General features: G+C 44.8%; 1 long non-coding RNA gene and 1 pseudogene across 4 annotated transcripts; one reads left to right on the top strand and one right to left on the bottom strand.

The window, feature by feature from the left end:
- Positions 1 to 23,090: 23,090 nt before the first annotated feature.
- Positions 23,091 to 23,674, top strand: LOC102922373 (large ribosomal subunit protein uL23 pseudogene; annotated as a pseudogene).
- Positions 23,675 to 47,482: 23,808 nt separating this feature from the next.
- Positions 47,483 to 66,041, bottom strand: LOC121824772 (uncharacterized). Of its 4 annotated transcripts, XR_013046743.1 has the most exons (5): positions 65,781 to 66,041; positions 65,497 to 65,701; positions 59,131 to 60,251; positions 51,121 to 51,237; positions 47,483 to 51,000 (listed from the first exon to the last, which is right to left on the bottom strand). It is a non-coding gene; the product is annotated as an uncharacterized LOC121824772 (long non-coding RNA). The 4 variants fall into 4 exon arrangements; XR_013046742.1 differs by lacking the exons at positions 47,483 to 51,000; positions 51,121 to 51,237 and adding an exon at positions 55,917 to 57,554; XR_013046744.1 differs by lacking the exons at positions 47,483 to 51,000; positions 51,121 to 51,237 and adding an exon at positions 55,917 to 56,878.
- Between the last annotated feature and the right edge of the window lie 6,048 nt (positions 66,042 to 72,089).

Raw genomic sequence — 72,089 nt, 5'->3', positions numbered from 1 at the left:
CACATTCTACACACACATATACACACACACACAAACCATACCACACACATACTCTATACATTTATAATACACCATACACACACTCTCTACACATTTACATATATAACATGTAAACATATTTACATACCCACCACACTCTACACATGTATATATACCACACACTACACCTGTATATATAAGCCACACATTTATATACACGATGCATATAGTCTACAAATTTACATACACCACAGACACATTCTACACATTTAGATACATATATACTCTATATATCCTATACATATACACTCCACAGAAACACTCTACACACACACACACACACACACACACACACACACACACACACACACACACACAGGAAAGGCCCATAGAGAACAAGGCCCTCTGTAAGCCAGACACAGAACTTGCCAGAAACTCCATGAGCCAAAAGCGTTGTTATGGGAAGCCTGGCAGAGATGACCACTCAGACACAGTTTAAAGCCAACTGAAAATCTTTGTTTCAGCTGGCTGGGACTACTCTCAAGTATTTGGGACCCAAGTATAAGCCTGAGCATTTAAAGCAAGGGGCTTTTAAAGGCAAAACCACATCCTGGTCTCTCACTCCACAGTTGCAGGGGGAGGTTTTACGTAAGCAAGCAGCTTAACAGAAGCTAAGATAAGTCAGCTAGTATATCCTGACCTTGGGTTCCTAAAATAGAGTAATTTTCCATGGGATTCTCCATCAAGGAGATCAAATTCTAGTTAAACCTAAAATGGCCTCAGCAAGAATACCAGACGGAGGAGCCTCTGCACTGTCTTGCCCTGTCACAGCTCAATTTGGATTTCTTCCCAAGAGCTCTAAGAAATAACTAAAATAAATAAATAAATAAATTTCTGCCATTTGAGTCATTTAGTTTACAATATTTCATGTGGTGAACAAGTTGGCTATGCAGGTCCTAGTCTATAATGTGTGTGTGTGTGTGTGTGTGTGTGTGTGTGTGTGTGTGTGTATACATACATACATATACATACATATATATATATACATAATACACACACACACACACACACACATATATATGTAATTAGGCTCTGTAGGTTTCCCCATCATAATCTTGATGCCCCTTGCTCATAGAATCCCTCCTCACTCTCTTCAGCTGGACTCCTGGAGCTTGGACTAGTACTTGGCTGTGGATCTCTGCATCTATTTCCATCAGTTACTGGATTATGATGGGGAAACATACAGAGACAACCAAACCAAGCTAGTGGGAACTCATGAACTTCAGACCAACACCTGTGGAGTCTCCATGGGACTGGACTAGGCCCTCTGCATAAACAGATACTGTTATGGTAGCTTGAGCTGCTTAAGGGGCCCCCTGGCAATATGATCAGGATCCATCCCTGGTGCATGAGCTGGCCTTTTGGAGCCCACTACCTATAGTGGGACACCTTATACCTGGGAGTCATCATAGCCTTGATGCAGGGGGAGGGGCTTGGACCTGCCTCGACTGCATGTACCATGCTCTGCTGACTCCCCATGGGAGGCCTTATATTTTCAGAGGAGGGAATGGGGTGTGGGTTTGGTGGGGTAAGACTGGGGGAGAGCAGGAAGAGGAAAGAGAGTGAGATATGTGATTGGTATGCAAAATGAATAAAAACTTTCTTAATAAATAAATAAATAAAAAGAAAATAAATAAATAAACCACATGATCCTCTCCAAAAAAAAAAAAAAAAAAAAAAAAGTAATTAGGCATAAGCTTGAAAGAATTTTAACACCAAAGCAAAATCCCTAGCTGGTTACTACCTGCCAGCAAGTGTTTAAGTCTTTAAGGTAGGCCAACTCTATCCCATGGTCTTGGAGAAAATTATGTTGCCTTTGCTTTCTTTGCTTTCCTGTTTTCTGCCTCCCAGACATGCAGAAAGGCCAGCCTTGGAAAGGAGATGTCACTAAGGTGTGAGTGTGTGAGGAAGAGGGAGAGCTTGGTTGAGGAAAACCAGGGAAACCGTCCTCTTCAGCAGCTGTCAGTGCTTCAGTGGGGTCGTGTGGACTGTGGGGTGCATGGTGGTCACCTGGGCCTGTCTTCATCAACACCAACCTGACGCAACTGCATTCAGCCAGCCTGTGGAAAACGTGCTTCCCACACTGGATGTGAAGTGATACTGGCAGGCGTTGAGGATGTCTAGTGCCAGAGAGAAGACTCCTGCTCAAAAGGAGCGATGTGTATGCTACAAGGAAGAGTATGGGGGTAAGTTGGCCTCAGGCAGGACTCCGGCCAGGGGCTTCAGTGATGTGTGCGGGGCTCCTAGCCCTTCTGTCTGCGTTTCTCTGCAGTGGTTTCTCTCTCATGTATTTTCTGGCCTGGTCTGGGCTCCCTGAAGTTGGTAGTAAAGTGGGGGTAGTCTGGCTCCAGATCTCCAGGGTGTTACATCAGGAGAGAGAGAGAGAGAGAGAGAGAGAGAGAGAGAGAGAAAGAGAGAGAGAGAGAGAGAGACCCCTCCCTAGCTCTGCATGCGACCTCCCAGAAAAGAATCTAATGATAGCTTGGGTTGCGGGTGTCCTGTTGGACTGATGCGCATGGCCAGAGCAATGGACAATGGGTAACTCTGCAAGGCAAAGCGAGGTCTGTTAAACGAAGATGAAATAAGCAGGCAGGTCAATGCACTTTGGCCGCTTACAGATACAAGCAGGATTTCCCAGGTACGAGGGGCAGAAACACAAGTAGGCCAAAAGCATAAGGCAGAAGAAGAGTTCTATGAAGATGCAAGTTTGGAGGCCCAGCAGAGACAACAGGCATTCCTGCTCTGGGTATGGTTGTAAGCAAGAGCCCTGAGAAGATCTAAGTGAGCTAGGAGTTTTGTCCGGGAGGGGGCTGACCACGCTCCCATTCTGTCTTATGATGTTACCTAAATCAGTTTGGGTATTAGAAATAGAAATTTCCAAATTTGGGCTAGCAGCGGCCGTTCGTCCAACGTACATTGAGGCCAGATTTGCGCTGAAAGATGAAGCAAAGTCTCCAGCTTCAATTCTCCTAACCAGAGTTCTTTTAAGTCAGCCCTCAGCCAAAGGAGTGTCTTTTCTGACAGAACACTTGGAACCCAGGCTAGGCCCAGGACCAACAGGGGTCAATGTCCTGTTGTGTTGAGCGTCCTCTATGTCTAGAATGACCAAATGCACCTGGACATAGGGGGCAGGCCCAACCTATACAGTTCCAGGGCTGAGGAGCCGCAGGGCTAGTGGGAGTTTGTCTGAGCTTTCCGCTGAAAGAGTAATCTCACAGCCAGTGGAAAGTCCTCGGTGCCTTCAGAAAGCTCTGGTGAGCCCCTGGCCCTCACTAGGTGCCTCTGAGTTAGGACCAGCTTTCCCTTGTCCTGGTGTCTTGCTGTGTTGTGTGCGTGTTCTAGTTGAATGCAGTGTGGCCTCCCACCTAGGTCACGATGTGTCAAGGTAATTTAGATGAGAGAGAAAAGGCTGCCTGAGAGAAGTGGGTTATGGAATATTAGTGTAGCTATGTAAAGATGTGTTGCATTGGTTATGTTTCAGAATATTTGTTAAGTAAAGATATGTTGCTGTTTTACCTTGCTTGCCTAAGGCACCTGATTCATTTAGTTAAAAAAAAAAAAAAGCTGAGCAGCCAATAGCTAGGCAGAGGAGTATGGTGATATTTTATTTGTACTGAAAAATGATTTTATTTGTATGTTAATAAATAAAGTTGCCTAGGGGTCAGAGCTAATAGTAAGCCATAGCAGAAGCTGGGCGATGGTGGCTCACACCTTTAATCCCGATCACATGACAGACAGATCTCTGTGTGTTCAAGGATACAGCCAGCTTGGTGACTCATGCCTTTAATCCCAGGAACTGATGGCAGGAAGCAGAAAGGTATTTAAGGTGTGAGGATAAGGAACTAGGCTGGTTAAGCTTTCAGGCTTTTGAAAACAGTTCAGCTGAGATCCATTTGGATGAGGACACAGAAGCTTCCAGTCTGAGGAAACAGGATCAGCTGAGGAACTGGCGAGGTGAGGAAACTGTGGCTTGTTCTGCTTCTCTGATCTTCCAGCATTCACCCCAATACCTGGCACTGGGTTTGTTTTTTTAATAAGAACTTTTAAGATTCATGCTACAGAGGAGGTATAGTTGGGGCTGGCAGACAGAGAGAATGTAGGAGGCAGAATCTAGGCTCAGGGAGAATGGAAAGAAGAAAAAAAAGGAGACAACAGGGAGATGTTGGGGGCTAGACAGACAGACAAGGAGGCAGCAGGAAAGCAGAACATATAGAAAGAAAAAAAGGTAAAAAGCCCAGAGGCAAAACGTAGATGAATAGAAACAGGTTAAATTAAGTTAAAAGAGCGAGTGGTATAGGGTTAGACTGATTTCTTACCTTGATCAATTAGTGGCCCTCAAAAGAAATCCAGATGGGCTCCCCAAATGATGCAGTCCAGAGGTCTTGGTTGGGCTAAATTTTTTGGCCAGTTAGAGAATTAAAAGGCAGGAAAAGTCTGGAGGGCAGCAGGTGGCAGGGGAGAACTCTCAAGCACCTCCCGACGGAAGAAAGGTGTTTATTGGGGGTGAGGTAGCACAAAAGACACAGAGAAAAGGGCCCTCTGCAAAGCAGAGAGGGGACTCAAGCTGGAGATCCAGTCCCTTCTCAGGGGGTGCTTTAAAACTCTGAGAAGGAGTTTTCCTCTGAGGGTGGTCAGTTTGAAGACAGGTAGGATGGCTGATTGGTCTGCAACTGTCCTGTGACATGTTCTTATCTGGCCTTGGACCTGTTGAGCCAGTCCATCAGCAGGAGGCCTGCTGGTGGGAGACGGAAGATTACATGGCCTTTGTTTTGAGCTGTCAGGCTTTTGTCTTAAATCACAAGGGCAAAGGAGAAGCCAACCATCTTGGAAATTCTCCACCTTTGTTACCTAGCCATGGCCCCTCTCCCTATCTGTCTGCCTACCTGGGTTACCAAACTTTTCCAAAGTATCTATGTCCATTTATATTTCCATCAGTAATGTCTCAGTTTTCTACATCCTCACCAACACTTATTATTGTCTATTGTTTTTACTTTAGCTATTCTTGGGGAAATGTTATTATATCTGGTGCATGCATGCATGTGTGCATGCCTCTGTGTGCGTGCATGCCTCTGTGTGTGTGTTCCTTTTTTTTTTTTTTTTTTTTTTTTTTGGTGCTAGGGATGCAACCCAGGAATTCACAAATGCTAGGCAAATGCTCTACTGCTGAGCTACATCCCCAGGCCATTTGTTCATTATTTAAGTATAAATGGTGTTTCCCATTCTATATATTGTCTTTGAATGTATAAACTGAAGGTATGACTATTCCATGGTATGGTTAAAGGGGAAGGTTTCTATTATAGATATAAAAGAGAGAACAGCCAGAGGCATCTGGAAGGGTCTGGAGCAGAGAGAGAAAGAGGTAGTCTGAACATGCCAGCAGACTGGACATGGCCAGGGCTCTCTTTGGGGGGGGGGGGGGGGCGGAATAACAAATAACGAATAAAGAAAACATAGTGAGAGAAGCAGAAGAACACCAGAGAGAGAGAGAGAGAGAGAGAGAGAGAGAGAGACGGATGGAAGGACAGAGACAGAGAGACACACAGAGGGAGAGACCTAGGGAGAATCACAAGGTTATAAGGAGAATTAGTAGCTGGGAAGAGGAAAGCCCTGAGCTGGAGGGAGTTTAGGGTAAGAGAGGGGATGAGAAGGACTAGGATGTTGGCATGGACTTTGAAATGTGTGTGACAGGTACTTGTGTTACTGAAGGAGCCTGGAGGCCCAAGCATGTGCTTTGATATGCTGATAGGCACCACAGACAGTCATTTGTCTCTTCTGGCGTATGACACCTTTTGTTAGATGGAAACCGGTTTTACAAGTTCCCGAGGAATTCTGGTTTTTATCTACTGCCAGAAATCCTCCTTTGGTCCAGGGTGAGTTCATTTCTGGATATTTGGACTGCCTTTTGGATTTTTGGGAACTGGAGTTTCCTTTGGACCTGACATTGAAACAAATATTTTAAGGTCTAGTCAAGTCCTGTTGATCCTGCACTCTTGGAGGCATGGCTAAGAAAACTGCCACATACAACATGATGAAAATTCACACATTTTAATTTATGAGTTTTTAACTTTCACTCTTAAAATTTGACTTAATTATTTGTATGTAGTGTGAGATACAGGTCCACACAGTAAACAATTTGACTTTGTCCAAAGAAAGAGCTATCTTTCCCCCTTGGTTTGGTAGTCTGTGCCATTCACGATAGAAGGGTCTTGGGTTCACAACTGACTTGTTGCAGCATGTTTTACAGGAAGAGGAAATTTGAAAATGCTGGTTTGTGAAACCTTGGCTTCTGGATGGCTGCAGAGTTCCTTGCGATTGGAAATGCAGTTGTTCTGTGATCAACTACTGGAGGTAGATCTTTCCAGAGGAATTTGAAAACGATAGGCCACACTCCCAAGGAGCTGTCTCATTGCCTGCATAGGAAACGAAGAGGAACAAGAAAGAAATGGAATGTATAGTCACTTAGTTGCTGTTATCTATCATGACTAATGGATATAGAGGAAAATTCTGGGGTCACTTCTGATGCTGGGTAAAGTTTGGCATCCAACTATTTTATTTTTTACATTAGTTTTTAATTAAAATATAATTACATCACTTCCTCCCCCTCCTCCAACTCTTCACATGCCCAACTTGGTCTGTCTCAAATTCATGGATTCTTTTTCTTTAATTGTTATTGTCATATATGTGTGTGTGTGTGTGTGTGTGTGTGTGTGTGTGTGTGTGCATGACACACACATAATACATAAATACAACCTGCTCAGTTGCTTTATGTTACTTGTATGAAGCCTTGTACTTCTGTTTTCAGGGATGGCCACCAATTAGGGTGCTCATACCCGAAGAAGACTGTTTCTCCTTCTCTCAGCCTGTAGTTCTTTGTGTAAGGTTGGTGCCTTGTGAGATTTTCCACTTCCATGTTAGTATGTCTATTGGCCTGTCAACTTATGGAGCCTGCTATCAAAGGATGTAGTTGAAATTAAGCTGAAAGAAAGTGTCAGTTTGGGTTTTTGTGTTGGTCCAAACTTAGGTCCATTCTGATCTAAGAGCTCCAGGCCCTGTTCCGAAGGAAAATGTGATGTTGAAACAATGGTGAAGAAGGTTAGGATGTTTTAGAAGAGAATGGGCAAAGAGGAAAATAAAAGGTAAAAACCACCCATGCAGTGTCAAAAGACATTATTAATAAATGGGATGAATAAAGACACATGACTGGGGCCAATATCAAGGCCACATTGCTACACCCTCAGAAGTTGGTTAGACAGATGACTGCCCTCCACTCTAAACAATCAGGCCAGTTGTTGGGGTCAGGAGGAAGTCAAAAGACTGCCAAACCCCAGGAGTGCATGAGCCTATGGGCAGACCTCCTTCTGTGATGACAGGGTAAGGAGTCGGGTGGCTTGTAGATGACAGCATGGAGACCACCTGGCTTTCCCTGCCTTGGCGACTACAGATTTTCCTCTTCTGGTCCTGTCTTGGAAAGAAGAGAAACACTGAGTTGGATCCCTGACTTTGATTATTTGGCTAGATCTTTACTATTTTAACGATCCCTGCTATGCCTTTACTGAACTTCTGTGTACTTTTTAAAAAGGTATTCTGCCATCTACCAGCAACAACACCCACAGATGAAACCCAATGATGCAATTGCTGTGTTGGTGGAAGAGTCCATAGCAGCCCAAGGGATTGAACTTCTAGGATTGAAGACAGAATCATTTATATCAGGTTGACATTGCCTTTCAAGTAAATGATGTATTTTGATTCTTAACCAGTAGTTTTTGCAATAAGGGCGTTCTGCAAATGCAGTGTCGGTTATGAAGAATTTGTAGGTGGGAAGAATACTGTAACTTATGCATTTCATTGACTCATGATGCCCAGCTAGAGAAGTATTGGTTTTGTTTGTTTAGTTTGGTTTTTACCATAGGTACATAGATCCACTATTATAACACAAGTGGTTTTAGCCTTGTCACTCTTGACTATGTAAGTTAGATAACTACTTTTTGGAGGAGTAGGAGACTATCCACACACTATAGGCTCTTTAACAGTCTCCTGGCTTTTCCTTATTTCATTGCTGAAATACTACCACCCAACCTCCACACTAGCTGTGACAAAACAGCTCTAGGTGTTGCTCAATGTCCCTGGAGGGAAACCATTACCCAGTGGAGAGCCACCGACCTTTCACAACATCTAAACTGACCTCAAGGTAGACAGCTGGTTGCTCCTTGATGACTCTTCTCCATGGTGGTTACACCCTCCAGTGTGGGGGAGGGGTAGTAGAGAAAAAGAACTGGAGGTCAGCAATTACCACTCCTTCCCAAACTGTGACTTAGCTCAACTCTTGGTTCAGGCTGCTCAACCTTTGTAGCCATGGTTATGTCACAGAGATATCCACAGGAAACAACTGGTGTCTCCACCAATATATTATATTATGCAATCACTAGGGAGAGCTAGGGTTAGCCTGAGGCTATATCTGGACATTTAAGTTCCTTTGATCTTTTGTTATTGTTCCTTATATCTGGAAGAAACCTAATTGATGCAATTGGGCAGTATAAATTGATTTATTTTTGAATACTTAAACTCCTATTACACAGTTAGTTTAGTAACATGATTCTCCAAAAAGTTCATCATCTTTAAGGAGCATGGTATACTGTTCTCACCAGTTCTGTTCTGTGGGGAAACTTGGCCCAGAGGAGAAAGACATTGCTGGAGTCTATGAAGCAAGATCTTTTGATTTTGAATCCTTCAGTCTGATTCTTAGATCAAGATTAAGTTACATTAATGTTGATATTCTGTGTCTATACTTAAAGCTGAAATCATTCACTTTTAAACCACAGCTTTTTACATTAAGAATGATGATATAAAGACTTATTTTGTGATAAGACATGAATAACAAAATTTTCTGTTTCAAAGTGCAAAATTCAAAGAGATTTTAGTACATTCAGAGTGTGCAACCATCACCACCACTTCTGGAAGACCATCTCCCGGAAGGACACCCTGTGTCCTTCACGCCTGCACTTCCCCATACAATGCTAATCTGGCTAATCTGATATCTATCAGAGTTTCTTCCTTAGTACTAAGTTTCTAAGGCTCATTTGTCAAATAGTCTATATCAGAACTTCTTCCCTTTAAAGGCTGGATAACATTCCAATGTGTGGACATACCACATCACAAATCTTTGAATTTGTGAGAGGTCCAACTCATTCATTCATTCATTTAGACAGGGCCTCAATAAGTAGACCAGGCTAATCTGGAACTGGCAGTGATCCTCCTGTCTCTGCTTCCTGCATGTGTGAGGAGTACAAGTATATGCCACAATGCTTGGCTCCATTTTTTTCCCCATTCTCTTGCCTTATCGCGTTGTTGCCATATTTAAGAAATTATGGTCAAATGTTAAGTCAGGGAGATTTATGCCCACATATTCTTCCAAGTCCATTTGAGTTAGTTTTTGGTATGAGATAAAGGTTCAGCTTCACTCTTTTGCATATGGGAAATACAGCCTTCTGAAACCCATTTGTTAAATGGTGTTGGACACCTGTTGAAAGGATGATTTTGTGGCTACAGATCGTTCCACAGTATGTTGTTATCCACCCCCCATTCACCTGTAGTGTTGTAGAAATGCATATCACTCCTGCCCAAACCTTTCTTTAGAGGACGCACCCACCTCTCACCTCCAGGAAAGGCAACCCTAGACTCTTGTAACCTTCACTTTTGGATGGAGCTGACTGACTACATGGAGTCGCACTCAGCCAAGAATGACATCAGATTTTACTCTGGCAATGTGTTCCCCACAAGGATCCATTGTGAATTAGATCAGGTTTCAAGGGTGGTACTGTGGGAGACAGAACATTTGGGAGCTGGGGTCCAATGGAAGTTCCTTAGGTCACTAGGGGCATGACCCAAGTGTGGGACCCCTTTCTCAAGGGACCCATTGATATTCAGACAGATTTATAGACCCTCTCCCTCACTCTCTCTTTTTTTCTGCTTCCTGACACAAGACTGATCGTTCTTCCTCCACACCTGCCCCACATTGACACCGTGAAGTCCTCAGCCAGAACTGGCATGTGCCCTTTAAAAGCAAACAGTGGGCTGACTCACTTCTTTCTTGCTATATGTACTGGGTGCTGTGTATATTGTAGTAATAAAAGGCCAACTGATATGGATACTGAGCTCCACAAGCAGATGTGTAGAAATAAGTTTAAAGGTAATAGGAAATCTTGGGGTTGATGCTGCTGTAATGACTCTTGTATGAAGGGAACCAAAGCAGATTTAACATCCCAACTGTGAGACATGGAGAGATGTGTGTGTTAATATCAGCTTCTCTGCTTCCTTTACTTCCTCTCTTCTCAATTAGTTTGGGGAGATGTTTGCTCTTCTGTAAACAGGCTTTCTCTGATGGAGATAGACTTTGCATTTGTTGAAAGAAAGAAAGAAAGAAAGAAAGAAAGAAAGAAAGAAAGAAAGAAAGAAAGGAAGGAAGGAAGGAAGGAAGGAAGGAAGGAAGGAAGGAAGGAAGGAAGAAAGAAAGAAAGAAAGAAAGAAAGAAAGAAAGAAAGAAAGAAAGAAAGAAAGAAAGAAAGAAAGAAAGAAGGAAAGAAAGAAGGAAAGAAAGAAAAAGAGAGAGAGAAAGAGAGAGAGAAAGAGAGAGAGAAATGAAAAATAAGCCCAACTCAACTGACTTAAGAAAAAAAAAAAAGCCACAGAAGCTGCCTTGGCTCATCAACCAGAAGTCCAGGCTCACTGAGGACCTAGAGTTGTTTCTCTCCATCTCTCAGCCTCACCTCCTGGGGCATTTGCTTCGTTCTCAGCCTCTTGCGATCTGTTCCATCTGTGCACAGCAGGCTGGAAGGGAAGGAGAATTCCTGAGAGTTCCTCATGCTTGCCTGGGATTCACAGCCACTGGGACTACACTGCTGAGTCACGGCCCAGACTCCACCAGTCCCAGGGGCGTCTGGTGTGGACCTGAGTCATCTGTCCTCTGATGGGGAAGGGAAACCCTGCAGAAGCCACACTGTAAATGTAAAGGAAAGTCTGGGCTCTGCTATGAAATCAGCGGAGGAATGTGTGCATTTAGATGCATTCCATTTCTTTTTCTGATATTGCAAACTGTGAGTATCTTGCACACAAAGATTACATATATCTTGTACACATATCTTTCATTGTTTCCTTAGGATGCTATGATCCTATTTGCAAACTATACCAAATTTCATACCTTAAACCAACAAGGATGAATTATTTCTCACTGTTCTGTGAGATGAGCTTAGATGCAAAATTCTGTCCTGTGTACTACTGTCCTGTAATTGGATGTGTTCGGAGTTTGATGGGGGCAGGACCATCCAGGGTAGCCTTCCCTGCCCGGGCTTTTCTCTCTGTGGCCAATTATTACCTCATAGCTTAGTCTGGGCTTCTTTATGCTTTGATAGACGGCTTCCAGGAGTGGGACGAGGGGAACTGCCAGCTACTCCTCTAAGGCCTTGCCTTGAAAGCCCCAGTACATCACCTTCCTTCTGTTCCCAGAATGAGTGATAAATGCAGCTCAGCCTCAAGGAGAGAAGATGCACGAGTACTCAAGCGGTGGAAATGCCTGGCAGACACCTGCCTGGCAGACGCCATGCAGAATTAAGCTCATACCAAAAGTTGTGCCCTAGAAACATTTTGCTACTGTACAGCTCCCTGCAGTGTGCAAGACTGTGCTTCTTGCACACACAGATTCCACCCTTGGCAATTCACAGGCTTAGCAGTAACACGGAGAGTACTGTCGCGTAACTATCCGAGAGGCTGAATTTCACATACGTCTGGGTCACAGAAATACCTTGACTATCTCTGGTGTCAAGACTTGATATGGTATGCATGTATGTGACATCACCTAGTTTAATAAAAGACATCTTACTGATTCTATTCCCTCTTCTACTTCCCCAAAGTTGCCATTATATTGAATTTGTAGTTATACTTCCTTGCTATTGTTATCATATATTTTGGGGGATGGTTTTGTTGAGTTATGATCCACATACTGTACAATGAAGCCATTTAAGGTACACTGTGCAGCAGATTCTGGGACAGAGCTATGCCACCCTCCCCCCCCAACAGCCAACTTTAGGACATGCCCTCCTCCCTAAGATGGCCTGTGCTCTTCAGCAGTACCTCACCTCACTCTCCCACTCCCACCCCAGGGAATTACCAATCAACTGTGTCTGTTAAGTCACCTTTAGGGGGCGCTTTATGCAAAGGGAATTGTAGGGGTTTTGTTGTTTGCTTGTTTGTATTTTATTTTATTTTTTTAGGTTTCTTTCACTTGGGGCATCTGCATCCATTTTATAGCCTGTAACAGTACTTTATTCCTTTTTGTTGCTGAACTGAATCCATTGTATGAGCTTTCGATTTTTATTTTTCATCTGTGAATGGCATGTAGGTTGTTTCTTCTTTGTGACTATCATAAATGATGTTATTGTGAACTCTAGCAAAGTTCTATGTGAACTTAACATTTTCAGTGTTTCAATCCCTACAGAGGGAGTTGCTGGGTCATACAGTAATTCTGTAGTTAACCTTCGGAGCAAGTGTTTCGGAGTGTTTCCACTTTGTCCAGAGTGTGTCCTGGAGTGCCTGCAGCCTTCCACATCCCTGCTAGTGTGTAAGAAGGTGGCAGTTTCTTCACTCTTTACCAGCATTCAGTCCTCTCTGTCTTCTTGCTGATAGTGGGTGTGCAACCACATCTCACTCTGCTTCCTGTGCACGTTTCCCTATTGAGGTGAGCATCCTTTCATATACACATTTACACTTGTAAATAATATGTTGATTTGTTTCTCATGCATTGAGTGATTACTAGAATTTTATACAAGTGTGCTATGTGTAGTTATGCATATAAGATAGTTATTTCAATAAGTTTAACATTTTTGAGATTCATTCATATTGATGTATGTGGCTAAAGTTCATTTCCTTTTTTTTTTTTTAACATATATGTCTTATGAATAACAAGGTGTATTTTCTCTTTCTTCCATGGATGACATTTAGGTCATTTCTAATTCTTTTGCTCTTACATACAAGGATGCTGTAAATATTTTTATACACAGAGGCACTGGTGCCATAATTTCTGTAGGGCATAAATGGCAATGGACCTTCTGGGTTACAATTTCAAATCTACTAGATTCTGCTGAACAGACCTCACTAGTCACCACTGCAGCACTGACCAGCATCAGCCTTCTTGGTCTGTACTGATCTATAGGAGTGAATTACATCTCACCATGGCTTCACTTGGCATCTCCCTACTTACTACTGAAACAGAACAGCTGTTCTTATGGTTAGGCGCTATTGTGTTCCCCTGTGATATGCTGGAGGTGCTGGTCCATGTTTCTGTCCTATGCTTTTTTCCTATTGCTTGTAGAAGTTATTTTACCATGTGAACAGCGAGATATGCTGTCCACTGTGTATATTTTGAGACCTCCAAACACTGGTCTCTTTTTTAAAGACTCTTTTTATATCACCTTTTGATAAGCAGAAACTCTTAATTTGAATGTAACAAGTCTATAATCATGATGTTTGATTTAGGACCCTTTGTATCTTAAACTGTTTCCTTCCTTCAAGGTTACGAAACTACAGTCTCAAAGCATCTCCTAAAGTGTTTAAAGCCTTGCCCTTCATGTTTAAATATTTGCTGGAGGTAGAACTGATTTTGCTGTGTATAGGGGAACATCTGTGGTGCAGCATAGATTACCCACAGTCCCAGCCCACAGAAAAGCCCATCTGAGGCTTCCTGGTTTGTTTTGCAAGTTGGGCTTTCTGTCCAGCCCCTGGGTGTGTGCGGATCACCCTCTAGCCTCTTTCTGTTCTGCTGGAATTTGCACGTTATCTTAGCAAGTCTGTCGCTATTAGCTGGACAGATTCATCTGGTGATGAGTCCTCTTTTGTTCTCCTTTCTCGGAAGAATCTTGACATCCCTTGTACTCCACCATGGACCAAGCACACGCCCTACCCGAGTTAGAGCCCCAGCCATTGACTGCTCCTCACCTTCGCCCTTCCATGTAAATTTTAGAATACAGCTGTTGACACAGAACAAAGCTTATTATAATTTTTGTCAAAATCACTCTGCTGCAGCAGAATCAAGGGAGAACAGACACTTTCCCAACACTGAGACTTCTAGAATACCACAAATGATGAACCCTCTTAGTTTTATCTTTTAAATACATTTCACAAAAGTTTGAAAGCTCTCTCCATCTGGACTTGTATGTCTTCAGTAGATTTATCTCTAGGTTCTGAGTGGTTTTGATACTATTAAAAATGATGCCACTTTGGAATTGTGTGTTCTATCTGTGCTAGCGTGGGGAGATGTATTTGACTTTTTCATATTGATTGTCTTTTTGTTTTTGAGATAGGGTCTCAGTATGTATCTCTGACAGCCCTGGAACTTGCTATGTAGACCAGACTGTCCTTGAAATTCACAGAGATCCTCCTGCCTCTGCCTCCCAAGTGCTGGTGTTTAAGGTGCACCATCATGCCTGGCCTAGCCTTTGCCCCACCCCCTTCCTCCTCCTCCTCCTCCTCCTCCTCCTCCTCCTCCTCCTCCTCCTCCTCCTCCTTCTCCTCCTCCTCCTCAGGGCACTTCTTCCTCTTCCTTCTTTTTAATGCACTGAACTTGCTCTTTGGCTCGTATTTCTGTGTGGATTCTCTGGATCTTGGATCTGACCATGTAGACGTCTCATCAGTTGTAAACAGTGAGTGACTGTCCTAGGACATCCTGCACTCTGCCCCACATGCCCCCTCACCCTTCATTTCTTTGCCAGGTAGTGGGAAGAACCTCTAAGATTAGTTGAATACATGAATTTCCTTTATTCCATTTTTATTCTTCTTGATTTCCAGAGGTATGGTGGGCTCAGAACTGGAGATCATTGCAGAAGAAATGAGTGTTGGGAAGCTGACTGCTGTGCACTCCAAGAGCAACTTCCTCAGTGTTTTTTTCTAATCTGTATCTAATTTTTCTAGCCACTTGTATCAGCTTCCTGGTTTTAATTTTCAAGTCATACAAGATAGATAACAATCCGAACAGTGAGGACACGTCCAAGTCTCTCTGTTCCACTTCCGGCGGAGCCTTGTGGCTGCTGTCAATTCCCAGAGTGACTCTGAAGATACGTCATTTGCATATGCATGTGCGCGGCTTTTCTTCATACACATCACAACATACCCACTCCTCTGCGCCTTCATTATTCACTGGCACAAACAGAGATGCTCAAAATAGCCCTCTTTCCCATTTACAGCTGTCACCTAAGATTTAAAAGAACATTTTTAACATTCATGTATTCACTGTGTGCGTGTGTTTTGTGTGTGTGTGCACATGCGCACACGTGGGCACTCGCCTTGCCGCACGTGCCGAGGTTGGGTTATTGACTTGCAGGAGTCAGGGTTTTTTTCTCCTGTTTGAGTCCTGGGGGTCAAACTCAAGTCACCAGGTTCAGAGATTTTCTAACGTCCATCTGTCCTGGTCCTCTTCCTACTGCTTTTCCTGTGCTCACAAATGGCCAAAGAGTGTTTACTAAGGCTCTGTGCTCTTCAGCTACCTTGCCCAGCACAGTACAGGATTCTTTCCTGCAAATCCATTCTTAAGATCTCAGCAGCCTTGGGGACAGAAGAGGCAGCTTTCATCAGCAGGTGTCTGAAGCCCAGGGCCTAGCCTAGTTTTCTTCATTAATTCCTGATTTCAAGAAGAGAGTGATCTTTGCCTGTTTTTTGTTGTTGTTGTTTTTGTTTGAGTTGCCAGCTCTGGTCAGCAGAGACCTATTAATTATTGAACTGAACAAATAAAAGCTTTCTGTAAAGTTTCTGCCGGGCTGGAACTTTGAGTCTTACTGCGCTCGCTCAGCTTGCTCCTGCACTGGAGAGAGGGTGTTATGTAAGCCTTTGTCTTATGGTCACTACATCTGCTTTCCTAACTTCGTTAGCTTTATTAGCCTTCATTCGTGACCTGCAGCTTGCTAGTGATGCCTTTTAGAGAAGGCATTAAATCGTTGAGTTTTACTTTCTATAATAATAAAAGTACTTTACAAACAGCATGTACCAAATGACTACGCTAATGAATAAACAAATTAAATGTAAACAGATTTTGTTAGAGTTTGATTATTATACTAAATATCCAATCAGGGATGTTATAAAAACCATAGAAACTTGTGGGTTTCACAGTCATTGTCATAAGACAGTTCTTCAACTCTGTTTTTAAAGAAATGAGTTCACTCTCAGTTCAGAATTGGCTTAGTAGACATGACATAAACCTCAAATAAGTATAATTTAAATCTAAGCATAATTCAGTGTAATTTTCTCTCATCAAAAAGTCCAGGTCTCCACACGGGACTCCTGTGGCCCCTGCCATGATGGCAGGCATCCAGGCTTCTGCTGCCATTTTCAGAATATGGCTCCTCCATCACAGTGCAGGACAAAATCATACCATCACACCAACATCCCCACCAATTGGAAAATGGAAGAATACACCCTCTGCTTTAAAGGTACTTCCTCCAAGTTGCTTCCAGTATTTTTTTTTATACCTCATTGGGCAGCAGCAAATCAAATAGGATTCTGGGAAATGTAGTTTCTACTGGAAGCAGCCATGTCCCTGTCCAGAATTTGGGAGTTTTATTGCTAAGGTTGATAGGATAGCACAGATATTGGAGACAAATAGAAGTTAGACATATATTTGGATAAAATTTGAATGCATTGTCAGAAAAAGTTCTGACTGACCATTCATAGCTTGTTCTCTGGCTCCCACACTGTTTCTTCACATTGCTCGAACCTTTGCTTCCATTTTCCTCCTCTCTAAAGAGAAGGACTCCATCTCACCTTTGCACACGTACTTACTGCTGGGATTTAGAACTCCTGGATTAGGTGCTCTGCCACCCTGCTTTTCTATCATCTCTAATATCTAATATCACTAATACTTCTGCTTTGTAGCATCTACCACAATCGAAATTGCAAGTTATTTACATTGTGATTTGCTTTATTCTACCCTACCCTCACCTTCAGGCCTCCAAGTCCTATGAATCAGGAAACTTAGTTTTCTTCAGGCCTATATTCCCAGCATCAGGTTAATTGGTTTCTTACTAAGTCTCCTCCTACCCCATGGGAAAACTCACTGTTTATTTGATTAAACAAAAATAAAATAGTTTGCATAGGAAGAGACATGAGCTTGGCTTTAAGGTGCCTGTAGCCGATACAGCATCTCCTCAGTACTGCTCTGGCCTCCGTGGACCACATCGATATACCCACAAGTCTGCGGCTCACACCGGAGGTTTGGAACAATTCTCCTCTGCTTCTTCATCTGCTCATTGCCTGTCATGCCTGCAATCTGCAATGTTAACATTTGAGGTTTAAAGGTAAAAGAAAAACAAAACAAAACAATAAACTACAGGATGTGGAGGTTTCAGGATTTTAAAAAAAAAAGTCCCATGTTTTATAGAATCAACTAATGAGCTTTTGAATAAAACACTTTCATTTTTATAAGAGAGATAATTGTTGAATAACCTAATCCATTAGTTATCAAGAATGGAATTTCACTTTGTATTCAAAGTCTTCCTCAAATGCCCTGGTTTAGTCTGCCATAGTAAGAACAGCACACGCACCTGTAGATGAATTTCTAAATGGTCTTATTAAATAAAAAACACGAAGCCAAATATAGGGGTGAAAGCCTTAGATCAGGGAAATATGGAAAGCCACCAGCCAATCTTACCTCACCAACTCTGAAGCTTCCAAATGTGATGTACTTCCTGTCTACCCACACCTTTATTGCCTTGCTGTTCTGCCCTCTCATTGGCTATCTCAGCCCAGCTACCTCATTCCTTCTTCTTATACAGCTTTGTCACTTTCTGTCTGTCTGCACAGACCTCCAGGCCTCTATGGTTGGTACTGGGATTAAAGGTGTGTGTTACCATGCTTGGCTCTGTTCCCTAGTGTGGCCTTGAGCATACAGAGATCCTGCCTACTAAGGGATTAAGGGTTTGTACTGCCTGACTTCTTGTTTACTTAAAAATGGCTGGCCTTTCCCCCTGATCTCCAGGCAAGCTTTATTTATTAATATTTATAAAATATCACCACATCCACCCCAGGGTTCATGCTGTCATGGACAGTCAGTCTTACCATGCCAGAGGCCAGTGTTCTATCTGCCAATCTGTGCTGACCCATCCACAGGTGCAGAGTAATCAGGAAGCAGTGTGGAGTCTGTAGACTCTGGGGTGGCCCAGCTCTTGGAAAGCTGTTTTAATATGTGTGGCACTCCGCTGGTTTTTGGTTACCCCTTCACCCCTGAAGTGGTGTGTCAAAAAAATAAAATTCAAGCAGCTGGGCTTCTGGGCTGGCAGAGGATTTTATTTTATGGAGGAGTTTTTATCCTTGTTTTGAAAGAAAAAAAATAACTCTTTCATAAGTGTCAGTCACATTGGGTGTGAGTGAGAGTCACATCTGAGTTCAACAACTTTTTAAAAATAGCCGAGTAAAAAATCATTTTTTGCTATCTCAATGTTTAAGCATCAATGGTCAGAATCGACATAATGTGGGGAGGCTGGGGAGGAGAAAGCTGACCTTTAAAACACCTCTTGTGATAGCTAGGAAGCTTCCAGAATGCAGAGATTTAGAGCTTTAACTTGTTTTGAAAGCTGTGAACTTCAGTTTTCCTATAATATGAGGCTTCGATGGACCGAGGAGAAGGAGTTTCCACATTTGTCAAACCATGGGACTTTTCTGGCATTTCTTCAAGATTTTAACTTAGTGATGCCTGTCTTTCATCTTTGAAAGTTTGGTGTTTTAAATCCTTTTTAAAAACTCCCCCATGAAACAGGAAACTTTCTCCCCAGGTTTTTAAAGTGCTCCTTACCCTGTTACGCGTTTCCCAGCTCGGAGCCAACTCTTGGCTTCTCCTGTACCTCACAGCTGTGTCCCACGCTGGCACCTCTACCTTTAAAACAGTTCACGAAACCCTGAGCGTTGAGATGAGAGGATGTGGAGGAAAGTGAAGTGACGAACTTGAATCTGAAACGAAGCCAGTCCTGTTCCACACTGTTCCCAAAATACTTTGTCTTCTAGAGAAATGTAGTCATCAAAGTCGAAGCACAAATCGGGAGTCCGGGCTACAGTTTTACCCATTTAAAAATACCCACCTCCCAGTGCATTTCAGCAGTTACCACTTCAGATGGGATTGGTGTTCTTAAAAACACACGCTCATCTCTTCCGGTTACGAAAACGCCTGCATAACTATTCTTAGACACTTGAAGGGACTTCTGAGTCAATGGGGACACTAGACTTTTCTGCAAGCTGGCTGTCCGTCAGTCCACATCCTGGCTACTTGGCGTTCAGTAAGGTATGACAGAGGAGGAAGGCATGCAGTCAGTTGATGGAGGTGGACCTCAGCTGGGGTATTGGGGTTATGGAGAGCAGTTCTGAGGACAGCGGCAGGAGACAGGTGGTACCACGGCTGCACTGTTGCTACCCAGTGGGTAAGTCTGCTTCCAGCTTAGATCTCAAAGAGGAAGTGACACTTCCCATCACATCCATGGAAGATAGTCCTTTTTTTTTGCTCTAAGTGACAGATGTCACTCAGATCTAGTGAGAGCAAGAGAGTCAAGCATGATAGCACATCATTCCCAGAAAGATGGGTGGAAAAGAGTGCCAGCATTTGGGGCAGGCAGAGATTATCAAGAAAACAGAGCCCTCCTTGACAACTCTGTGTTCAGTCCTGCTTCACAGAGGGAATTGAGGAATCCATCAGGATGGAGGCTGAGGAGGCTGAGGAGGGCTTTTGTGGTACACACGAAGTCAGTGCATGCTTCCCATGCACTCGGGTGCATGTCACTGTTACTGGTCAATGTCACAAAAGAAACCAGGAGGAACATACAGCTGAGATTACTCAAACCAAGCAGAAGCCATGAGTCTGCTGAATCATGTTCTTAGCCAAATGGATAGGTACTTACAATTAAACAGCCGGCGGGCGTAAGCTCAAGGGGCAGTATAGACTTCTAGCTGAGCAAACTGCGGTTTTTGAAAACTCCCATCTCCATCATCTAAGTGGAGAGCTGTAGCCTTGGGTCCTCACGTCATCTTGTGCTAGAGCTGAGGGCTAGCTGGAGTTGGAACAAAAACCACAGGAGATGGGCACCTGCCATTCAGACCACCCGGCAGGGGACCAGGCTGTCTCTTGGGCGGGGTGGTATTTAGGAGAGCTGTGGCAAGCCTGAGGTGCAGAGACTGCGTGGGCCGAACACCAGACTTGGGATGGAAGGCTGCATCTTCCTTTGCCTCTGAATCAGCTGAGGAATCTTTTTCTTCCCAGGCCTGAACATTCTCATTTATAAAATGAAAAAAAACTTTATCTTTTCAGGACTAAAATCTAAATGAGAAGTTGTATGTGAGAGAATGTTGTGACTAAACATACATATCAGTGAGACTTTTAAGAATTAGGAGATGACAAAAAAAAAAACCAATGGTGTAGAACAGGGCAAACATTGATGATAAGCTCCCATCAGAGGAACCTTCGCTCTGTGAGCCTTGGCCTTCCACAGCAAGCATTGACTCTCCTGCTTTAGCACAAAAGGAGCCCTTCGTAGTATGTGAATGAATGTCTTCATTACACTCTACTTACAAAACCAGGAAGTGGGCAGGTTTGACCCAGGAGATATTGCCTGTCCACCTCTGAACTAGAGGCCTACTAGATTCTAATCGTCTTGCTAGGTGACCTTGTGTGAGTTATTTTCAGTTCCCAAGCTCTATTTCTGTTTGTCTATTACCACTGGATTCCCCATGTCTCCTCAGTGCTGTGACACATGGAACAATGAAGAACCTCGTTAAGGAAAAGAGTTTTAGTGAATAAGACTTTGAATTACAAAATTATAGCAGTACATGGATGAATTCGCTGAGTTATGTGTTATGTGGGTAGAAAGAAGGATACTCCATTGCCTTAGTTACTGTTCTATGACTGCGACAAAACACCATGACCCAAGCAACTTACAAAAGGAATCATTTAATTTGTCACTCAGAGTTCTGAAGTGCTAGAGTTCATGAACATCATGGCGGGGAGCGAGGCAGCAGGCAGGGAGACATGACTCTGGAGCAAAAGCTGGGAGCTTACATCTCACCCACAAACATGAGGCAGAGAGATAACAGGGAACAGTGTGGGCTTTTGAAACTGCGAAGTCCACCCCCAGTGACACACCTCCTCTTACAAGGCCACACCTCCTAATCCTCCCAAATAGTTTCACCAAATAGAGACCAAGCATTCAAATATGTGAGCCTATGGGGGCCATTCTCATTCAAACAACCACACATGGGTACCAGTTCATGTATGCATGTGTGAGCAGTTTGTATGCATGCGTGTACATGTATAAGCCATCAATGGCTGTCTTCTATCGATAGCCACCTTATCTATCTGTCTATCTATCTATCTATCTATCTATCTATCTATCTATCTATCTATCTATCTATCTATCTATATCTACTATCTATTTATTTATTTAGACACAGGGTCTCTAACTAAACCTAGAGCTCATTGATGAGAAGACTAGCAGGCCAGTGAGCTGTGGGGACCTACCTGTATCTGCCTCCTCCAGCACTGGTGTTACAGACATGATGCCAGGCTTTCATATTGTGATAGGGACACACTGAGCTATATCTCTATCTTCTAAAATAAAGAAAAAAACCCTAAAGGTCTGAAGATATAGATCAATGGTAGAGTATTTGCCCAGCATGAACAAGGTCCTGGGTTCAATATGGATACTGGAAAAATAATTTTTAAGTAGATGAATTGGTCAATTCACCCTGGCTTTTAAGATTAAAAAAAAAATGGCCTCAGGAAGGTTTAGGGCTCTATGCAAAGTCACATAAGTAATAGGAGTGGAAAAGGGTGAACTTGAACTTGATTTCTGCCCTCTGCTCACTGAGACATTCAGCTAGCTCTGGACACTGGCTCGGGGGGCTCGGGGAGGAGGAGTAGGGAGGACAGTGGAGACTGCTGTAGTAGGGAGGACAGTGGAGACTGCTGTAGTAGGGAGGACAGTGGAGACTGCTGTAGTAGGGAGGACAGTGGAGACAGACTGCTGTAGTAGGGAGGACAGTGGAGACTGCTGTAGTAGGGAGGACAGTGGAGACTGCTAATGCACTTGGACTCCACAGCTCCCTTCCCCACAGTGGCCTCTCTTGGCCTCACTTCCAAGGATCTGTGTTTGCTGACTCACTCTCGGAGAGCTGCTTCTTCAGCCATCTGCCAGAAACCCACACCCCCACACACATCTCTTGCAAGAGGATCCCAGCAAACCGAAGTAAGAGGAACCCTTGTGCCCAGTCCAAGTCACAGGAAATCAGAAGAGGATCCAGGGAAGGGTGATCAACAGAACTATTTTTATCTGAGATGGTCGTGGTTTCATCCATGAAAGTCCTTGGAAACCACTCAGTCCTGAGAAAACCAGAGAGGACCTGGTTAGCATGACAGTTAATTCTGCGTGTCCACCTGACTGGACTCAGGAATACTCAGAGAACTGGTAAAGCGTTATGTTGGGGTGTAGACTGTCCCACATCCGAGTGCACTTAGGAGGAAGGGTTTGTCCTCTGTGCATGGGTGCTGTTGTAGCAGTGGGGGGGGGGGGGGCGGCACAGACGGCAGAGGGGATTGGTCTTTTCCTTCTTGTAGCTGGGATCTACTCTTTTCCTCTTGCCTCTGCACATCAGAGCTACACTTCCGGTCTCCCTTATACTCCAGTAGCCCCCTGACCCCTGTATTTTCAGGCTTTTAGGTTTAGACTGAACATCCCTGTGTCTCTGCCTTGTAGACAGCCTGCTGTGGGGCTGTCAGCCTCCCCGAGCATGGGAACAACTCCCCTAATGAGTTACCTCTTATCTGTCTCTATCTATCTATCTATCTATCTATCTATCTATCTATCTATCTATCTATCTATCTATCTATCTATCTATCTATCTATCTATCTTATCTATCTATCATCTGTCTATCTATCTATCTGTCTATCTATCTATCTATCTATCTATCTATCTATCTATCTATCTATCTATCTATCTCTATACTATTGTGGTGGTCTAAATGAAAATGTCCATAGGCTCATATGTTTAAATACTTGATCCCCATCCTTTTCACCAAGATGGCGCTGAAAGCGAAGAAGGAAGCTCCTGCCCCTCCCAAAGCCGAAGCCAAAGCGAAGGCCTTGAAAGCCAAGAAGGCAGTGCTGAAAGGTGTCCACAGCCACAAAAAGAAGAAGATCCGCACGTCACCCATGTTCCGGTGGCCCAAGACCCTGGGGCTCAGGAGGCAGCCGAAATATCCTCGAAAGAGCGCGCCCAGGAGAAACAAGCTTGGCCACCATGCCATCATCAAATTCCCCCTGACCACTGAGTCAGCCATGAAGAAGACAGAAGACAACAACACACTTGTGCTCATTGTGGATGTCAAGGCCAACAAGCACCAGATCAAACAGGCTGTGAAGAAACTCTATGACACTGATGTGGCCAAAGTCAACACTCTCATAAGGCCTGATGGAGAGAAGAAGGCATATGTTCAGTTGGCTCCTGACTATGATGCTCTGGATGTTGCCAACAAAATTGGGATCATCTAAACTGAGTCCAGCTGGCTAATTCTAAATATACTTTTTCACCATAAAAAAAAAAAAAAAAATGCTTGATCCCTAGTTGGGGGAACTGTTTGGGAAGGATTAGGAAGTGTGGCTTTATTGGAGAAAGTGTGCCACTTGGAGGTGGGCTTGAGGTTTCAAAAGGCTTGTGCCAGCCCCAGTATGCTCTCTGTCCCCTGCTTACGGCCTAAGATGTGGGCTCTCAGATGTTCCTGTCACCATGTTTTTGCTCTGGAATCCTGATTCTAACCCTCTGAAGCACAAGCCCCAAGTTAAGAGCTTTCTTTTATAGGTTGCCTTGGTCATGGTGTTTTTAGTCACAGCAATAGAAAATCCAGAGATCTTGTGTCTCTGGAGAACCCTGACTTACACACTCACCCTGGAAGTCAGCTAATGCAGCACTGTTCTCTTGCTTACCTGTTAATACTATGCTGGTCTGGTCTGCTCTCCTTTGCCTTGAGTGTGAGGTCTGGTGCACAGTGCAGGAAAAGGGTGCCGTGACTCAGGACTTATGCCATATGCTGTCTGTGGCCATCCTTTCTCTTTGAGCCCTGAGCCACTTGGACAAGTCCAAGAGGGCTGAGACTGATGAGCTGAAGTGACACATCGGCCTCTGCTATCTTTGCCCGAGTTGGGCCCAGCTTTCCATTCACCCCACAGTACCAACCCTGAGTGAAGTTGCTGGATGCCACAGAGCAGCTCATACACCTGAAGAAATCTGCCACTGAGCTGTGCAAGCAATTCCAGTTGAGATGAACTATGAGAATTACTCAGCCAGATGTAATATTGGAATCTATAATAAAATGATTGTGTATGATGCCTGGTTCTAAGGTAGCTGGTTATGGCAAGAGATAGTTGAGGCAAGTGTAAAATCTGGCCTCAATAAAGCACTCGTACCATCATAAACAACAGGCCTTCTTCCAACAGGTGTTCTACCAGTTCTGGATAACCCTCAGGCTGCTGCATGAGCAAATGCTGCAGGCGAGCTGAGAGTCGTCGTCTTTATCTCCACCTGCCTTTCCTCTAACACCTTGGCGTGCCGCGATGCCATATGCTCCATGGACTTCTTGATAGTCACATCTTGCGCTCCAGTCTCAGACTGTTTTGTTTTCCACGGTGACAGACTGCATGCCGCCGGCCATCATCTCTATGAAGTGGGCTCTCACGCATCATCACATCTGTCCAGAGTAGTGACCAGCTGACTGCTTCTTTCCAATTTGGCTCCATAATTGAAAACCTGATGGGTGAAACAGCAGGTTCCTTAGGGCAAAGCTATGTCTTCAGCGTCCTTGGGCACTTGATACACTCTCGCCACTGTGGCTGTACTAGGTGTCTTCCCTCTGCTGCTTTACAAGCCTGATCGCTGTACTGTTGCGTGATATTTTATTTGTGTTCTGACAGATGAAGCTTGCTTGGAGTCAGAGGGCAGAGATAGCCACTAGTTAACCATAGAGGTTTGGAGGACTGTGGAGAGAGGGACAGGAAGTGGTAAGGCGGGGTGGAGACAGGATCTTGGCCCTTTTGGTCAGTGGAATGGAAGAGGTAGGAAGTCACTTGTGGCTGCTCCCCTCCTTCTCTGGTTGTTCAGGTTTTTACCCCAATGTCTAACTCTTGGTTTTTGTTGATAAGATTAATTAGATTTACGCATCATTGTACTCCAGCTCTTTGAGTGCCTCTAGAAAGGCCTGTTCTTCAGAGAAGTTAACATCTGTGTTTAGCAGGGGTATTGAAAGTAGAAAGCAAGTAACAGGGTTTCGGATCATTTTGAAAGTTTGCAGCATTCATCTCCCTGAATTTTGCTTCCAAGGCTTCTCCTGCGTATAATCCTTTGCAAGTTCTTGCACTGTGAGATCAAAAAGGTGGCACTGGTGTTCATTTGCCTTGTGTTCAAATGGTAGAGATGAGGTTCACAGATTCAGCTATTGAGGAAAATGGCCCCTGGAGACTGTAGCTAGAGTTTTTCTCTCTGGGTCCCACCAAGCCCTGGCAGTCCGGTAGCCCATTTATAAAATAAACATACAGATGCTTATATTATTTAAACTGCTTGGCCATTAGCTCAGGCCTACCATTGTCTAGCTCTTACTCTTATACTCAGCCCATTTCTGTTAATCTGTATGTCACCATGTGTTCTGTGGCTTTACCTGTTGCCTTTACATGATGCTCCCTGGACAGCAGGCTGGCATCTCCTCCTCTCTGCCTTCCTGTTCTCTCAATTCTCCTCTCTGCTACTCCCGCCTATACTTCCTGCCTGGCTACTGGCCAATCAGTGTTTTATTTATCAATCGATCATCCACAGCAGGAGACCATGGGCATGTCGGAGTTGTAAGAGGCCACAGGATGCAAGAAGCAGAAGATGATGGTAATGTAGATGTGGCCAGTTTAGGACTAAGACTTAAGTCCCCAACTTCCCAGACAAGCTCCCTCAAGATCCTCACGTGGTCATCTCCCTGCCTTCCTCAAATTCTGTTGAAAATACGCAGAACTGCTGAGGAAATAAGCCCTGGCAATGTGGGAAGGGGCTAACATCACCCTGAGAGGTATTAGTGGATGTCTGGACGACGACGACGACGACGACGACGACGATGACGACGGGGTAGGGGACACAGTAAACAGATGGAGGAACCCACCACGGCTGGAGTGGAAGTTGCCACTCAGCCTGACCCCAGGGAAGCGCGAGTGTCTGGGCTGGTGAACTGTGGAGGGAGTGCTCAGGGGAAGACGACCCTCAGCAAAGCTGGGCTGATGCCCACTCTCCTCCCAAGCATAGATGTTCCCCTAGCCTAGCCTTGAGTGTGAGAACTCAGCCATGAGCTCAGTGATAGACCAAAACCTGATGGCTGTCTGGGGAGAGAGCCAGGCATCCCACAGTGGAGGGCTGGAGCCCCCTGGTAATTCTGCCCTGGTTCTTCAGGAAGGGCGGGAAGGATGGCCGGCTGGCACTCTTGTGGCCTGTTGAACGTGAATAAATGCTGTTTCCTGCACCTAGAGCAGCAACAGAACAAAGGAAAGCTCCACCCAGGCCTGGCCTGCTCTACAGAGCATTTACTGGGGCCACTTTTACAGCCTGGATAACTCGGATGGATGTATTGCTAAAAGCCCACGCCAGCATAGGTGAAAGCTACATCTCTGGAGTCCCCATCCCAACTTTGTGGCAGCTTTACCCAAGAGTCCTCCATGATTGTTCACAGTTTCTGTAACTGCATGGGGGGTGTGGGGAGACATGGTTCTCAGGAGCCTCCCACCTCCCTCCTGGAGGGAATGTGACCATCTAGAGGAAACAGCTCCACAATGCATCAGGAAGTGTGGCCGCCTCCAGTCCACATGTCTCACACCTGACAGCAGCAACATGCAGGTGTGTCCAGGGAAAAGTGCTCACAGCACTGAAGAGGAAATGGCCAACCAATGGCCCGTGTCTGCCCACCCCTGTGTGTGAGGATGAACGGACAAGCTGCAGCTCCCAGGTATTTGCAAGAAGCTGTGTTCTCAAAAAAGGTGCAAGGAAAAGGAGAGAAAACTCATGGTGGAAGAGAACTTTTAAAGATGACCCACTTGTTTTAATCACTGAGGGGACATTTGCAAAGGAAAAGGCAATCGGGAATGAGTTCTTTGAAATTAAAAATGCTGGATAGACATCAAAGGGAATAATGGTGGCAACGGAATAGAATCTATGGATAAAATAAAAGTTCATGAATTTGTGTAGTCTTTAAATAAACAGGGAGACTGACAGATGTGGAGGGGGGGGGGAGAGAGAGAGAGAGAGAGAGAGAGAGAGAGATTCTATACAACAGAAGAAGAATAGAAGAACAACTAATAGCTACAGAAGGAATGATGGAATTAGAAAATCTCTATTTTGCAGGCACCATGGTATTAATTCAAGCAAGGGCCATTAAAGGATGCAGAAGTGTGTAAAAAATTGATTCAAAGCATCACCAATGAATTACTTATGAACTACTGTGATTGTTAACACTGACTGTGACAGTTAATATAATCAACTTGATGTGATCTAAAATCACACAAGACTCATCTCTGGACATGACCTAGGGAGTCTCTGAACAGTTGGCTGAGCAGGGAAGACTTGCCCACTATGTGTGGCGCCATTCCGCAGGCTGGGGTCATACAAGGATAAACAGGTGGACACAAGCATTCACATCCTTCTGGGGGTACCGCCAGCTCTCTTCCCTCCAAAAGGCTCTAACAGGCCCAAACATGGCACTCACAGTCTGTGTGCCCCCCTCCCTTCCCCCTTACATAAACCACCAAATTATGGTCCTAACACTAGCCACCAAGGTCCCTTCCCTTATTTGGCCCTTCTTATGCCTGACTCATTCCTGGGGCTGATCACCAAGGTTCAACTATCAAAACATCAAAGTCCAGCAGTCAAAAATCCCCCATATCCAATCAGAACTTACCAACTGATCCTAGTTAATTCTAACACAGACCTCCCATTTTTTTCCTCTTAAAATCACTCCTACAAAGCTATTTGCTGCTGTTTCTGTCCAATTCAGATCTAGCCACCTTGTCTTTGCCTTGCTTAATAAAGGTCTCTCTGTGCTGGAAACGGGTGTTTGGATGTGGTCTGCGGGTCTCTCCAGCCTCCTGCTCCTGCCCCGCCTCCTGCTCCTGCCCCCAGATCTTCCTTTCTTGGATGGGCTGTGCCCTGGACCTCTGGGCCAAAGTCCTCCTTTAAGTTGCTTTTGTCAGGGTATTTTATTATTGCAATGATACAAATAATGGATACATTCACCAAGGGGAACATTTTTTGAGGTTTACAGAGGAAAAAACCTGACAGGCAGCTTGTCTCAAGCCTAGGACAAAAGGCTGAGGTGCCTACTTAACATATCAAAGCAGACCTGGCCTCAAGGTTCTCCCAGCATTCCTCAGTCCCTACCTGTTACAGGGAGGGGCTGGCATATCCTGCCCTCCACCCTGAACTCTCCAGCCCAGTGGTGGGCTGCCCCCCCCCCCCCCAGGCTCTTCCCTATATAATCCAGACTTACCAGGTTACCCTTCCTTTTTTGTATCTTTGGCCTCCTGGCTGCTGCACCTGGTTTTCCCCTCCCCTCTGCTTTCCCCTCTCCCCTCCCCTCTACTTCCCCCTCCCCCTCCCCCACACGGCCCAGCTCAGCCTGGTCATGTCCACTCTGGACCCCCAGATGTCTCTGCCTCTGGCTATGCTCGCCCACATATCTATAATAAGTTTTCTTCTCCATTATACCTAGGAGCAGTCATGGCCTTTCTTTTTCTTTTTTTTCAGCAAACATTACCAATAAAGGGTCAATGTCAAGGACTACGTGGTGGTGTTCTTCCTATGCAGTCCTGAGTCGACCCCAAAGGAGACAGCAGACACACCCACACTGGAGACACTTGCAGAGTGAATGGCGTGTCCTCAAAACTTCCATTGTGATGAAAGACAACAAAAGGTTGAGAAATGCATCAAGCTAAAGAAGTCAAGGGATCCACAGGAACAAGGACAGGGATGTTGCTAAGTGGCAAAATGCTTGCCTAAGTAACATGTGCACAGTCCTGGGTTCCATGCCCCGTGCCGAAATAATAGAAAGAGTGAAGAGGTGCCAGAGCTAAGTGCAAAAGTGAGCTGTACGAGATATTACTGGGGTCAGCGGCAAAATTTGGTCAAATCTGTAATATATAAATGTGAATGCTTCTGTTATTGGATGAATTTAAGAATTTGATATTGAAGTGTTATAGTAAAGGAAAGTACTCCATATTTGCAAATTAGAGATGTCCAGAGAAAGAAAAATAAAGCAAATGGGACAAAAAAGAAAAGAAAAAAAGGAAAGAAAAAGAAAATTGAAGGTAGTAACTGAGTTGGTAAATTTGGGCTGAGAATGTAAAGTAAATATTTATACTATTCTGGCCACTTTTGCAGGTTTAAAATATTTTTGATGTAAAACTATTGCAATAAAGTGAAAAAAAAGGAGACATGTAAAAACTGAGCAGAAATATTAGGACATAGTATTTGATATAAGGAGAACACATATCCACTGTTCCATATAAGTGCATATGTATACTGTGCTTTTACAAAATGAAGTGCTGGTGTGGTGGTGTACTCATGCCCAGCCTGGGGTACAGGGGAAGACCCTGTCCCCAAAGACCAAAGTGAAACTGAATAACAGCAGAGAGAGAGAGAGAGAGAGAGAGAGAGAGAGAGAGAGAGAGAGAAGGATTTTATGTAGAAATGCAATCGAAAAGTTGGATAATAATGTGTTGAGGTTAAAGGATACTTACCAATGGCCCTCACATAGTTAAACTGATGAGCTTCCATCATCTTACAGAATATATAAGTAGTATATAACAGCGCTTCACTGTGAGATGAGCTTACATGCAGGACTTTACCCCAACTCACTGACCAGGCTGGGCAGTCACTGGGCTCTGGAATGCAGAAAGATCCCAGGGGAGGGGAATTCGTCAATGTCTAATAAAACTGTTGTACCATGCACTTAACCTTGGACCCAGCAATCCCACTTCAGCTATTTATCCCAAAAATACATCTCTTAAAAACCATGAACAATATTTTTACAAGATTCTTCATTACAGCACTAATTATAATAGCAAAATATTGGCAGCTACCTATAGACTGGTTACATCAGCCTGTGAGGATACCAATAACATAACACTGATGATGAGATGGCCTGAAAGGTGGTCATTTATTTTCAAGTTGTTCTAGAGGCTGGATCAAGACATCAGCAGGGTTGATTTCACCTCCTTGTCCTCACATGGCCTTTCCTCTGGTCTTTTCCTCTTGTAATGACACAAGTTATATTGGATTGGACATCGCTACTTCATTGAACTTGAGCACCTCAGTAAGGGCCCTACCTCTAAATACAGTTACGTTCTTAGGTGTTCAAAGGGATCTGGGGTTCAATTAGCACATAGTCCTCTGATACGGGAGAGTGACTAAATAGATTATGAGATAGACTATGGAGCACCACATAACTATTAAGGAAAGTACAAGAAAACCCTAACGTCTGCAGAGTCTTTTTTTCATATGTATTCCTGTCTCTCCTACATATTTTACGTGTACATATATGCCATAGTCATAATAAGCTTGTATGTTATGATTATGATATGATCGTCCCCCACAGGCACGTGTGTTTGAACACGTGGTCTCCAAGAGAGTTGTGAGGTCTTCAGGAGGTGAAGCTGCTCTGGAGGAAGAGTGAGCCACTGAGGTGAGTGAGCCTTGAGGCATTAGAGTCCAGCCCTACTTCCTGTTTCCTGCTGGCTTTCTGAGTGCAGATGCGATGTGACTTCCTGGCTGCTGCTGGGTCCCCCTGCTGTGCTGGGCTGTGAAACAAAGCCAGCCCTTTCCTCGGCAGTTGCTTTTCAGCTCTTCTGCTGCAGCAGCAGGAGAATGACTGAGAACTGTCATTCATATACATCTGAGTACTGTGGACACCAAGATGGCCCTCTGAGAGTGTTCTCTGAAACCCAGCTTCTGACACCCAAACTGGACTGTTGAACACACAGCACAGTCATTCACCCTGTAGTTCTTCCTAATGAATCAGCTGATTACTGTGCTTTCTTACCACAGCACATCAAACTGAACTGTGGATCTTCTGGAAGCATAGCTCTAATTAACCACGGTTTCGCTGATCTAATGATACCTCTAATTAGTTCTTGCTGCTGCAAAATTAAACTTACAGTTTTGAAAATGTCTCAAGTATTCTACTTGACAGTTAATATTTCTAGGATTTAGGAGTGCCTGGGTTTGTAGGTTTCCACTCTTATTTAAGCAGATTGAAGTTTATTTTTCTCTATAATTTGGTATATCAGGACTCCACTCAGCCATTCCTATGTTCCTAATATGTGAATTTGTTGACTTTCTATTCCTCTATCTGTGCTGTAGCTCTGGGTATCAAGTGCACATTTAACACACACAGACAGACACATGCACACACATAAGCACACAAACATTTTTATTCTATCTCGTTTGTGGATTTATCTTGGGCCAATGCCCAAGGCATTGCCAGAAGTGGGTGTTGATTGATGTATCTGTCAGGATAGGCTAAAATGCACTGCAGTTACAGTATCCACAGAGAATAGACCGACTTTTTTCTTACACTCTATTTGTGTTGTCTATTTCTCCATATGGAAAAAGATGCAATCAATATGGCCAATTCAATCCAATGGGCTGAGAACTAACTGTCATTAAACAGGGGTTTACTTAAGTTTTTCTTAAATTATTCATGGTCGGGGTGGAATCAGTTACGTCTAGGCTCTTGGCCTCTTATTCAAAGAATAAGGGCTCCCACAGATTTGCAAAAGTAGCAAGGAAGGTTTGTCTGGAGCAAACAATAGTACAGATTAAAGAGGGGTACAGAGTCAGGACTGATAGTGGCCATGTAAATGCAGATACTCAAGGGCCTCGATTATTGCTTAAGTCTTCATTTTATAGGGTTCAAGAGGGATTTAATTCTTAATGGACATAGAGAAGGCAGTTCTCTATTTTGATTGACAGATTAAGGCCTATATTAATTTTCCCTATTGTCCATGCCCTTTCCCATAAGGCATCTGATTTTAACCATATGCACACTCAATTATATATAGGCATCAGACGGAGAGCTGGCTAGTTTTATATCAACTTGACACAACCTAGAATATCTGGGAATAGATAATCTTAATTGAGTAAATGCCTCCATAATTCTTATAGACAAATCTGTAGGCATTCTCTTGATTAATGATTGGTGTGGAAGGACCCTACCCACTACGGGTGGTGCCATCCCTGGCAGGTTGTCCTGAGTTCTATAAGAAAGCAGACTGAGGCAGCCATGAGGGGCAAGCCAGTAAGCAGCACCTCTCTATGGCTTCTGCTTCAATTTCTGCCTTGAGTTCGTGCCCTGACTTCCATTCATTATGGACCATGATCCAGACATGTGAGTTGAAATAAACCCTTTCCTCCTCCTCAGGTTGCTTTTGGCCATGGTGTTTTATCACAACAATAGAAACCCTGACTAGGACAGATGGAATATTTTTCCTTGAAAGTTCACAGAAGGACAGTTTCATTTACTGGGCTTATCCCGCAAACCAATTCAGACCAGCTCATACTGGCTATTCTGGAGTATATTTGAATGGTAACTACCCAGATTTAATTACTGTTAGGAGGACAACAGTTTATATTGTTGTTTAGAGAGGGTATTTGTGTAGCCAGAAGCAGGTAGGAGACCCATGTTTCTAGGGTGTATGTGTGTGCAGCTTGAGCAGGTTAAGCAGAAAGGCTGCCCAGTGCATTAGAAGAGACTCACAGATTACTAAAATAGTCCCTGTGGTTGCCTGTCTCATTTGCTCTTTATTTTCTTTCTACAATATTCATGTAAGTGTCCATGGTGTTTCAATGAAACAAAAAAAAAACTCTAAGACATTTATGCAATATAGAAGTTACTTCTGATGTCGACGCAGATAACCTAGTATTGTGCCCACAGCATAAAGGACTCACCTTCTGTCTTACACACAGTTCCCAGGATGCAGCTTCACTTTATGATCCAGGTTGACAACTAGGTCTCTAGCCATAGCGTCTATTATCCATTCAGAGGAGGGAGAAATGGAAAGAGGAGGGCATTTTTGTCAATGGACACACTCTTACTTTCACACCTTTGACCATTATTTAACACGTAAGACACGCATCTTGTCAAACACTGAGGATTCTGTTACCAAATGAGATGAGAATGAGTGACCATGAACCAGGTAGGGGATCTGCTGCACACAAAAGAAAGTGTTAGGTTTTCACACATGCTCATGCAGTGCAGACAGAGGACCAGGCTTGCTGTAAATAAAACAAAAGCAGACACCAGCGACGAATGACAGATTACTGAGAAATTTCAAACAGACTGGAGATCTGAAAAATGGGTTGGCACGAACCAAGAAAAGATGACCAGAAGGAAAAGCCATGCAATGGCATTGGGGAGACAGCTGACGTCAGAGTACAGAGAAGAAAGGCGTGTGCATCAAGGTGACCCAAGGAGGCAGGCAGCAGTTGGGGACGACTGTGCCCAGCTCTGCAGAGGGCATTAAGAATCTGAGCTTCACTCTGAAAACAGTGCTGTGTCACCTAAGTCTCAGACAATGAAGAAAGTATCCGCAAGTGTACATCACAAGTTGTAGAAAACACATTAGAAGGGCAAGAGTGGATGTAGAGGACCTGTGGCCTCCGACAAGGGCAGTGGAGCGTGATCTAAGCTGACTCTGGAGAAGACGAAATAAATGAAAGGATCTGGACCCAGTCAGAGGGCAAAGCCAACATGGCCTACGGTGTAGATTCATCTGGGAAGATGGTGAGGGGAGAAATAAGGACATAATGAAGAATTTTTCCTCTTTCAATTTTAGCTTTTAAAATATGCTTTTATTTGTTCTTTGAGAATTTCCTACAATGAGTTTCCTTCTCCCAACTCCTCCCAGATCCACATAGGGAGGGAGATTGTGTCTGATCTCTCTCTCTCTCTCTCTCTCTCTCCTTTTCTTTTCAATCATCAAATCCTATCTGTGGTGATGATTCATGGATGTGTGGCCTTCCATTGCAGTATGGTTGATGTATCAGTGCTTAGCACCTGTAAAGAAAGCTGACCATTCTCCCAGCAGCCCCACCTGACTAAGGTGCGGTGAACAAGAGCCTCCAGAACATGCAGCCCTGAACGGACCACCTGTGCCACACCCTTCTTCCCTGGTTTAATACTTACTGTAGGGATTCAGAAGGAATATTGTGTAACGGCTTCCTCTGAGATTGAAACCAGTCATCCTATGGGTAAAGAAGAAAGGTAAAGAACTCAAAGCAGATTTAGGAAGTCCCTGAAACTGACCAGACTGACTATGTCCCTCCTGGACAGGGTAAGCTGTAAGAGGCGAGCATCCTCTCAGACCAACTAAGTGGAGCTGCAAAAAAAAACTCTTAGGCAAGATGAGCTGCAAAAAAATGTTGAGGCCAGACCAGCTGCCCTGAAGAAGCAGAAACCAGCTGTGCTGCCTGGAAGAAGCAGAAACCAGCTGTGCTGCCCGGAAGAAGCAGAAACCAGCTGTGCTGCCTGGAAGAAGCAGAAACCAGCTGTGCTGCCTGGAAGAAGCAGAAACCAGCTGTGCTGCCCGGAAGAAGCAGAAACCAGCTGCGCTGCCTGGAACAGTCCTTGGAAAGGTCACTCTCCAACCTGCTGAGCTGCCTGCAGGCTGTGCAGCATCCTTCAGGGTCCTCCCTTTGTGAGCTGTCACCATGCTGGGGTGGGCCCTGGAGATGCGGCTGCCTGTGAGTCATCTCTGCTTCTCTACGTAATCCCTCACCTAGACTCCTGTAAGTAACCCCAATAAAAGTCACTGGTGCACCAAGCTGGACTTGGGTGAAAGATCCAAACCCACCTCTGGGTTTGAAAACTGACCAAAACCCATTGATCCCTGAGCATGAAATCCCCCCAATCTCTGGACTCCCCCAAGCTCGGGACTTGAAATCTCACCCATTCCCACCCTCGGAATCTCCACCCTGGAAACTCCACCCCTAAGAAACCCTGTAAAAAGCCCACCTCCTGCTCAGTTCCCTGCTGCTTCTCACCTGAGCAGAGGCAGCCCCCTCCCGGATTTTTCCCTCCCAATAAACCTCTTGTGTGAGGTTTGTTATGAGGTGTGACTCTGTGGTATTCCTTGGCTCCAGGCTGCTAGGATCTCTTTTCCCTCAAAGTGGTAACACAATGGTATCTGTACTTTGGGCTGTCTGAGGTGAATAGATGTTTGTGTTGCATCTCCCCAGAAAAAGTTTTGTCACACAACAAATATCTGCTCCATTCTGGAGATGTCTCTGGCTCTCTAGAAAATGGGACAGGCGCTAACTATCTATGTGGGTCCGGGGTGAAGCCTCCGTCCCTGTGCAGGTCCCTGGAGTCCTTCTTACAAGTAAGTAAACCTGAACTCCTTGTTGTTTCTGGGCCCAGAAGATGAAAGTCTGGTGTGTGTGTGTGTGTGTGTGTGTGTGTGTGTGTGTGTGTGTGTGTGTGTGTGTGTGTGTTAGATGAGGCTCTATAGGAAAAGAACTTGTAGAATGAATCCATACATGCATATATAGAAAGGGGGTTTATTAGATTGGCTTACAGGCTGTGGTCCAGCTAGTCCAACAATGGCTGTCTACCAACAGAAAGTCCAAGAATCCATGGAGCTGGATGTCTCAGTATACACTGGAATCCTGAAGAAGTAGATTCCATGCCAGGGAAGGCATGGGCTTGCCAATGAGAGCAAGCAGGGAAAGAGTAAAGGATTCCTTCTGCCATGTCCTTAGGTAGGCTTGGAGCAGGTTTGCCCAGATTAAAGGTGGATGTTCCCACCTCAAAGATATGGATTAGATATGACTCTTCCCACTTCAAATGATTTAATTAAGAAAAAAAAATTCCTCACAGTTGTGCCCAGTCATTTGGGTTTTAGTTAATTCTAGATGTGGTCTGCCTGACACCAAGAATGGCATCATCACAGTACATAAGTTATACTCACAGTACATAAGTTATACTCAAGAGTGCCCCAGAGTAAGGAAAGACTGATCATTTCATGCTATAAAATTTACTCAGTACCTTCCTTGTGTCAAGCCCAGGGCACAGCTGGAGTAATCAGATGGGGAAACTGAGTCTGTCAGAAGTGAGCTGGGAGAGAGAAAAAAGCATGCTCTATGTTCCTATGACCACTAATACTCAAATTCATATGCAACCCATTGCTTTTTCTTCTTGTCTTGGGATTAACCATGAATTTTAGCACTTCTATTTATAACTGAATTTTAAAAATGATTACAAACAGAATTAACTTCCGTTCTGACTCTGATGTAATGCTAAAGGGCTCCTTGAAACACAATGCAGTCCCTCCCAGAGTGCATTAAAATAGCCCAAAGTAGCTGTCAAGGCATAAACAGCTCAGGAGGGGAGCACTGCTGTGGCTTTACTGAACAGATGGTCCAGTGACGTCAGTGTCTCCAAATTACCTGCAGCCAAAGCAGATGGAAAAATTAACGTGGAAGCCAGGCCTGATGGCAGGCCACAGTCTCGGAGCACCAGGGCCGCCGACAGCAAATGCTGGCGTTCTTTGCATTGTCCTGAGAGCTACCTTTCCCTTCGTGCAGATTCCGTAAATGAACGACAGTGAACAGTCCCTGCCACCAATACAGGCTGGAGGAGATGGCCTTTTATAACGTCCCTGCTGTTAAAAGCGCATACTGATTCTAAACAGAAGTGACTGGGGGAGATGGCTCAGCATCCTACTGTACAAGCGAGCGAGAGGACCCAGTTCAGATTCCTGGCACTCCTGCAGATGCTGGTTTTGGCAGCTTATGTCTGGAACCAGAGCAGGGGTGGAGGTGAGGGACAGAGACTGGCTGACCTCCGAAAGAAACCCGTTGGCCAGCCAGTCTTGCTGAACTGATGAGACCCTGTTTTTAGAAAAAATGGCAGAGAGTGATTGAAGAAAATACCTGAAGTGCACACATGAAAGGTAAAAAGAAGGAAGGAAGGAAGGGAAAGAAGGAAGAGAGAGGAGAGAGGGAGGGAGGGAGGGAGGAGGGGGGAGGAGCGGGGAGAGAGGAAGGAGGAAAATTTTAAAAACTAAAGCAGTGTGATTACATGCATAAAAGCTTCCCTGTTAAGAACCTTTTCCCACCAGCTGCTGGCCCCTTACCCCCTCATCACACCTCCCTGCCACACACCCCCTCTTGTTAGTGATCTGCTACAGAGTAACACACACTCAACTCAGCCAGTCCGCCTGAATTATCTGCACTACAAGACCTGAAATCCTGGGGCCAGAACGGCAGAGCTTCCGGCTCACGGATGAAGTTAGTCTCCAGATGCCCAGTCTTACCATGGGCAGAGTCCAGAGGTGCCACGAGAGTCCATAAGTCTCTGTGAAACATCACAGCTCACACCGCAGAGCGCCTGACTCCTAGCTCTCAAGAAGTACAGAGAACAAGGTACCAGGCTTACACAGAACAAGCCAGAAGGAAAATCAGAAGGACCTAAAAACAAAATTTCAGCTAGTGTTTCTACCATGCTTATGTCCAATTTCATGACAGCTGAAGGGACACTAGATCACTTGAACATGTGGCTCTGAAGACCTTGCCTTTCTCCCCAATTCCCTCTGCCTTGCTAAAACCAAGATTATATTAGATTACATTCCTGAAGCCAGCCCCCAAGGGCTCTTCCCTTATCTGTCCACTTCCTCCTCCTGAGGTTGGCCACCAAGGTCCAGCTACTGAAGCATTGAAGTCCAGCAATCAGAAGCCCCTTTGGCTCGCCTAATTAACATGCCCAATTAACATCTCACCCTAACAAGGGGTTCCCATGTCACCTTTATACACCGTCTTATGCCTATGGGCCACGTCTGTCTCCCCTCTATTCAGAGGTCATCCTTTGTCCTCTGGGACAAATACCCCTGCCCCTTTTCCATGGTTCCCTTCCCCTTCTCCCCCTTCCCCTCTCTCTTGTCTTTGTCCCTTATTGTTGCCCTCTGTCCCTCTGGGGCAAATAACTCCCCTTTGTGCTGAACTTGTCTGAGAACTTGGTCTTGGGGATCCTGAGCCAATACTTTTCCTTTTAACAGCATTGTCCGGCGTAAGATCCAGGAAAATAAAATGATCCTGGGATGAGAATGTGAGTACAGGAAATCTGACTGGGGGGGAGGGTTTGGGGGTGCCTCTGGAGGTGACGATGGGGTAGGGGAGAAACAAGACAGGAAGGGGAAACACACCCCTCTAAGTCACCCCAACCAAGAGCGAGGAGCCTCAACGCCCGTGCCATCTGTCATCGATCGGATGAGAGCCGCTGCCAGGGACGCTGGCTTCCTTCTACTTTGGATCTTCCAGGACAGGAGAAGGCCCTCCAGGGGAGAATGGCTGATGCTTGCTGAGGAACCCCCCGACCAGTGATGCTGAAGGGTGTGTTAATCTGCTCGATGTCGCTATAACAATAACCAGTGCTGGGTGCTTCATACACTGAAGAGGTTCGTCTGGTTCATACTGAGATGCTGGATTCCAAGATGAGGTGGTCCTGTCCCTCCGGTCTGTGATGAGCTGCCCCCCCACAGCCCCCCTGCTCTATGACAACATGACAGAGACAGACAGGGAGCTGCCACCTGCAGAAATGCCCAGCATATGGACTGGCCTTACACTAGAATTCCTTCTAGCAAGAACTCACTCTGTGAAATCAGCCTCGGTGCTTTCTGAGGGCGGTGGTCCTGTGACCAAGCTACCTTTCACCAGGCCCCATCTCATCTGCGCCACAGTGGGGACCACGTTCCAGCACATGAGCACCCCCAACTGTCCCTGACCCACACAGGGATGTGAGTAGAGCATAGGCGGCTTTCACTGCAGTCGGCTTTGGGCTTGGACCCCTGGTGGGCTTGCTGCATGGCCTCAGACAAGGAATTCACGTCCCTCTCTAACCTTTATCTTCCCCCACGCCGCCAGATGCACGAGCACCAAACAGAATAAAATGTTAGCTCAGTGCTTGATGTGAAGCAAGCCTTAGATACGTGGCATTACTGTATTTTCTCTTTTTTAAGTTGTTGTTTTTCTGTTAGTTTGTTTGTTTGTCTAGTTGGGGTCTCACTTGTGTAGCCCTGGCTAGTCTGGTACTCTCTAGGCAAACCAGGCTGTCCTTCAACTCAAAAGATCCACCTGCCTCTGCCTCCCAAGTGCTGGGATCAAAGGCTTGCGCCACCTCACCCAGTTTCTCGGCTGTGACTGAATACCAGACAGAAATAGAGAAGAATGTCTCAGAGATGTCAGTCTACAGAGAGAGGTGGTAACGAGAAGTCACTTAACGGTCACCAGGAAGGAGAGAAAAGGAATACAGGAAGAGGCCAGGGCAAGATGCAACATCCAAGACATACTCTGTAGTTGCCTGAGCTCTCCAAGCAGACCTTCTCCACCTTCACATCTTCTTATGACTCCATCAAGGGATTAGTCCACTCCCTGGGTCAAAGCCCTCTGGAGTCCATCATCCCTGGAAACACCCCCAAAGACATGCTCATCTGTGCTTTACTAACCTGCTGGGCATGTCTTAATCCGATTGAAATTAAGATTAACCACCCTGGTGTAAAGAACATGGGATTTAGAATTACACCACATGCCACAACATGTAAGGGCTTAGATCAACTTCCTGCTTTCACAAAGAAAGCTTAAAGATGAGGGAAATATTTATCCTGAGTGTGCGTGCGTGCGTGCGTGCGTGCGTGTGTGTGTGTGTGTGTGTGTGTATGTGTGTGGGTACATATGAGTGTGCATTTGTGTGTGCTGTACATGTGTGTCACTGTGCTCTTGTGTGTGCTGTACTGCATGTGTGTAGTGTGTATAATCCTGGATTAGAGAGCAGGGAAACAGCCTGCACACTGGCACTGCCCCATGTGCAGTTTTCTCTCCAGCACCTTGCTTGGACTGACTTCCTCAGAATTATTCATAGAGTACAGATCTAGAAGGGAGACTGAATCATCACTTTCTCCTTCAAAGGGTTTTCTGTCATCATTTGGACAAGTCAGCAGTGGCTACCCACAGTGTTGCCCACAGTGCCCTGTTCAGAAAGTTCTAGGATAGAGTGCCTCAGGCCAAGCACATGACTGATTTCAGTGTCTATGGAGTGCATGCTGACTTGCTAGAGAAGTCAGTAAGAACATAGCATACTGATCCTAAAGCCAGTATCAAGGAAATTTTTTTAAAAAAGTGTGTTCATTTGATTGTAATAATGATACATGACTCATATATACATATATATGTCATCATTATAATGACTCATTATAGGAATATTTAAAGACATAAATGAAAAAATAGTAAGTACACTTAAGGTACATCAAAAAATAAAGTTGGGGAGGCTGGAGAGATGGCTGAGTGGTTGAAAGCACTTGTTATTCTAGCAGAGGACCAGGGTTCGATTTCCAGCACTCACGTGGTGGCTCACAACCATCTGTAACTCTAGCTCAAGGGGATGCAATGCCCTCTTCTGACCTCTTCAGGCCTGAAGCATGCATGTGGTACAGATACATGCATGCATGCAAAGTGTTCATACACATAAAATAAAATGAGGAAATCTTTTAAAAATAAAAATAAATAAGCTGGGCGGTGGTGGCGCACGCCTTTAATCCCAGCACTCAGGAGGCAGAGCAAGGCGGATCTCTGTGAGTTCGAGGCCAGCCTGGTCTACAGAGTGAGTTCCAGGAAAGGCGCAAAGCTCCACAGAGAAACCCTGTCTTGAAAAACCAAAAAATAAATAAATAAATAAATAAATAAATAAATAAATAAATAAATAAATGAATAAATGAATAAATGAATAAATAAATAAATAAATAAAATAAAATAAATAAATAGAATGAGGAGGAGAAACTGGTCTCAAGAATGACAATCAGAAAACCTTGGAGGAAGAAAGGAGGTTGAAACACCAGTTAGTTGAGTGTCTTACATGCTGCCATTGCTCACACTTGGACACAGAGCAGTGTGAGAACTTGAGCTTCGTGTGTGCTGGGGAAGGGGCGGGGGACTGAAGTCTCCCAAGTTGATCTATATAATCAGACCTTTTCAAGCAAAACACCAGCAGGAGTTTTCATATCATCAGAGGCTGATTCTAAAATTTATCTGGAAACAGAACAAAATTCATGGAGGCATTTCTGAAAGAGTAAGAAGAGGAGCCTCACAGCTAATTGTGTAATTCTTAATTGCCTCTCAACTAATTACAGAACTGTGCATTTGCTACTTTTCTCCTTGCTGTGACGAAATACTTGACAAGAGTAACTTAAGGACGGAAGCCTTTCTTCTGGCTCACAGTTTGAGGGGACAGTCCTCTGGGGGAAGTCATGAAGCAGCTGGTCACATTGTGTCCACCGTCAGGAAGCCGAGAGAGATGAAGGCTGGCGCTCCGATCCTCTCCTGTGTATTCAGTCTGACACCCCAGCTCAGGGTGCCACCCACACCTCGGGTGAGACCTTTCCCTTGGTCAGAACTCTCTGGAAACATCTTCACAGATACACTAAGATATGTGTGTGCTTCCCATGAGCTCCTCGATTCTATCAAACTGACAGACTGGGTCAGCCAGTTACTTCTTGCCAACTTGACACCTGAATACACTTTAAACCATAGCATTCTATTCTTGGCCCTGAGGTCTCATGTTCATCTCATGATGCAGAATGCATTTATCCCTCCTCTCCGCTTTTACTTTGTTTGTTCACGTGTTTATTTTGTGCGTATATACCATAAGCATGCACATAGAGGTCAGAGAATACCTTGTGCGGTTCAGCTTTCTCCTTCATGCAGGTCCAGAAGTCAAACTTACAATGCTCAGGCTTGGCAGGCTTTATGAGCACCTGTAGTCTTTCTAATTTCCATTTCTTGTTCAGAAATGTAAGTGTAGAGTGTCTTCAGAAACAATCTCTGAACTATAAGCTATTGTTTTTAAAAAAGTTACATACTTCTAGTCCTAGTCCTCTGCCTGTTCCACGTGCAGCACACACAACCCTTTCTGCACGGCCCCACCTGTGCCTGGAGTGTCCCTTTGCAGGTGCCCGCGATCCTGGTGTTGTAAGTCTCCTGGAGTCTCCATGACAGTTCAGGCTCCATCTTCATGCAGTGGCTTCTGAGAGTCTTGGCAGACACTGCTTGGTCCAGTGGATTTCTGGACCCTCAGTGCAAGCCTCCCTGACTCCCTCCCATTGGTCTCTTGCAGACTTGCAAAACCAGCACCACGTAGGCTGCATTGTTAAAGTCCACGGCCAGCTCGCCCTGGATCACACCCAAGCAGCTTCTGTGCGTCTTTGATGCTGTATCTGAGAAAACATTCTGTAGGCAGTTGTTTCTGCCTTCATTCGCCGTCTCAATTTAGGCTCCGTCCTTTCAAATTAATTCACATTTTCACAAGTTGGAACCTTGACTGGTGGGTTCTCAGCCCTGGTGCAGAGAGGAATTTCTCTTTAACAACTACAGCTGCTTTGTTTGACATTTTGCTGAAATCCCATTTTCCTGTTGTTCTCTTCCCCTTGTTGTGTAGACCTGGATAAGGACTGTGAGCAGTAGTCCTGCCACAGCCTGACTGCTAGCCTGTCTAGAGAGAGCCTCCGGCAAAGAAATTAGTCTCTCATTTCTGAAACCAGCTTCTCTGTGTTCTCAAGAACTCTCAGTCATGGCCTTCGCCCAAATGTGATGCAAAGGTCACATAGCCCAGTTTCTTATTCTTCTCTGAAACCTCATGAGCTGGGCCTCCATTGCCTGTATGTCTCAGTCTTCCAAACTTCTCAAGAATGCTCAGTTAAGCTCTGCACATTTCCCCCAACATTATTCTATTTAGCTTACTTATTTTTGCCTGTGTTGTATGTGTATGAAGGCCAGAGGACAACCTCGGGGTCGTTCTCGGGCTGCACCTCTTTTGAGGCAGGGTTTCTTTTTAGCCTGGAGCTAGGCAGAGTGGGTGAGGCAAACTGGCTGCTCAGTGGGGCCAAAGATCTGCCTCCTCCTCCTCCCCCTGTGCATCACGGGGCTCAGTGCTTTCATGTAGGTTCTGCAGACTGAACTCAGGTCCTCGGAGCAAGGACTTCATTTATTGAGATTTTTCTCCAGCTTCCCAACAGACAAGTTTAGTTGTTCTTCAGTGGTTAAACATGAATGTCTGAGAATCTTCATTACTAGTCCCCTGCCACTGGGACCTCCATGATAATGCTGGCATCATAGTCATGTTCCACGCTGTCCTAAGCCAACACCGTCTCTGTCCCTTTCTCCACTGCCACTTTTTTTTTCTCACATGTGGCTCAGGGCTGAACCACCATGACAGCCCCCCAAACCCGTGTTTTACTGCAACAGAGGGCAAACTGAAGTCGTCTGGATGGCCATCTATGTGAGCTTGTCCTCCAAAATCAACATTTACCTTATTTCTAAGGTAATGAGTTGAACTAAGGGTATGAGCCGTGAGCCATGGCTACATTGAGTCAGGGTTTCCCACTCTTGGATATGATTGGCATTTGAGACCTGGAAATTCTTGTGTGGATTGTGTTATGCACTGTAGTTTAACAGTACTGTATAAGTCATTCCTCCGTGCTGGGCATGCTCATTTCCATCTTGACTGAAGCAGCAGGACATCTCACAGAGACCCTCATGTGATCAGGCCTATAGCATCCTCTCCAGAGATGGGTGGGTTTATGGGGCTCCTATGAGATCCTGGGGAGTTGTCTTTCCTCCCTGGGATTCCAGTCCTCACTCCACCAGAGTGAACAAATGACCAGAAAAGGCTTCTCTGCCCAAAGTCCCCTAGGAGACTTCCCAGTGCTCCTGTGACAGCTTCAATAACCTAACTAGTTCACCAAGCTGGACTTAGAATCTTTCTTTGGTCTGAGAGTTCCTTAAAAATCACAATAAGCCACAATCCTTGTCTCTACTCATTACATACTGATAGTAGCTTGTCCCTCAACTAGCATGTGTGTGCACGCGCGCGCGCGCACACACACACACACACAAAGCCTCCAGATATTGCCAAATGTCCTCTGTGGGACAAGATAATTTGTTAGTGTGTTGCCCTTTTGACCTATCAATGTCTCCAACATAAAATTGAAACAGGGAGTGAAATGCAAGTAGTTTATGTGGGAGGTGACCCCAGGAGAGCAGTCTAAGGGAGCAGGGAAGTATATTTTTACTTTTCTCATTGTTGTAAAAAAAAAAAAAAAAAAAAAAAGTCGGTCAAGAAGAAACTCAAGGGAGGGGAGATTACTTGGCTCACAGTTTGAGGGAACACAGTCCATCACAGGGTGAGGGAGCACAGTGGTGGGAGGAAGAGGGTCCTGAGCATGTTACATCCATACTCAGGAAGCAGGAAAGAACGAACAACTGAGGCCAAGCTGAGCATCCTCGAGGCCAGCCCCCATGTGAACCCCTTGGTCCCTCAAGCCACCACCTCCTGAAGATTTTACGACCTTCCCCGGTGTACCTCCAGCTGGAGACCAGGAATGCAAACACACAGGCCCGTGTGGTGCATTTCACACTGAACTCCCCACAGGAAGGAAGTCGGAAGAGGGAAGAAAGGTAATAAGCAGCTTCCTGTTACACAGCAAGAGGTGATCCCCCTGGGGACTTCTAGCATGAGGAGCTTGGTGTCTTGTGACTCCTACCGGGGGAAAATAAGACCACAACTAAAGTTTTTGAGCCAAAATTGAAGCAAGCTTTATTATATACTGGCCAGGATGGACACAGGACAGACCCTTTCTTTCTTTCTAATCATTTACCATAAGATACAAGTGCCTGATTACTGAGAATAACTGTTGCAAAGCAAGTTCCTTTAAATAAAGGAATAGGAAAAAGTTACATATGAAACTTGTTTATCCTTTAACATGAAGCAAAGCAAACCTGTCTGTCTTTCTCAGCCAGAGATCTTATAGCTCTAGAAAAAGCAAGTCCTGGTTTTTACACATGAAATGAACTAACAAAGTGGTCGAAGCCTTGAGGAAGGAGCTGGTTGCCTGCCACTGCCAAGCTGACAAAGCTAGAGTTAGTCACCAACACCATCAGAGAGCTGAGGATAAATTATAGCAGGAAGTGTAATCCAAATGGCCTGTGTGTCTGTTAAAATGACAGAGACTTACCCACTCCCTAGACAGCTACCCTAGGCTCCCATGGTCTCTATGGCTTGTTGGGGGCAGAGGTGCCAGGGTAACATCAGTCTTCTGCTGCCAGGCCCAGGAGACCTGAGAGGCTTTCTCATGATGAGGAACTTGGAGAACTTGCTTACCTTGTCTAGGCAAAGTGGGGCAATCAACTCTCCAGTGTCCTGTTTGTCCACAGTTTGGGCAGGGTCCTTGGGGAGGGTGAGGCATGGGGCAGTTTTTCCCAGTGGTCAGCATTACCACAATCCAGATAGCATTGTCTGTGCCCCATAGTCTTCTTTAGTGACCTTAGGGTCACTGCCAGGAGCCAACATTTCTGTGTATCATAAAAAAGTTTTTCCATTAAACATTTTATTTATTTTGTTTTGTTTTGTTTTGTTTTTTTGGTTTTTCGAGACAGGGTTTCTCTGTGTAGCTTTGTGCCTTTCCTGGAACTCACTTGGTAGCCCAGGCTGGCCTCGAACTCACAAAGATCCGCCTGCCTCTGCCTCCCGAGTGCTGGGATTAACGGCATGCGCCGCCGCCACCACCACCCGGCCCCATTAAACATTTTAAATGCCAACAAATCTCTGAAGAGTTTCAGGACCATAATCTATTAAGTATATCTGAGCTAAACAAACTTTGTTTTTAGTTACTAGCTTTAGGCTTAACCTTAAAAACACATATAGGAAGCTAAAAAAAGCTTCTCATTGTAAATGAAGTACATTTGAACTTAGCAAGCCTACAAGCATAGTTCTGAGAACATTAAAGAATTCGATCCTTTAAAAGGTGACTGACCATTAACTTGCATGTCTTAATTATCTTTAACAATTCATAATAAGGTAGCTTTTATAAGATTAGGAATTTACAGCTTTATCTCTGTTAAGTTTGAACATTAAAAAATGACAACTTATGGATTGAAGCTCTTTTAGCATCAAAATAAAACTTTAAATCACAAATACAGTCCATAGGGAGACTGGCAACTTCATTTTCTTGGCTATTTTATAGTGCACTATTAAAGAATATCACAGTTTCTTGTATGACTCAGTTTATCAAAATAACTAAAACTTAACAAAGTTACTAAAGACAAAGAGGTTAGACATACATTTCAATCAGTTTCTCTTAGTCTGAAGAGATCTTAGGTAAGGAGAGACATCTGTAGGCTCTTTGCCAGACTGCTTAGGTCATCTTGCTGCATCATTAGATTTGGTTCTCATACCTGTGACCCTAACTCTTTAGTCTTTCTTTCTTTCTTTCTTTCTTTCTTCCTTCCTTCCTTCCTTCCTCTCTCTCTCTCTCTCTCTCTCTCTCTCTCTCTCTCTCTCTCTCTTTCTCTTTCTCTCTTTCTTTATCTATTCATTTAAGATTATATATTAATAGAGATGTCATAATATAAAATGTTTTACCACCTTAAAATGTCCCATAGCCTTATAGATTTAAATATTTAGAAAGTTGTTCCTTAAATAAAAAAAAATCCAGTTGTTTATAGTTTAAATTTCCTGTAAAACTGTAAATTTTCCCTTTAAAGAAGTTTAAAAACCCTCAATTCTGGGCTCATGCAATATTAAAAAATAGTGCCCTTTTTGACTTTAAGATTCACTCACAGTCCTCTAGGCTTCCCCAAGGGGCTCAGGTCACCTCTCCGGCCCCACCCTCAGCAGCACACACAGCTTGTCTTCTAGGCCCCAACCTGCTCCATTTCATTGCAGTTATTGCTCCTGGTTGCTATCACATGGCACTGGCATCTCCAGACCTGCTGGGTCCCCATTGCAACTGGGCTGCATTTTCACCAATAGCCTGTCCTGGGCTCGATAGGAACTCCAGTCCTGCCGCACAGTGCCAAGCCTCAGGTGCTTTCCATGACTCCTTCATGCCTTTAAAACTCATACCACCAGGGTGCCTCTTACGTTACAAAGTTAGACTGCCAGCACCAGGTACATTCTTGTATACAAGCGTATGGAGATACATCTTCAATACTTACTAGACAAGCATTGCCTTTATATCCTTTCTTTCATAAACTTTGATTTTATGAATTTATTTTCAGGACAAGAACTATCATACAAAAATCCATCCTAATCCAAAATATCTTGGAGACCTGTTTTTGCCTCTTTGGTTGGTTTATACCATGTGGTCACCTTTAATCAAAACAACGGTAAAGTCACATGGCATCCACCCTCTCCAACCCTAGCAAAGATGGCTGCTAGTCATATGGCTGCCTCCAGCCAGATGGGGGAGGAGCTTAGATGAAGCCAGCCACACGTTGTGTTGTACCCGTTTCTCGAAACCCCCAGAGACCACAAAGGAGCTGGTTTCCAATGCAAGCACATAGGGGTGCTTTTATTGTCAAGTCTGAACCTGGGCCACCACATGGCAGATGGAGGGAAATGCTGCAGCCACAGCTGGCCCCAGGGTACAGAGTTTTTATAGGGAAAAACCCCAAGCCAGAAATTATGTGCTTTGGCAATTTGGGATTGGGTAGAAGGGATATTGGACAAGGTGATTTTTTTGAAACTATTGATCTAGACTTTCAGTGTGAAACCACATTTGAAACCATTGGGTTCGACTTTTGGTGGGGAACCACAACTTGCTGAGCAGGATTATCTGGGCTGCTCAGCAGGATTATATTAGATATCTTCAAGAGCCATAAACCGCAGACAGGATGTCTGCAGGAGCATGCTGCCCTGTATCTGTTCCAGTTGTCATGGCACCTTCTGAGGTCCTTCCTGGAACTGAGTACGGCAGGTGGTCTAAGATGGTGGCCCTCCCCTAAGATGGAGTCTGTATTGCCTTCACAGACACTTATATCCCAAGATGTTGTCATGCCACATGGTTCCTTTAAGATTACCTATGTATAAATTTTTTTATATTTTTATATTTTTATATGTGAAACCCCTGTGTCACAAATTTTAAGCTAACATTTTTTGTTACACATTTTTAACCATACCCAAAAGAACTTACAAATCTTGAGGTACAAGAAGTTCACATAACAGTCTTACAAACCTTGAGATAAGGTTTATATCTTAGCGAGAAAGTTCTAGGCAGTTAGATGAAACCAATAATCATGTTTTTAAGGCTGTTTGGTTTTCCTTTGCTTTACTATCCCTGTCAGAGAGTCATGTGGCTCAGCTGACACAGGACAGAGGGGAGACTTTTAAATAAGCATGTTTGGGTCTAGAGGAGGGAGAGCCATATAACCCAACTCCAGAGCCAGCTTTTCAATAAAATAGAACAGCATTAAATAACTTTAATATTATCTAAACCCAAAAGACATTTGAATCTCTGCTAAACTGAATCCAGTGAGTAGAAAGCCCAGAGATAAATTATGAGCCCTGGGCGTCACAGCAGCCATAACAAGCAGCGTTATGTGGTGGTGGACAGCAGCAGAGACAGCAAAAACAAAACCTGTAATCACAGAACACAGAAAGCTCACACACTTGAAGGAGACCAGTCAGAACAAACGTGTGGCGCCCCCGTTCGTACATTCAGCCGAGCCTGACCCAGTTCAGTCTCAGCTCCACGTTTGCCACAAAACCACGGACACTCAAAAAAACAGACCCATCCACATCACAGAACAGACAGGACACTAAAAAAAAAACCAGACCTCCACATCACAGGACAGACAGAACTTCCCCAAAACCAGACCAGGCAGACAGGCAGGTGACATCTCGCTTTTTGTCCTGATTGGGAGAGTACTGGGTCCCATCAAACCCTCCATGTCCCAGATCAGGATCCCAACTGTGGTGGTATTGTGCGTCCCAAAATTACTGTGTAACCCTAATAAACTTATCTGGGGTCAGAGAACAGAACAGCCACTAGATATAGAAGCCAGAAAATGATAGCGCACACAAGCCTTTAATTCTATCACTTGGGAGGCAGAGATCCATCCGGATCTCTGTGAGTTCAAAGCCACACTGGAAACAGCCAGGCATGGTGACTCATGCTTTTAATCCCAGGAAGTGATGGCAGAAAGCAGAAAGGTATTTAAGGCATGAGAACCAGGAACTAGAGCTGGTTAAGCTTCAAGCCTTTGAGCAGCAGTTCAGCTGAGATTCATTCTGGATGAGGACTCAGAGGCTTCTAGTCTGAGGAAACAGGATCAGCTGAGGAATTGGTGAGGTGAGGAAGCTGTAGCATATTCTGCTTTTCTGATCTTGCAGCGTTGACCCCAATACCTGGCCTCAGGTTTGATTTAATTAATAAAACCTTTTAAGATTCCTGCTACACACAACAGACCAGAAAATTACAACAACATGCCAGGGAAGGCCTCTGTAGATGCCTGCTGGTTTTCTCAGCACAGCAGTATGTGGTGGTGGACAGCAGCAAGACTGCGAAACTGAAAACACGACTCAGAGCCTTGGAACATCTCGAGGTGTTCACCTCCTGAGGCAGCCAGCCCCGCAGCCCCAGGGCACCAGAGTGAAGGTCCAGCTTTAGAATTTCAGTAGGTGGTCTGATCTCATTGGGCCTTCAGAAGTGTTAATCCCGTTGGGTGAGAATAAGACCACTACCACAATTTTTGAGCCAAATTTGAAGCCAACTGTATTAAATACTGGCCAGGATGGATACTGGCCAGGTCCGTATCTGGGATTTCCAGATAATGGCCCAAACTACATTTGTCAGAGGCTTATAAAGGCAAAACCCAGAAGGCTACATACTTCCCTCCTTCATCCAATTCAGGGCAAGCATACACTGTGACATGCTTCCTGCCTACGTACCTCCTGCCTGTGAATGATCAAGCACATCCTGCGCAGCTGGGGCAACCAAGCTTGTTTACAGAAGTGAAAACACGTGGCTTGCTTGTTACCTCACATGAACAGCAGCCCCCAGCATTCCAGGAAGTTATCTGTCCTTGGACAAGTGGGGCTGACACTTATAGATGCGTTTTTGTCTTATTGATCTCTTAGGCACAATAATTTAAACTTCAAAAGTTCCTTTAGCCATCACACTTCTCTTCCCTTTCTGCGGGGCAATGTGTCCAGTCCCATGCTGATTTGCTCGGTCTTGGACTTTTCCTTTAATACAGATTACTTGCAGCAATGAATGCTTTGTCTCATTTTCAAATTTCTGGTTAATATAAACATTCATTTGAGCAGCTCCATCTCTTTGGTGTGTGGATTCTCTAAGGTAGATGACCTCTAAAGCTCTTCCTCAGAACCCACATTCAAGGATCCTTTGTTAGGATTTGAAGACAAACCTGAAGATGCCTACAAGTAACCAGGAAGATTACGTACAGCCTGTGGCAGGGCGCCAGGTAGGTGGAAAGGTACTCATCTTTTATCTTGCAAATTGAATACAGAAATAACTGCAAGAGAATAGGTAAGACTTCCCACACAGTCGCTCTCTTTCTTTCTTTTTAACTAAGGACACTTGTAACCATGACTTCACTGCTGACTTGACATCACACTGGTTCCTCTGACAGACTTTGTCACATAAAGCGGTAGGATGGGCTTCAGCTGGGGTGTGGTGCGAGCAGGGGAACAAATCCATCATCAACGCTGTGCCTGTTTGAGCTTCTCAGCTGCACTTCTCTCACAGCCTCCCACAACCCTGTTAGAGAAATGCGGATCAGTTTGGAGCATAAGGAAGAAATGTTGGGCAAAGTGAATTCTAGCCAAAGAAGGTAGAGTCAACCATCTCAGTAAATGGCGGACCGGTGAGTCTCGTCTTGTTAGTTTATACAAATGATGTTTTCACCACATGAAAACTGCTTAAGATCCTCTCTGAATCAAAAGATTGTATTGCTTTCTAGCAATGAAAGCTTTGGTATATAGCTCCTGATTTGTCCATAGCTCTTATTTTTCCCTCCAGGAATTCAAAGTCCTTTCACCTAAGAAGGGAAGATAGATACACATGAGCCAACTTGACCAAAGAAAGGGCAGAATATTAAAGTGGCCATTGAATGCAGTGAAGGTGCTAATGATGAGTGACTTGGCCAAAGTATACTTACCTAGGGTCCTAGAACTGTGTCAGGAGTCCCCTGACCCCTGCTTTGAATACAGTCCATGGAGCATAGTCATGTCCCTGGTATGGTTACTGTTTAGGTGTCTTCATCTGGTTCATTTATCTGCCAGTTAAAGAATTAAAAGGCAGGAAAAACCTCAGACACAGCAGGAGGCAACAAACTTTATTACAGCTAAAGACACACACACACACACACACACACACACACACACACACACACACACACGGGGGTGGGTGAGTGGAGGGGAAACAGAGAGACAGAGACAGAGAACAAAGTACATCAAGAGAAAAGGAAAGACTCCCCAAAGCAGAGAAGGGAGTGAAATCCAGTGGGAGGGCCTGGCTTTGGTGGTATAGGGCAGACTCTCCTCCTATGATTTGGGGTTGGTCAATAGATGACCAGCCCACAGCTCACATAAACATGTTCAGAATGGACCTTGAACACATCTGGCCATCCTGGACCAGTCAGCCAGAAGGGGACCCCTGATGGTGGGTGAAAACCGGGAGGAAGAAGATGGAGGTTTGCCATCTTGCCATCTTTGTTATCTGTGGTTCCTTTCCTGTCTGTCTGCCTGTCAGGGATCTGTCTCCAAGTCCCTCGGTGGTGTCTAAGGACTTAATGAAACCCAAGTGACCAGGGATGCATGCAGGAGTTGTAAGCCAGAGCTCTGCCCAGCAGATTCAGAATGGTGTCTCTAGGTCAGATTGGAGATTCGCCCACAATCCTTAGCCTGACTAGAACAAAAAGAAAAGATTTCACACCAGCCAAGCCTTTTCCTTTTCTAATATGTAGAAACGAAATAATGACCTTCTTCGCTGCCAGGCAGTGCGCAGACTAGCCCAACCCACCTTTCTCGAAAACCCATGATCTGCTTTTCAAGGGGAGATGAAAGTGCCAGGGAGAGACAATGGATCTGAAACACCGGCTGACTTTTGAATATTCATGGCTATTCTAATGCAAATGAACATTTCAAATTGATCTGGTTTTGCCCAGGTGTTGTTGGAAGTGCGTTAAGCTTATAAAATTGCTTCTCTGTTATTCAGATCCCCAAGAACAACTTCCTCCACTTATTTACAATTCTTTTAGAAGGTTTCCCAGGTGTTCACCTTGGTCTGAAGTTCTGGCCCCTAAAACACAAGGGCTGTGATTCAGCCTAGCCCACAGGAAAGCCTGGCCTAGTTTAATTGGAGCCCAAGTCTGAGAGGCCCACCTTTTTTTGCCTGGGCCAGAGAGGCTTATCACAGATCAGATTGCCCTTCCTTTGAGGTAAGCTCAAAGGAAAGCTCACTGTTCCCCGAAGAACAAAGGGAGCAGAAGATTCCACCAGGGTTTAGGAGTGCTTGTCCCAGCTGTGTGGCTCAGAAAATCAGGTGGGCTGTTTGGACTGGCCTGACTCTTGCACCTCAGGGCTCTAACCTATAAATGGCCTTGGCCTGTAGCCTGAGGCTTTGCCAGATAAAAAGACTTTGCAGGACACACGACTCCCTGGGCTGATGGAGATACTTAGGAGAGTCTTCCGTCTCTGAGTGTGCTGACAACCAGAGGCTTTCCCTTCTCAGCAGGATTTGTGGTGAGGGTTTCCTGAGAAGAGGAGGGGACAGGGAGGAGAAAGGAAAGTCACTGTGATGCCAAGGACCTTTTTGGAGGAAGAGGACAGACACTGGCCCTGACCCTGGTCAGTAAAGGAAGCTTCCACAGTGTTCACTGTCTCCCAGGAGGTGGGAAGCCCCTTGGGGTCCATTGGAGAGGAAGATGCTGTCTCTAGGCTTTCATTGGTCCAGGATCTTTGTACCATCTGAAGACCACTCCCAAAGGGTCTTGGGCACGGTCTAATTCCATTCCTTGATTAGCTCTTGAAATATATTCTTTTTAAAAATTTAATTAATTAATTTTTTTACATCCCAACCCCAGCCTCCTCTGCCTCTCCCCACCCCACTACTACCTGCCACCCACCCACCCCCATTCACTCAAAAAGGAACAGAACTCCCATGGACATCAGCAAAGCACGGCATATCAAGCTGACCTACAACCAAACCCCTCCCCCTGTATTCAGACTGGGCAAGGCAATCAGCATGAGGAATAGGTTCCCAAGAGCCATCCAACACACCAGGGACAGCCCCTGCTCCCATTGCCAGGAGTCCCACAAACAGACCAAGCTACACAATTGTCACACATATGCAGAGGGTCTATGTTAGTCCTGTGCAGGTTCCCTGGTTGTTGGTTCAGACTCTGAGTTCCCATAAACCACGCTAGCTGTTTCTGTGGGTTCTCCTCTGATGTCCCTGACACCCCATCTCCTACACCCCTCCTCCCTCTCCTCAGCAGGACTCCTTGAGCTCAGCCCAATGTTTGGCCTGCCATGGGTCTCTGAATCTGCCTCCATCAGTCACTGGGTGAAGGCTCTCTGGTGAGAACCCAGCTAGTCACCAATCTGATCACAGAGAATGGCTAGTTCAGGCTACGCATCCACTGCTGCCTGGAGTCTTAGCTAGGGCCATCCTTGTGGTCTCCATGGGAGTTTCTCTTGCATGATCCTGTAAAGCCCCAATTTCCAATCATCTCTCTCAGCATTATCCCCCTCCACCCACTCCCAACCTGATTCCTCAAGTTCCCATGTCCACCCACCCTCAGTCCATCCAGGAGATCTATATCTCCCCTTCCCAGGGAGAGCCATGTGTCCCTCCTTGGGCCCTCCTTGTCACCTAGCCTCTCTGGGTCTATGGGTTGTAGCCTGGTTACCCTTTACAGTTATCATCCACTTATGAGTGAGTACATACTATGTTTGTCTTTCTGGGTCTGGGTTACCTTACTCAGGATGATTTTTTTCTAGTTCCATCCATTTGCCTTCAAATTTCCTGATGTCATTTTTAACAGCTGAGTAATACTCCATTGGGTAAATGTACCACATTTTCTTTATCCATTCTTCAGTTGAGGGGCATCTAGGTTGTTTCTAGGTTCTGGCTATTACAAATAAAGCTACTATGAATGAGCAGGGGTCCTATGGTATGACTGAGCATCCTTTGGTTATATACCCAAGAGTGGTATCTCTGGGTCTTGAGGTAGATTGATTTTCTGAGAAACCATCATATTGATTTCCAAAATGGCTGTGCAAGTTTACACTCTCACCAGCAATGAAAGAGTGTTTTCCTTGCTCTTGAAATGTATTCTTAGCTCCTAGGCTTCTCCTCTCCAGCAGAACATTCCCCCCTCAAATACTCTATGGGAAAGATACTCCTCTCTATGCCTGACATGCATTTATTCAATGAGCATTTACCAATGTTCTCAGCAGGTGACTCTGATCCAGTCTCTGTTCAACACTTCTTGGTCTGTGGATTCAAACTACCCTCTATCCACAGTCTGTCTCCCTGCTCCATCGTCACTGTCACTGCCACATCCTTCTCTTGGGGTAACCTTACCTCCAGTCCCTCTCCTCTGGGCTCCAAAGCTGTGCTCACCTGAGCCATGAAAGATTTCTCTCTTCCTCTCGCCCCCCCCCCAGTTTTCCCCTCTTCTCCCATGCATATCTGTTTAATTTCTCCTGGGACTGTGAACACCTGGATTTATCTGTGATAGTTTGGAGGTTGTGAACTACTTTGACCTTAAGAAGCACATTGACTCGTGAGTGCTGGAGCTACATTGTAGTTACTGACATCTTTTCTCTGTGTTTTATTTCCTGGGCTGAGGCCCAGTGGTGTCAGACAGACTTTGATGAGGATGGTACTCTGGTCCTGGCAGCTACTGAAGGAGGTGGGAGGAACCTTCTGTAGCCTGAGCTTCTGGTCAAATTGAGCAGCTCTGACCCTGAATATAAGCACAGAAGCCAGAAACTCATAGCTCTGTGGATATTTATATACAGAGTGAACTCTATTTATTTGCTTTTCCAAGGAAGTTTCTATTCAGTAACCTTTAAAAGACTATACATCATGAGAAGAAAGGATGACTTTGTTTTCCTCACCCATAAAATATTTACCTACAGGGTACTGGAAGGATTAAATTATGTTGTGCATAGAAAATATGTGGTGGTTTGAATTACAATGGCTCCCATGTAATTTGAATTTTGGTTCTCAGTTGGTGGAACTGTTTGGGAAGGATTGGGAGGTATGGCCTTTTGGGGGGGGGGTGTCACTGGGGCCAGATTCAAAAGACTCCTGTGTGCTCTCTACCTCCAGCTTATAAGTCCAGATGTGAGCTCCCAGCTGTACCTGCTTCCATCATGGATTCTAACACTTGGGAACTTTAAACCCAATTAAACTCTTTATTTCATTGGATGCCTTGGATGCTGTGCTTTGTCACAGCAATAGAACAGTAGCTAAGACACCCAGAGCCTAGCAATAATAGATCTTCGGTTATAAGTTGGAGTTACTATTCTTGCTAACGTTGTCCTGTTAAATCAGTGTTTTTCATGCCTAATAATTAGATTATTGGCAGGCTACATAATTTTGATAGTAAATTAATTGATTTTTTTTAAAGTTATGTGTGTTAGGACAAATACTGGATTTGTGATTTTGTGGATATCATTTTTATTTTGTTACTTATTGCTAGATAGCAAACCACCTGAACTTCTCATAAATTATTATGGTTTAGTCTTAATAATCTTCTTCCCAGGGGCCCAGAAGAGAAGCTACAAATGGTGCGAATTATTTTCAGGAAAAGAATCTCAGTACACAGAGCTCTAAGTCCATCTACTTTATTCCTCTGGGATAAAATCCTATCTACACAGCTTCAGTTCTGTTCTCATGCCTAGCTCCTTTCTTGCCTGATTTCTCTCTACCTTTATCGGCTCTAAGTTCTATCTTAATTCTCTCATCTTAATTCTGTCCCATCTTGGTCTTTCTCATCTTGTTCTTACCCATCTAGTACTTTCCCATCTGGCTCCTCCTCATCTTCCATCTCATTCTTCTAGTTCTCCACCTGGTTCTCCAGTCAAAATCCTTCCTCAGTCTCTGAGGTTTATAGTTATATACCCATGCAATAACAGTGCTCTAGCTAAAGCAAGGTAACCAGGCTTGAATTCTTACAGGGTCATAAAAGTAGACAAGAGTTTTCCTCAGGCAGTGACCATCAGGCTCTCTTTTATAACCCAAAAAGGGAGTGGTAAAGGAGGAGGTCAACTAAGAGCTAAAATTGGTTAATAATATATCAGAAAAAGGGAATTTATGTGCTCAAACTACATTCCTAGAGATGGTTAGGTAAATGTTAGCAGTCTATAATGTTAGTATAAATACCACTAAGGCTGTATAAGAAAGGAGAGTCTGAGCTTAATTTGCCTTAATTCAGGAGATCCCTTGGCCTTGGATGCTTGATAGGTATTCAGATAAAATGGACTGTTATGAGTACTTGGAAGCACACATAGCATACAAGGAAATCATTGCAGGAATCGGTAATATACATACAAAAGCTAAAATATCACCAAGACTTCTTAAGCCATGGCTTGACCTTCAGAAAAGTCCTTGACCTTTCCAACTATTAGCTTTTGTGAGCGTAGCTGGATTCCATTACGTTTTCCTGTAGCCTGTAACATCAACTCAGTGACTTATTGGTGATGATGTGGTGTTTCTTTTGGTTTTGATATGAGCTGGGCCTCACAGTGTGGATCTGCTCTTCAGCACTGACGGGTCTCAAGCTCCTGAGCTTGGCTGACTAGGACAGACAGGCTTCCTGGGCATTCACATGGCGGCCAAGGCTCCAAACGCAAGTGTTCCAAGGAGAGATCTCACTGTGCCGTTGTTCGTCAAGGCTCTGCCTGCAACACACAGTTGCTGTTGGGTTTCAGTTTCTTCTCTCCAAGGGGAGTTTATCGTCTCATGATTGCTAAGGATGATAAGCAAAGGCAATACAAAAAAGGGAAGCGAACAGAGTTCACTGGGAAATAAAGAAACAGCTCCCTGTAGTCAGGGGGGAGACTTGAAGGTGAGTTACCTAGCAGCATGCTGAAGCAGAGTTTTTATATCTTGGGAATGAGCCAGTTTGGTCCCATATGTAAATTAGGCATCAAACTGGGATGCATCTGATTGGTTAATTAGAATGCATGTGGGAAATTCTGCTTTGCTGATGGGTCCTGTGAAAGAGCCCAGTGTTGAAAAGTGAAAGCTGGCAGTCAGCTGACCTCTTGATGAGTCAGGGCCTTTTGGACTTTAGTTCTTTATCTCATCAAGTGTGCTGGGTATTTTTACATAAGTTGCGGTCTTTTTAGAAGAGGAAATGTCAGTTGAGAAAATGCCCTCAGATTGGACTGTAGGCAAGTCCATGGTACATTTTCTTGATCAATGATTAATGTGGGAAGGTCCCCTTGGGATGCTGGTCCTGAGTGCCATAAGAAAGCAACTGAGCAAGTCATAAGGAATTAGCCAATAAGCAGCACTCCTTCATGGTCTCTGCTTCAGTTCCTGCCATGACTTATCTGTATGGTGAACCACAAGCTGTAAGTAGAAATAAAGCCTTTCATCCCATGCTGGTTTTGGTCATGCTGTTTTATCACAACAATAGAAACCTCAGACACTGAGTGTGTAGAATGCATTGTAAAACCTATGTGTTTTTGTTTTCAGTTATGACTGCCAATTCTGCCTGGATATGGTGATGTTTTCGTTTTCCTTGGGACTGTAACCCTAACTGGTGATAGGATGGGACTGCCTTGCTTCTGATTTGTATTAATACTCATATCCCATTGGCCAAAGCAAGTCACATGGTCAAGCCAATGTTAGTGGAGGAGGTTGCAGAAGGTGTAACTTCTAGAACTTGGTTCTAGAGGGCTATTTGGTTACTTGAGGGCCACTAATGCATTAAGACACTCTACCTTAGTCATAATTGATCGGGGGCCTCAAAGTTGGCAATGATATAGGGGAATTCAGGGTCTCCTTCTAGAGTTCTTAGTTTCATTAATGAAATATTTATTAAATGGACTCAAATGGAAGCTCAAAGACAATTTTAATTAGAGTTTAAAAGACGGCCCCCCGGGGAGGGGGGCAGCTGTCAAATCTGGAGAAGAGAAGGAGAACACCATGCCACTTCAGCTGCTGGCATGGAGATCCCATGGCAGAGAAAGAGTAAGAAAGAGCAAAATGTTGAAGTGGGGCATCCCAAAGTGTTAAGGAATGTATGCTTAGGAAAGACATAGAAGGAATTGGAAAGATTTCTTATGTAGTAGAGAGCCAGGTGGAACCCCACAGGCCTCCTATGGCAAGGCTCAGAGCCGCCCCCACCCCTCCACTGCAGCCTTCTAAAAAAGTCACAGGCCAGCCTGTATTTAAGGGAAGGAGAAACACTGCGTTAAGATGAGACAAGACATGAACAGATAGGAAAGGAGGGAATCGGTGGTGGTTTTCTTTGCAGACATTCTGTTGTAATATGCGTATGGACTAAACTAGCATTGACTTATGATATAAGATATAAGATACACATGCAGACAGACAGACAGACAGACACATACACACACACACAGAGTCTCATATACCCCAGGCCAGTCAGGAACTTGCTATGTATCCAAGGATGACCTTGAGCCTCTGACCCCTTTGGGGTGCTGAGAAGGAGCAGATCAGATCATCCATACTAGACAAGCACTACACTGGCTGCTAAATCCCTAGACCTTACTTTAGAAAATTTTTAGGTTCACAGTCATATGGAGAAGAAAATGTAGAGATTTCCCATATCTCCCCATCCCCACTCATTCATGAGCTCCCCATTATCGACATCTCCACCAGCATGGTAAACATTTTATAGTTCATGAACCTACGATGATTTATACATCATTATCACCCAAAGAGCAGATTTTGCATCAGGGCTCCTTGTTGGAATTGTGCATTCCATGCATTTGCACAAAGACTGTAGAGTTCCATAGTTGTACATAACCAAAATGATACCACTGGAGAATGTATGGTAAAAGACTAGTTTTACTACACTAAGAACTTCTGTGTTCATCTTATGTATTCCCTTGGAATCCCTGTATGACTCCCTTGGAATCTCTGGTGGCCGCTGAACTCTTTATTATTTCTAAATTACCTTTTCCATATTGTCATGTAGTTGGAATCATAGTATGGCACGTTTTTATCTTTATCTTTTTTTTTTTTTTTCCTGGATCTTGCTCTGTAGACCAGGCTGGCCTCGAACTCACAGAGATCCGCCTGGCTCTGTCTCCCAAGTGCTGGGATTAAAGGCATGCACCACCACTGACCGGCATAGTATGGCACTTTTTTAGATAGGCTCTTGGCTTCTAACTTCTTTCGCTCACATGTATATATATTTCCTTCATGTCTTTCCTGGCTTGATAGTTTTTAGAGCTTAGTGGTATCCCGTTGTCTGGATACACGTACCAAAGTGTATCTTGGTTGTTTCCAGGTCTGGGAAATGATGATAATAATTGTTAGAAACATCATTGTTCAGGGTTTGATGGACAAACATTTTCATCTCCTTTGGATAAATATCGAAAGGGACAGTTGCCAACTGAAATTTAAAGATATTCAAGCAGAAGAAAAAGTAAGTAGTATTAAGTAGAGCCATATGAAATTTCTTATTTTATAGATTATGTCCAAAATATCAGTGTTTACATTTTGATCTACTAGTACAGTGGTTTTAGAGTATATAGGAGATTGCAGTGGTGAGATACAGATAACAGAAGTTTGGGACACATGTTTGGATTAAAGTACTGGTGCCTCTTCTATAATTCACTTACATCTCAATAAACTCCGCATGTATTGAAAATACATCAAAACTGCATCCACAGTCCTAGCCCTGGTCATCCTCGCTTACCTCCTGTATGCAGATGTAGAGCTGTGGCTTCCACAGCTGCCCAGCCTCTGGAGAAGACCTCCCATTGCACATCGTGGGCTTGGGAAAGATGAAGCACCCCAAGTTGGGGACTCTCTGTGCTGTGCGTCCCAGCAACTTCCATTGCCTCGCGTGTCTGTTTTATTATATGTAGAGGATACTTTTCTGAACAGTTTGTTGTGTGGTTTGGAAGAGAATTGGTATGTACTACAACACGTCAGGAGCCTGCTGAATGGATGCATTCGTCAAAGCATCCTTGGCCCAAGGGACCACAAGCTACTATAGAATGTCTGTTTCCTTTTGTTGGGTGTATCCGCAGCAATCTTATCAGCTTGGTGGGACATTGAAACCATTCTCTGGCAGAAAATGGTGCAAGAAATTAGAAAATGAATCAAACGAACATTTGTTTATATTAAGTGTGCCTCTGGGGAGACTACTTCAGAATGACTACCTGACCACGAAAGCAGTTCAAGACAATTCTGAGACTGGGCCGCCTTTGTTTGACTGCGTTTGAGACAGGGTCTCATGCAACTCATTTACTAAGGATGACCTTGAACCCTTGATTCTCCTGCCTTCTCCTTCCAAGTGCTGTGTTTACAGGTGTCTGACACCACCTCCTTCTTAGATGGGTTCTTACAGAGAGAAAGGCTTTAGCAATTATGAAAATCTACTGGTGACACTTTGTAGACTTTCTTTTTCATTTAGTCTCTACCATATTACACACACACACACACACATGCACACACACACACACACACCTATGCTTGTTTGCTTTTTAGTCTGGCAACCCTGTATAGTAGAAAGAAAGATTGTGACCAAATTGTGTAATGTTGCTATGTGGATTTCCAGGAAAATATTTCAATGTCATTTGACGGTTTGAGATTAATAAAAATAATCTCTGAGCTCCTTTAATTTCAACTCTCAGTGACATTTGTAAGAGAACTTTTTTGTTTAAAAACATCATCCAAAAAGACTTAAATATTTCACCTGGAATATGTACCGTATCTAAAAAGCAAAAAGCCAAATCATTTTCCTGGTAAGATTCCCTGAAGGAATACTTCAAAAGGCCTAAACATGTCCAAGGTGGCTTAGGTCACATGCTCTCTCAAGCCTCAATAATGTACTTGTCTCGCCTTCTCAAATCATTTTGATGGCTCATCTGACAGTTAAGTAAAACCTGGTGATAGAGGAGGTTCATTACAGTTTGGATATATTTTTTTCAGCTAATCGGTGAGGCCAGAAGTAGTACTGTCAAAGCAAATTCCACCCTCATAGATTAGGTCTGTGACCACTCGCTGGCCTTCCTCAAACAGATACGTAGCCTTCCCATAAGCTTCTGTTAACACACAAAATGTGTCTTAAACAGGTGGCCGTCTGCTTCTCTTGCTCTCATCTGTATTTACTTGGGGTTCTTTCTCTGGGGAACATCCCTGAAGATGCTGCCATCTCTTTTCTCTACAACAGCATTCCAAGAGTGCACGTCAGCATTGCACTTAGTTAGGTAATTAATGATCACCAGCAATATGTTGTGTTTTTTATGTTTGTTTTCTTGTTATTTGGAGACCCTAAAACATCAGTGGTTTCATTTAAGAATAATCTTTTCGGGAATAGAAATTTCTTTTGGACTCAGCTAATTGTGTGTAAGTACTGGTGTGTGGAATGCTTGTGTACACACTCGTGTGTGCCAGAGGTGTCTGTGGTTCCTCAGGAGCTATCTACCCTATTTTTGAAATGGGGTCATACTGGAAACTGGGGCTTGCTGATTAGGCCAGGCTGGCTGGCTCCCTGCCCCAGGGACCTATCTGCCTGTCTTCTGCACCAGTGCTGAGATTACAAGTGTGCACCAGAGCTGAGATTACAAGTGTGCACCAGTGCTGAGATTACAAGTGTGCACCAGTGCTGAGATTACAAGTGTGCACCATCACACCCAGTTTTTTAGGTGATTTCTGGGGAATCAAGCTCAGGGCATGCTTGCTTAGAAAGCACTTCAGCCTCCGATCCATCTTCCCAGCCTCTGAGATTCTCTCTTCTTCCCTTCTCAGTGTCATTTGGTTTTTTATTATTGTTGCCAAAACAGATTCTGTTGTCTAGACTCAGTAGGCCTCCAACTAATACTCCCCCTGCTTCAACTCCTGAACGTCAAGATTATAGGCGTGTACCACCACAACCAGCTTAATATTTTTCATACAAGTTACATATAGATGACAGATTTGTTCAAATGATTCCCTGTCAAAATGGCCTATGATTTAATAATTGCTTCATTCAGAGGTTGTCTATACATATTTACTTAGTAATCAAAGTGATAGTGTGCAGAGCAATACTAGTGCTCCTCAGACTTACACATGACTAGTTTTCCCCAAGTAGAGCTGAAATTATCTGGCAAACAATGGATTCCTGTGTCGTCAGGTTAATTGCCAAATCTGAAAAACCCAGTAGAGGAAAATGATACCTGTGGTTTCTAATCATAAACATACAAGGTGGGGTGACCTTGAATGCTAAATTTCCAATTAAGAAATACAAATAAGTGGTGATATCACGTTTCACAACCAGCCATTGTTCCCTAAGCCTGGAGTTTTCCTTCTCTCCGAGAGGCGGTGAAGTGGAAGAGAGAGGCTGGTATCACTCCACACAGCACAGCACAGCTATTTTAACAGTTCCAATCTTCTTTCAAGAAGACATACTTGCTTCTCCAAAAAAAAGTTGCAAAGTTTTCTTTGCTTGCTGTTGAGAAATGGGCAAGGCAGGAAATGAGAGTATTTGGTAATTTCTCCCTCTCACCCCTGCCTTAGAAGTAACCACTCTAGACTTTAGCGTACATGTATACATGTGGTTTTAATATACACTTTGCATTTATTATGGGAAGTTATTTTTCATGTCCTGTGCTTGTTTAAAAAGATGAATTATCCTTTCCTTTTTGATTTCTAAGAGCTCTTTGCATGTGATATTTAGCTGCATTGGATTTGTAAGAGTGAGACTCACGTTGTGAGGAATAAACAAGTCTTGTGTGCACAGGTAAAAGAATAAGCCCTCTACCGAGTCCTGCATTGGTGCAGGGCACTTCCTGCATGCTGCTTAGTAGAGACAGCTTGCCATGCTGGCACTGTGAGGAAACGTCCCTTTCACTGGCTGGATACAGTTCGCCACTTCTTTGGCTCAGCTTAGTTGGGGCAGTCAGGTCTGGAATTGAAACCTGTTTCCCAGCAGGCATTGCTTCAGAGTTGTGCTTTATAAAAAAATGGATGTGCTCCATCAAGGAGATGGAGGAGAAAACCCTACCTTTTGCACTCAGGACTAAATGGAGGAAAATAGAGCTTCCCTGAGGAGAAGTCCGATTCCAGCAGTGTTAGGTGGTATTGGTAACGCATGCTCCTTGTGATGTGAGGAGAATGGGACTTTCCTTCCAAGTTCCTCCTCCCCAAGCCACTGTGAGAAAAACTATCTACATCCACCCAGGCTGAAGAACAAATATTTGACCAGCACTTCTCAAAACTTGTTGTCATCATCAAAACCAAGAAAAGTTAGAGGAACTGTCACAGCCTGGAGAAGCCTAAAATAACGTGACTAGTAGATGTCACTGTGGTGTCCCAGATGAAGTCACAGGACACAAAAAGGTGAGGTTAAAAACAAAAGAAATGAAGCAAGTTCAAAGTTTAGTTAGAAATGTGTCCTTATTGAATTATTAGTTGATACAGGTACTTCCTGGTAATAATATAAGACATCATTAATGAAGGATCTGGGTGTGAAACGTGTAAGGACTCTCGGCTCCACTCCTGCGAGATTTCTTTAAAGCTTTTTGTCATGGCTTCTTTTCCATATCTGTGATAAACACCGTAACCAAAAGCAACCTGGGGATGAAAGGACTTACTCCATCTTATAACTTATGGTCCATCATGACATGAAGTCAGGGCCAGAGCTTAAGACAGGCAGAAACTGAAGCAAAGGCCATGGAGGACAGCTGCTTACTAGCCTGCTCCCTGTGGCTTGCTCAGCCTGCTCTCTTACACCAGCCAGGATGGTGCCCAGAGTGGCACCACTCACATTGAGCTGGGCCCTGCCACATCCTTGTCACAGATGACCCTGTGTCTGTCAAGCTGACACATGACTAGAAGACACAAGAGAGAGAGGAAAGCAGTTATAGTTTGGATCAAGTTGAGTTAGATCTGGAAACTGTGTTCTCTGGGCCTAATGATCTGTTTGTTTCAGCTACAAAAATGGCTCTAAAGAGCGCTATCTCTTGGGATGAGAGTCTACACTTAAAATCCATGGGCATGGTGTAGTGTAACTATGATCCCCATACTTGAGAGGCCGAGGTAAAAGGATCACGGTTTGAGGCCAGCATGGACTGCATAGTAAGAACCTGTCTCCATAAACAAAAGTACAACAAATAATAATAACAAAAACACAGCACAGCGCAAAGCTACACAAAGAAACCCTGTCTCGAAAAAAACAAAACCAAAAACAAACAAACAAACAAAAAAACCACAGCACAGTCATAGTCCAACTTGCCCTTAGTGACTGACAGGAAGAGAACACATTTTTGGGGTATTCTAATAGAACAGTGGGATTTCTTAATCCCTAAATAAGCAGTGAATTACACAGTAGCTGTGTGTAGAGAGAAGTTTCTCTGTGTCCCGCCCGGCCCCTCGGTGGGGATGAATCTCTCCCACCCATGATCCGCAGCCACTTATAAAATAATTACTCAGAGCCTTATCTCAATTACAAACTGTATGGCCTACAGCCTCAGCTCCTTGCTAGCTAGCTAGCTCTTTCATCTTAAATCATCCCATTCCCATTCATCTGTTACGGGTCTGCTGACATCCTGTTGCTCCTTCAGCAGCGAGCTCGAGTCTCTTTGGACTCTGACCTTCTTCTCTCTGTATCTCTGCTTGGATTTGCTGCCTGGCTGTAAGCCTTCTTGCCATAGGCCCAAACAGCTTTATTTATTATCCAATGGGAGCCACACACATTCACAGCACACAGAAAGACATCCCACAGCAGCTGTGTTCTTCCATGGCTTTTTGTGCCCATGCTCTCCCCTAGAGTTGGCACTTCTGTAGGCCTTCCTGTTCCTCAGGAACTGATCTCCAGGAGGGCCAAATCCAATGAGGCAGGAGAGAGTAATTTATGTGGCAAATTAGGTCATGGGATTCAGGAGCCAGGCCCCTCCCATGGGGGCCTGTGAGACAGAGGCTTGAATGAATATGTTTTTAAATCATAGACAATGAAGAATACAATTTGGAGCGTTGGAACATTCAGCTTGGTCTCAGAATATTACATTGAGATAATTGTCTCTTTTTCCCAAAGCTAATTAAGACGGAGACCCATGCTTTAATGGCATTTAATAAGGATGAATTCTGTCTTTTGTTTACACTTTCAAGCAAAGGCAGGGCAGGGGAGATGAGGAGGAGGAGTGATCTTATAGCCTGCCTTTGGTAGCCAGCTCCTGGCATGCTAGCCTGTTACAGAGGCCAACAAACAAACAACAAAATGGGCAAATACAAACCATTATTACGTAGTTGGGCAACAGGAGTTCTAAAATGTGGTTAGTCGCTTTCATGATGGCACTCTTTAGAACACTTCCATATTCATAGAAAGTCTTACCGGGCCACACTGGAGAACGGCTTTCTGGGGCCCCTCTGTTCTGCAGGCTCCTGACAAACTTGTCTTAGCCGACTCTCTGCACGGTCAGAATAGGCTACGCGCTGTGCCGTAACAAACTCCAGATACCAGCAGTGTCAGACAACAAGGTCCGCCTCTTTGCTTACACGCCCAGCGTAGGATTCAGACTGAGAAGGGATTCTCACCCCTGAGAGAGGAAAAGAAAACTGTGGCTCTTGTACCAACAACTAACACACTAGACCATAAATTATGTCATTTCCACTCACCTTTTTAGCCAAGACAAGCCATAAAATTCCAGTAAGAGAGCGGAAAAATTTCTGGAAACAGACCATCCAAGAGCCTGTCTGTTGACACAATGGCTTATGTACTTCCTTATGGATTCATGCAACAGATACTTGAATATATGCAAGGCATGGCAGCAAGCCCCGGCACATGGAGATGACCAAGTAGGCATGGCTCTTCTGACGGAGCTTTCTGACCATTTGCCAGGACAGTGAAAGAGCAATTAAAGTGAGGGAGGATGAATGTTCTGATAAGGAAAGAACATGATGCTTCTGTGTTAGCAAAACGGGCAGTGTTTGTGCTCATCAGAGAGAGCTAGGACTGTGAGGATTTGTCCTCACAAAAGGGACTGGGACAAGCAGGGAGTGGGAGGGTCCGGGACAGCCTCTGAGTAGGGGGTCTGGGACAGCCACTGAGTAGGGGGTCTGGGACAGCCACTGAGTAGGGGGTCTGGGACAGCCACTGAGTAGGGGGTCTGGGACAGCCACTGAGTAGGGGGGTCCGGGACAGCCACTGAGTAGGGGGGTCCGGGACAGCCACTGAGTAGGGGGGTCTGGGACAGCCACTGAGTAGGGGGGTCTGGGACAGCCACTGAGTAGGGGGTCTGGAACAAGCACTGGGGGAGGGTTAGGACAGTCACTGAATGGGGGGTGCTCTCTGTATGCCTCTTGCCCCTCCATTTGCATACGTACTCTGTTTCTTAGGACAACCATAGCAAACATCTAGGTAGTTCCCGGGAGGCAGCCGTCCTGCCTGTGTAGTTATTTGCAGGTCACCAGGGAGTGTATCTTTGTGGACACATTGACTCATGCTCCCAGAATTCACCACCGAACTTGGCACCGGTGTTTCTGATACAGAGTCCAAGCTGGCAGCAGGCTGAGAGCCAGCAGACCTCTGGATTTCACCCTCAGCAGGTCACACCAGGGCAGCCAAGAATCCAGGGCCACCTCAGCAGGCCTCTGTGGTTTTGAGAGTGAAGCAGCAGGGATTTGGACAGGAGGTGTTGCCTGGCTTCCCACTGCTTGCTTCCAGGGTCTCTGTGGGCACTGCCACTAACCTCTTCAGACATGCTCATTCTCAGAGCAGGACGTGCGGCTCAGTGCCACAGACCAGTTCCTGCCATCTCGGCACAAATGTATGACATTCCCATTTCAGTGATGTGATTATTTTTCCTCACTAAAAACCATTCAAAATGGTGTGCTGGGCTTCAGGCCAGGGCTGTAAGCAGGGGCTGGGAGATGGGCTTCTGACCGTGGACTGTGGGGCCAGGCTTCTGGGTTTGCTTCCCAGCTCTGCAGCACCCACCTAGGCACCTAGGCCGGTGGTTCTGCCGCCCTGTGCCTGCTTGCTCATTTGTGAAGTGGTGATAGCTGTCATGCCTACACCAATGGTGGTACGGGTGGCACTGGCTGAAAGCGAAGAGCTTTGAACCGTGCTTGGCACCAGTGAGCCAGCAGGATCACCACCGTGCGGTTGTGGGTCACCACCATTCCTGAAACCCTGCTGAAGTGTTTGGAGCACACTCCTCTGTGGTAGGGTCGGGGAGGACACAGCCAGGCAAGCAGCTGTGTTACATGGTGCCCAAGACAGAAGTTCAGTGAGCCTGGGCTTCAGGCCTGACTTCGGAGTTGGGCCTCGCCCTTTCCGAACTGTATGGTTTTAGGTGAATTACGGAGCTCTCCAGGCTTCATCTATAAGGGATGGCTAATGATTCCAGGACCCAGGCGGAGACTCAGAGAGCAGATGAACACACCCCAGGGCTTAGAACCTTGTGAGTGCTCAGCATCGTCTGGCTGTAGGAGTAGCAACAGGAGGAACTGAAAATGAGGCCCCAGGAGCCTGTGAACTGGCGGTGAGGCCCAGGAGCCTGTGAACCTGGCAGAGGGCTGTGTTTGAAGATGCTGTCAAGTAGAAGCAGGGTCTTCTGAGGAGACGTCATGGAGGATTTCTTCTAGGAGGCACAATGGAACCTGCGCCCTAACAAATGGACATGCCATATAACCTCTCTATCTTGCTTTTTTCATTTGGAAAAAAAAGAGCTAGATGCCTGCCTCATGGGGCTCTTGTTCACCTCCTAGCATTGCTAGTATGACTGCTGTTCTTAAGTCTCCTGCAATGGCAGAGTTATTTTTACTGAGGCACAGTTGATGCACAAAGAACTACACAGATTTTATACATGCAATTTGAATTTGAACATAGGCAAATATCTGTGAAACTAGCACCAGGCTCAACATCAAGGTAATAAATATATCTACTCTAACACCTCCCAAAGTACTATGACCCCGGGTGGTAGTGTTGCAGCTGTGGTTATTGGTGTTGGTGGCAGCGGCGGCTGTGGCGGCGGTGGTGGTGGTGGTGGTGGTGGTGTGTGTTGGGAGTTGAACCTGGAACCTTGTGCACAAGAGGAAGCACTCTACCACTAAACCACACTCTAGTTCTTGTGTTTTTATTTTATGCATGTAGTAAGAGCACTTCACATGAGACCTAGCCTATCAATAGCTTTGAAGTGCACAATACCATATTGTTAGCCAAGTACTTTATTGCACAGTGCTCTGAAAATTTACACCTGGTGAGCTGTATTCCCCTTCCCACCTGGGGATGGTGTTCTCATTGTGTTCTCTGCTTCTGTGCGCTGACTCTAATAGAGAGCTCATACAAGTACAGCTGTTGCCAGCGATCTTGATAGCCCAGGACAGAGAAAGGGCAGAATATTGGCTGGTGGCCTGGACCTTTCTGAACCAGTCCTGCAACCTGGTGGCTGGAGTCCAGAGGAAGACGCGATGCTTCAGGTGGGAATGTGCAGAAAATGAATCCACTTTTTGTCAGCTGACTCCTTCTTTCCTAGCGGCAAATTCCACAGTTGCTAAGGGCACCTTGGGACTCACATCTCTGTCGTGAGAACAGATGTGTTTGTTGCCTAGGATGCTTGCTAAGATACCCAGCCCAGGGAATACTCAGAGGTAACGAAAGCAGCAGCTGCCACCACCTCTGCAAGGCTTTGGCTGCTGTAAAAACCTTACCACTCAGTTTCCCATTTCAGGGCAGACCTTCCATCACAGACTTCTCACCTGTGTGCTGTCCATCACCCTGACTCCTGGGATACTAGCTGGTTATCAACAGAGACATTTGGACAGGTCACTTGGGAGCACAACGGTCACAACAGAGTAAAACCCAAACGACTCTGGTTTCATTTACCAGCAGCCTGAGCTGCGTTCACAGGGGCAGTACTACTGATGCATCTGTAGGAAGCAATTCAGTTGATAAAGTCACCATCAGTGACCTTTCAGACTCAATCTGCCAGCACCTCAGAGGAGATGACTTCTGAGGGACCATCTTTTGAAGCTCCTGTTCCCCTATCAGCCTGGGTCCTGGAACTGTAAGGTGCCAGTGGGTGGAGAAGTCACCTCCACCCAACACTGGCGTGGTTATACCTCCGCAAGCCCGTCTCGCTAACTGAAGAGTATTTGGACTTAAAAACACCCCATCACCTTATTATAATTCTTGCTTTTGCCGACCACCATCCAGCTGAATCAGAGACTCAGGGCCACCTACATGTCTGGATGCAGAGACAAGAGGCAAGAGAAAAGCGCAGGAAGACCAGTAACATTCACGGACGCATTACATCACTGCAAATTTGTCAGGACCCAGAAACCCTCCACAAAACACCACTGATAGATGACCACTTAAGGAGCTTCCTGGGGGATCATGAAAACTTACTTAAGACGGCACTTGTAGATTCTTTAAGAACCAATCATTCTGAGACACACGTTTACTTCCAAGCTCCTTTTCTCAGAGGCTTGTGGCTCTGAGTCATGTGTATCAGAGGTAAAGGGGGACACGTGAGACATGTGAGATCAGCTGAACCTGCTCTCTGGGGATGGGACCCAAGACTCTACAGTATCATAATGCTCTCCGGGTGGCCGCAGGCTCAGCTGGCACACACAGTACCTGTGTAGGAGCTCACTGGGTTCTCACAAGTTTCACAAGTGGGTGCTGGCATTGCTCCTGCCCACTGAGCAGGTGAAGAGACGGTGGCATTTCCAAGTACTGCCTGAGATTACCTGCCGATAGGTTTCGAGGAGCTGATGTGAACCCAGGCCATTTGGCTCCAAAGAGTACGCTCTTAGCCAGCAGGTTAATTTCCTCCTGAAACATGGGAAACATAAGTTTGTGGCAAAGACCCAGACTGTAAAGCAGCCATGAGGGACCTCTACGAAGAGGTCTGTAATGCTTCCTGGAAACCAAGTAAACAGCCTTTCCAGGCAAAGGCTTACCAAAATATTCCCCTGGAAAGTGAAGACTTTCCTTCTCCTCCATGGACTGCCTGAGGGTAAGAATTCCCAACTTTCTTCCCATACTCATCCAAACTGAGTGGAGTGCTTGGCTGAACCTGAGTAGACAGGAAGGGAGTGGATACTGGAGCCTTCTGTTTGGAGCTGAAGTTCAGTTGTTGGGTCACGTGACTGACATGTGTGCATGGGTAGGAAGGCTTATCCCATGTCTGGACTAAGTTGCTGCTCTGTTCAATGCCTGTCACCAAGCTGGGGAGAGAGGAGCTGCTGGGAGGGGAATGGGGGTCTTCCCCAAGTTCCTCTCCTGACTCCAGCCCTGGGACGCTATGTAAGTGGTTTCACTTCCCTCTGGGCCTTGGCCACCTCTCTATAAAGTCAAGAGAGTTCGATTTCATTTGAGGCCGTCTCAGTTCAGCCAAGAGATGTGTTTTGTTTGGAACTCATAATGCTTTCATTTTTTTTACACTAATTGCCAACATATAAAAATTGGAACCATTTGCATACAAATGTGTTTTGGGGGGTTTTGGAAGCCCATTAAGAGCTCTTCTTGTTGGGCATTCCAGGGGCCAGAGCTGAGAGGCAGCTGATCTCAGTAGGGGGAGGGATCTCTCCCAATCCTGCATCCCACTTGTCCAAGGTGACCTCCAAAGTCTCTTCTAGAACCTGAGATCTTAAAACCTGTGAGGTAGGGAGCAAGTGTTAGAGATTCAGGCTCAGCCCATGTTTTCCTATAAAGAAAGGCAGGATCAAAGTAAACAGCAAATGGTGATGTTCTCTGTTAGTCGTTTGTCTAGGTTTTATCTTTAACCTTGACACATACAATTATAGCCTTTGGCACGCTCTCCATGCATTTTTATATTCTGGCTCACACAGGCAGAGACAAGATCCATAAAAGACAATGAAGATGCTGCTTTATCGAGGAGAGAGAGAGGGTTCTAGGATAATGTGTTCTCTGAAGTCCGACCCGAAATGATGCAAGAACTACCTGTTCATCCAAACAAGATTATCTGAGATAAATTCCAGGAAAAGAAAATGTGTTGGTGAAGCTTCCTGGGATCTGGGTTATTTATTTAGACACTTTCAAGTGGCCTAAGAAAAGTGTTGTTGACTCTCAGGGCTCTTCAAATGGGACATTCATAAACATTCATCTGTGTGCAGATAGTAAGTGATTTCAATGTCACCTCATATTTTTAGGCATTAATTTTACTTTCATTGAGCTAGAAGCAAAAACAAGCCCTCAATTTGTAAAAACATCCAATAGAATAGAGGGGTAAGGATTGAGGCGTAATCGCCATTTCCCATCTCATCTTAAAAATTAATTTACTTTTGGAGGATGGAAGGGTTGGTATGTGGTATATGCAAGTGTGTGCACATGTGTGTAAGTGCACACATGTATGTGCAGAGGACAGAGGAAGGCATAGGTGTCCTCTTCTGATGCTCTCCGCTTTATGCCCTGTGACAGCTTCTCTCACTGGGTCCGAAGCTCACCATTTCTGCTAGGCTGTCTGGCCGGTGAGCTCTCAGGATCCGGCCGTCACTCCCTTCCATACTAGTATTTACAGGCACTTGGGGCTCTGCCTAGCTTTGACAAGAGTTTTGGGGACTCAAACTCTGGTCCTCTTGCTTATGAAGCAAGTGCTCTTTCCCACTGAGCCGTCTCCCCAGCCCTGCCTTCACCTTTTATTCAACATGAAATGTACTATCTTAATCGTTTTGAGCGTACAGCGCAGGCATGCACATTGAACGTTCAGTTCACATCACTGTTTCTTATCTTGACTCCAATATTAACCAGAGTTTCAATCTCTTGTATCCTTTCTGGAAGTTACAAGCATGTTATTTATTATTTTTACAACTGTCATTTTCCATATTCTCCAAAGCTTTCATAGCAACATAGATCAGGGGTTCTCAACCTGTGGGTCACAACCCCTTTGGGTTTGTCTTAGTTGGTGTTTCTATTGCTGAGACTTAACACCATGACCAAAAAGGAGTTGGAGAGGAAAG

This window comes from Peromyscus maniculatus, chromosome 21, assembly GCF_049852395.1.
Source record: "Peromyscus maniculatus bairdii isolate BWxNUB_F1_BW_parent chromosome 21, HU_Pman_BW_mat_3.1, whole genome shotgun sequence".
Taxonomy (NCBI): Eukaryota; Metazoa; Chordata; class Mammalia; order Rodentia; family Cricetidae; genus Peromyscus; species Peromyscus maniculatus.
This window is presented reverse-complemented; position numbering and strand designations above follow the sequence as displayed.